Raw genomic sequence first — 68,030 nt, 5'->3', positions numbered from 1 at the left:
ATCACGATACTGACATAGATACGAGACGAAACAACTAAAAAATCCACAAGAAAACTGTACGGCCATCTTCGCGCTGACTTTGGTCTGGGTGACTGCGCCCTACTAGATGGGGATTTGTATGCAAAATGTCACTAAAAGCGCCATTTCGTTCTTATAAAAACACGGATGACCGCGATTGGCTCATATGGCCCATACACCAGTCACCTGGTCACCGTGCCTGCAGGGCACAACTTACTAGCCTGTTTGACCTTTTCGGGTGCAGTCCTGTCACTTGAGTTGAACTCGAGTTGAACCTTGGTGTGAAAGTTGTCGCCTGCTGGCGTGGTGACTAGGTGATTTGGGCACCCAGGAACACGTGACCGCTTGTTCAACCATGTTCGATTGGGAATAAGGGCCGAACGCTGCATCGCAGCCTTTTCGGACCAAAACCAGTCGACTCAGCGTCCAAAAGACTACAACATATGGGCCAATCGCGGTCATCCGTGCTTTTATAAGAACGAAATGGCGCTTTTAGTTACATTTTGCATGCAAATCCCCATCTAATAGGGCGCAGTCACCCAGTTTCGGTGGAAGTGCGCGAGTTCGATTGGGATTAAAGTAGGAAGGGAGCGTCTCAGCTTTCTCGGACCAAGACCATTCGACTCAGCACCCTGAAGACTACAACTGGTGAAATTTTGATTTTAGCCTTAACTTCCCCTTTAAAGACGTTATACATGATGTCACCAAATTTAGTGCGAAGCTGATATATTAAACTTGGGAACAGCTGCTCGGATCAACCTGGGACCTTCACCATTGGAATCAGTGCATTTTTTTGTCTTTGACAAATCGAGTGTCCATCTTTTGGGCTGAGGATATTAGGCGGGTGGTACCCGCCTAATATCCTGAGAAACCTACCCAAGGCAGTGGGGAAACGCATTTCCAGCATCTCGGCTGATGAGGCAGTATTCGACAGGGCTGCCCTACTCTACAACAACAACTGCATGCAAGTGGACATGCTGTTAGCATAGAGTACACCGAGACGGAGGAGAAGCAGAGGAAGCGTCAATGAAAGCGCAACATTATCTGGTTTAACCTGCCCTTTTCCAAAGTGTGCTGTGTTCCTTCGCCTCATCAGGCAGGATTTCCCCAGAACATCAAAACTCCACAAAATATTTTTAAATATGTTGTGGAGTTTAAAACCGTAACTCAGTCAAGGTGAGCTACTGTTGCTTGCCAAACGTGGCATTATTAATAAGCTCGCACAACCGGAAGCAGATGACCAAGTATACAGAGCAAAAGCCGTGCAACTGCAGGCCGGCGCTAAGTTGTCCGCTGTGAGGAGACTGCCAATCAGAAGCCATAGTGTACGAGGCAGTGGTGAGCACACAGCGCGATGTGAGAGGCTACTTCGGCTCGACCGCACCCCCTTTCAAGCTACGCCTGGCAAATCACAAGACATCCATGCGCCCCGTCACGTACAAGCACAGCACCGAGCTGTCGAAGCATGTGTGGGGTTTGAAGTCCAAAAATGAAGAGTGCAAAATCCAGTGGAAGATCTGCGAAAGGTCCAGAGCCTACAGCAACCAGTCCAAGAGTGCATAGCGGAGAATACCTGGATAGCACTGAGCGACACAGACTACCTGGATAGCACTGAGCGACACAGACTACCTGGATAGCACTGAGCGACACAGACTACCTGGATAGCACTGAGCGACACAGACTACCTGGATAGCACTGAGCGACACAGACTACCTGGATAGCACTGAGCGATACAGACTACCTGGATAGCACTGAGCGATACAGACTACGCCCTGAACAAGAGAAGTGAGCTGGTCTCGAAGTGCCGACATGCCAACAAATACTGCCTGAAAGATTACACAGGGGCAGCCATCACCTGAAGCATCCATATTCCCTGGGGCAAGCAGCACTGTCTACACACCCCATAACTATAATACCTCATCGTGCTGATTTTCCCTAGTGTGTGCTTACACACACACCAATCAGCACAATAGCCTTGTACGTGTTGTAGCCCGAATTGCTCTTTCGTTTGACCGGTGCTAATTTTCTCTTCTTTGGCCATGTTCTCACCTGCTAGCATTCTCACCTCACCCAGCCAGGCCCTCTTAAAAGATCCCGGCTTGTTCTGGCTGACCCACTATTGTTTTTGCCTGGTGATTGCACATACCAGTGCACAGACCTCTGAGTAGCAAACTGAATTTATGTCGTTTTCTTGGTAACCATTGTTTTCCTTCGGATAGTTTTGCTCTGCCGCAAGTCACTGAGCCCTCTTGTGCAGTGGTTGCTCCCAAGCTTCGTAAATACATGCATACATACATAGATACATGCTGTTTGCGTTATGCAGAGCTCACCGTCAGTTTGTGGGCTGACTTGCTTGACTTCGCCAGCCAGTATACAGGCGTCACAGCCCAGGACAGAGGAATAATATCACATGCAAGAAAGTCTCTCCTATTCCAGGGCAAAAAGACGTGGCCCAAGAACCGCAGCGACAGCCTCTTCGACGTATCTATGAGTTCTTTCGACGGAGCAGAGGTTTGTGAACTGGTTGGCACCCTTATCCTCTCTAAACCAGCTCAGCACGTAGACAAGAGTAATATGAGTCTATACTGCGACGATGGACTCGCCGTGCTAAGGAATACCCCGGCATCATCTGCGGAACGTGTGCGGAAGGACATAACCGCTGTGTTTCAGTCCGTCAGACTGAAGATGACGGTAGAGGTGAACCTGAACGTCGTTAATTACCTAGATGTAACACTCAACCTCGAAACGGGCAAGTATCAGCCGTTCAGGAAACCTGGTGACAACCCTCTATATGTCAACATCCACACTCAAATCACCCTCCTACGATCCTGAAGAACCTACCCAAGTCCATCCAAAAGCGCGTCTCCAGTATCTCGGCGGATAAGTCAGTATTCAGGGATGCTGCACCCATTTACAACGCCACCATCCATGCAAGCGGATATGTGCAGAACACCCAATACGTGAACTCTGCGGATCATTCAAAGAGAAAGAGACAGCGAAAGCTGAATATCATTTGATTCAATCCACCCTTCTCAAAGAGCGTCGCCACCAATGTCGCTGCAGTGTTCCTGTGCCTTGCGGACAAGCACTTTCCGCGTGGCTCTTCCCTGAGCAAGATATTCAACCGCAAATCCGTGAAAGTGAGCTACTGTTGCCTCCCAAACGTCGCATCCGTAATCAGCTCGCATAACCGGAAAGTTCTAGCCAAGCCCCCTGTACAGAAGCCGTGTAACTGCAGAATTAAGCAAGACTGCCCACTGAAAGGTGATTGCCAAGCAGAGGCTATTGTATACGAAGCAGTTGTTATCACTCAGAATGGAGCCAAGGGATATTTCGGGCTCACAAAACACGCTGTTTTGCCAAACCAGGAGTAGGAATGAGTTCACCAAAGAAGCTAAACTTTATTAAAAGTATTTGGATTACACGGTTCTAGCCAAAGAGGGTGTAGCACCCTCCTGTGGAAAAGTGGCACCCCCTACTCTTGTCGATTTTTGTGTTTTTTCATGCCATTCAACGAATATGCAGTTGGTAGTCACTACTGAAGAGTTCATAAAGACACATTTGTTTTGGATGAAGTCGGCTGTAGGGCTTGAAAGTGCTACGTCACAGCATAGCAACAATTTCAAAAATTCAAAAACTGGATCCACTTGGATCCAGTTTTTGTATGGATCCAAGCACATTTCAAGCAGTCTTACCCACAGCATGGTGATGTAGCCAGTGAAACTGACTGATTTGGCTACTGGGGGCGGGGTTACAACTGGTGGCGAAATAAAAGTCACACCTGCATGCGACATGAGTGGGTTGCTATGCACCCACATACTTAGGCAATAGCAAAGTCACACCTTAGTGGATCCAAAAATAGAAATCTGATGTCAACTTACTACTCCCTGGCCGTTTTGACGTCATCACTTTCAAGCCCTATTCACCCCCTACGTTGCATTTTGCATGGCAAGACATTTTTTTTGGAAAGTGGAAAGAAGGGCCACGGGGTAACTGCTTCCCATGCTGATTGACATACACACATTGCCGGGCGAGTTATACCGTAAATAAGCCCACCCTAAATAACGCCCATGTCCGATAATAAGCCCAGTTTTAGGCGGTGTACACTTCAAGTCCGTTTTAGCGCCCATGCCCGAAATAAGCCCAGGGCGTAAAGTGGACTCAAAATGACCAGCGCGCGAGCATTCGTTCACGTACAAACTGTAGAACAGTTTTAGATCGAGTGCGTGCCATCCAACATTCTTGGTTACGACCAAATTTCCAGCTGTGGTTTGATGTACCTGTACCGCGCTCAGTGTGAATGGTGGTTCACTGAAACTAGTGGGTTGCTGATAGATATCTTCTGCAGATTGCGTCCGAAATAACGCCCATGCCCAAATATACGCCCGGTTTTTGACGCTCTGCAAAGTATACGCCCGGGGCGTATTAACGGAATTTTACGGTAATAATTGCAAATCAAAAGGTCTGATTTCTCTAGTCCTCATATCTACCGACAGACAAGAAAAGAAATACGTCTGTTTTGCTTTTAACTTAAACAGTTTCATGTACTGGGCAATCATGCACAAGGAAGCATTCATTAATTTGCACCACCGGTACCGATTGTGACAGATTCACCGTATACGCCACTGTATTGCTCATTCTGGTGCGTTCTTCCTTCTTGCAAAACCTGACGGCACCGGCGACTCAGTTACATTCTCACAGTCATCCACTACAGTACTGTTGGGCGCCGAAGACCGGGCGCGAGGGTTCTAGCCTAGCCCGTTCTTATTTTTCACAAACACAGCCGTTTAGTTCTTACTCGATGGTACAATCATACAAGTACATGCACCTCTCATTGTATATTCGAAATTTTTCCATGTGGGCCGTATATGCATGTACCATATCAGCAAGAGTGCATAAACAACTGTGGTTATGGGTCAGTACGTGGCGCGCTGCCTTCATTACGTAACTTGCCTTCATCACGCTCTGAAAGCATGCATTCAAACTCCCAATTTCTCATACGAGCCCATCCGTTTTTGCTCGATTCGTTCCAGTACCTAGGCGATCTCTAAATTCTGGCACGTGAACTCCAGTTCCGGACGAAAGTTCATTTCAAACCAGAGGGAAAGTGCGGTGTTTGATTTTCCGCAGTGCACGGACTGCAGCTGAATGATGTAATGAAGGCAGTGTGCCGGGCATCTGGCCCATAGAAAAGAGATCACAGTTGCATACTCTTGTTGATGGACTCTTGATAACAGCTAAAGCTTGTTTTGTTGAAAACATGTTGTTGGTTGACAGCATGTTACAAGGTGGAGGACCACTGTGTTCGGAAACAGTGACCTTACTACAACCATCCACGGTTGGCAGAGCCCCGGTCCTGCGACCATTTGAATGGTATGGGTGTTAGCTCTGATTCATACGGTTCAAATGGTCCGCAAGCCGGGGCTCTGCCACCCGTGGATAATTGTAGTAAGGTCACTGTTTCCGAACACAGTGGTCCTCCGCCTTTCAACATGCTGTCAACCAACATGCATGTACAAGTACATGACCATTGCATGGTGACGCATACATGCATACATGCACACATGCATACATGCACACATGTCAGTTCACATACTAGTACCATGAAGCTACGGAAATGTATCATCCAAAACTTATACTTACGCAGCAGAATTATACTTCTGAGTGCACCGCAGTGTTTTGCGTAGTATAAGCTAAATAAGCCGCACTGGAGTATAACATGTTACTATAAGAGGGGATTTTGAGTGCCGATGACTGCCCAGTGCATGGAACTTTGAAAAGTTACTGCTAGACGGCCTTCTGTCTACTGTATGTTCTGTATACCACTCTGCATTCAGGTGCATTGAGCACTCTTTCGAGCTGGCCCCCTCACCACTCGTACCCTGACTGTGAACCATAATCACATGTGCCTTACTACCTGATAGTTTGCACCAGTCACCCCTTACTCGACCGTTACTCAAAAATAGGACACCTGACTTATCGCTAATGATTACCACAAGTACAACACAGTCAACATCACCCCAGTCATAAAATCGCTTATAAGTTATAGGAATGGCACATCTAAGTTTTCATCAGCACATACCTGCCTGTGTTGACTTCCAAGACAAACCGCTTCCCAGTGCGGCACCGTCGACGACGAGTCATCTTCTCCAAATACATGGCAGCATAGGGATTTCAACCGAAGCTTTGACGTGTACAGGGCCAGAAAGCCGATCTCTGCGCATCAAAGTAACAGGATGCTAGACTTCATCGGCAATATGGTTTGGACGGGTAGCGCCGCGTCCTGAAGGCTGTATTGGCCAGGTACTAGGCAGTCATTGACTGAACCCGTCGAAATGGAGTCTTCCTGAAAGTCTCGGCTGCTTCCTAAGGCTATTTCCTGCCAAAGTTAGAAGAGCGAGAACAGCGGCGGAATCCAACAGCAATCAACTTGTGGTTGCAGTAAACGACGGGTCCAGGCGTTGACGGGAATCCTTCGTCATTGCATCAAATTTCTTCTTTGCCGGCCTTGGCTCTTCTCAGAACGTTCTGGCAATGTTTGGCATTGTTTTACTCCAGATTCAACGCGCGCTGCTTCCCGCTTTCTGCTTCCCGCTGGTGAAGATTGGGAATGGGCATGGTCACTCTTTATGGCCGACACCATGGAGGACGTACACGCCATTCGCTTCTCAAACCGCCGATACATGTACTCAAACCTAATGCAGAGGTAAAGAACAAGGAGGGGTAGGTTCGACAGGAAACCATGTTTCGGAATGGTCGACCAAAGAAACGTTTCTTCACCTTTTTAGCGTCGTGAAGAATATTTCTCTCCTCCGCAGCTCCAAGCTGTTTCCGATGACGGTCTTCGATACTGGAAGATACTACAAGTACCGGTAGTGTAATATTTTCTGCAACAGAACTCCACCCTACGAGCCTTGGGCCACTGCACATGTTTTGCAGGAGAAGCAAACGTTAGGCGAGGTTGAGAGGGGAGTGAGGAACTAAGTGGCTTGCATACAGCAATAAAACAAAATGATAATGGCAAATCTCCATCCCCCAGCTTGTGTGATTCGAAGTGCTTGTTCCTTTTCGCGCTGAGGATATTTTGGCGGATATGGCGCAACTCAGGACAGATAGCCGCAAATTGTTGAACGTCTGCCGTTTAGGTACGAGACACCTTAGCCACACAAACGCACTTCACTCATTCTATGCCTCCGCTTGTAGATTCTACATGTAGGGCATAATTTCTTTGGTGCAGACAGAGAGGTGCGAATGACCATTTTCTCACGGTTTTCCGACCCGGTCATCGCTTTACTCCATGGAGTCGTGAACGCCTGATTTCCCAACTCCCTGCTTCACACGTCGTTTGGCGGTGGTCTTCCCCAGACGGGCGAGTCATCACTTCAGCAACATCACTTTCCCTCAGGGCGACGGATTTGTTCTCGAAATGAAGCTTTGAAAGATGGGCCTGTGGCTCTATTTACTGTTCACTATTCTTCTATAAGCAAACGGGCCCATAACACAGTACACTGTACAACACATAAGACGGATGGATAAGAATTTTAAAATTAGTCGGAAGTCCACATGATTGTCTGCTTTACGCGACTTGGCAAGAGATTCCGGTGCATGTGATACCACTCAAATTCAGCGTGATGTGCGAGAACAAAAGATGCTTATTACTTTGTAGTATAGTTGCGGTTGCCTCTGTGTTTTCTCTGTTTGTATGTGTGTACACTGGCACATTTTGTATGGAACATTGTAGGTTATTATAAGTGTGACTGTTGCTAATCGACCCAATTGCACTAGTGAATGGACCTGTCATTGCGGGAACACACTCAGATGAGGCACACCGCCCTCTTTGATCATTGTGTGTCTCCAACAATACAGTCATAGAGAACACATAGAGGGCTTCACTACGTGTTGTGGGTGCACGAAGAGGAATCACAATACTGTAATAGGACGGTATCAGGCATTGCTGATAGTGAACGTGAATGGCGTGCATCGAAAATGCCTGAAAAAGTAAAATCTGGCTAACAAGGGAGTATTACCACACAAGTGTAGCCCTACCCTAATAACCGCTGGTACAGTTATCACGGTATTGTACAGTAGTAATGAGAGATGTGTGCCTTGGAATAAAGACGATTCTAAATCACATCCAGGCCGCTGTTTTGATTTCTGGGTCCTAAATGGAATAGACGCGCCGACATGGGTACATGTGTTAGTTTCAAACATGGAGAGAAGCAAACTGATCTGTCGACAGCTTTCTGCCGCAACACTGGAATGGCGCTCTTTGCCACGGGCAACTGTTCACAGGTACAAATGTACATGTAATTCGATTGGCAAGGTCTACGTCTCTGCCCGTCCCCCAAGGTCATGTAGATCCCAAGCTGGTACGATGAGCACTGCTTGCCTCCATTTGTAGTTGTCTCTGCTAACGGTAGTGAGAGCAGAACTGGGCCTGGCCTTCAGAGGGCCCGTCTCGTTTGTAGCAATACAACGTAAATACACACCTTACGCCTGCCACAACTAATTCGCATGTTCCGAGGGCTAAGCTGACAACATTCCTGCGAAACTGGATACCCACAAACAAGGCGGTAATATGCTGCTTTCCATCTCCGGCAGGTAATCTGATACGAAATACCTGTTTTGGCGATCAGCTGTGGAGTGCAGTGGGACTCTATTTGGGCTCATTTGGTAGAATGAGGGAGGCGAAACATGGAAGGGGGAGTCTGGAGCCATCTGGTGCTTTAGACATGCGGATGGTCAAAAACCATCCACAGGGAAAATCTCTCAGCCATTTACCTTAATTTTGTACTGGCGAATCATACACTCATGGTGAACATGGTCCACTATCGTGCTAGCATATTTTGTATCGGTATGGGTTACTAGTGCATAGGCGCTATACCGTTCGGTTTCGCTGGGATATATATTGGATATCCAATCCATTTGGCTTAGCAATGACACAGTGCCCCACACCGCGAAAGACAGTTTCGAGAAAGCAGACGGGGAGTGTGTTCGAATGTGTCCTGAAACCACTCCTTGTACTGTCTTCATCATCATCTTTGAAGCTTCTCCAAACATGTTAGGTACACGTATATCCATATGGACAGGCGACATCTGCAATTGTGTGTGACTGAGGAACCAAGAGACTGCGTATCGGCCCATCAATGTCTCTTGGACCCTTTCCTTTTCGAAACAATTAGAGGAGAACTAGAACTAGAAGAGGAATAGACATGGTGTGACATGGTGGGACTAGCATTGTACGCTGATCTCAACTGCCCCGTACCCGTATGACGACACTGTACACATGCATCTGCTTTGTTGGAAGTGTCAGAACCGCTCGTGCATGCTGAGCACAGAACAAACTGGAAATTCTCGCACCACTGGAGAGGAAGACATATCACGGTTGTGGAACGGGCAACGACAGGGGAACGCGGATTGCTTAGTGTCGCATGAACTCTCTTCAAGTTAATCAATGTGGAACCTATAGTATAGGCCCGCGTGTACATGCATGGACTTGTACATGTATGTGTGATGGAAGACTGAAGAAGGGAGACTCGTGCCGTTGGGAAGCATGTTCCTTCAGCCATGCATGATCCGTACACCACAGTACATCACAATAGGCACTTTATTAGCGAGAACTCCTACACAGTGTGCATGGCACGTACTGTTGTACATGTACGCGTGTCTGTCTGCCTGTATCAGCAGTGCAGACAAGAGGGCAATTGTCAGTTTCGCCTGGTCTGGCATCAACTCAGACATACAGCTGTACACGGATACATAACCTCTCTCATCTACATCTATACTAAAGCATATAACGGACAGACATCGCATACACATCGTATGTAGCACTCCACTACAGTTGCCAGTCCATGGCGAAGTCAGTCAAAGCAAGAGAAATAGAGAGAGTGGAGGGTAGGGGGGGGGGGGGGCATGCATGCTTGCTGATGTTCGTCTCAAGTACAGTCATGGCAATCCTACCCTCAATCAAGGCCCGTTTGGGCAGGTAGACAGCTCAGTGATCGTTTCCCAATGATTTGTAACATATTTGGATGAGGACGCTGAGTGGTCCGACCGCCTCAACGTGTCACCCAGGGACCGAGTCAAGACCAGGCTGTGTGAGGTCACAATGGATGAGGTCTGTGATGGTCATTCGATCTCGTGTGTATGTCGTAACGTGGCCATGATGGGAACATGGTTGAGGCAAAGCGACTCGCTTAGCATCCTTAGGCATACTTCGGTTTGTTTGGATTGGAACGATGATCTTTGTGGTCAAGATACGGTCGCCTCGACAGTACTCTCTAACCGTGGTAAGATAACATTACGGGCACTAGAACATGACAACGAGATCATGGATTTATGCTGGACGTCTCCCAACGTCTGAACGAAATGTCACGGGGCCTAATGGGTCGGAAGCGGATGATCATCCTTCCCTCTTGACGGTCTTGTGCGGCCCGTTCGTACAGGCCATCAAATGCGACAACTCCCTCCTTCCGACAACACGACCTCAACTTAACACTGCCTAGGCCCAAGACTGACTCTTGACTGATGTAGTGACATGAGCATCTTAACCAGGAGATCATCCCTGGCCGGCCGTTGCCTAACGCGCTGCCGGTCATTTTGCTAGTGTCGCTAAACGTCGACTTGATCGTATTGTCCTGTGCTCTACCGCTTATGACCGGTATGTCATACGTCACGCCACGTTAGAGCATCCGCTGCTGGGACACAGGTATGTGAAGAGGAAAGGGGGTCAGGAACGCCAACAGAAAACACTGCAACTTTGCCAATAGGATCAGCAGCCTGGCTCAACGCCATCCAGGCACTCTCTCAGTCAGTCAGTCTCTCCCTCTCCCCCCTCTCTCTATGTATATCTCTCCCCCCCCCCTCCATTTGTCTCTAAGTCTCTCTCTCCCTCTCTCTCTCTCTCTCTCTCTCTCTCTCTCTCTCTCTCTCTCTCTCTCTCTCTCTCTCTCTCTCTCTCTTCTTTCTATGGAGTATGGTACAGAGTGATTGGATCTACTGTAAATGTGCTGCACAATTATGTGCAATATCCGAATCACGTGACATAGATACATGCATGACGGCACGATATGAACTTTACTTGTATCACGTCCGCATCTAGTCAGCATGCACTGGTGCAAGCTTCACACCGCACACGTACACTGCGGTATCCACTTTCTCTTCAGCCAACCAACACTGGCCACAGTTCTTGTGTAGTTGAATGCTAACGGCATGCATGCATGCCTGCATATTACTACACAATCATCATTGTATGACGTAGTGCCAGCCAGCCAGGCGCTGGTGCAGGAGGCACGCGACTCAGCTTATTAGGACATGTGCAGCCTGCAGTACATGTACGCCGTACATTGTACTGCTGCTCATTGTCTCATGGTCTCATCTCGGTCAGAAGCCACCGGTTGCAATTAGCAGTTTCAGTTTCGAGCGACCGCTCAAGAACCGCTACTCCTCAGTTCAGTGTAAGTTCCGGATAGCATACGAATTACATCTCTCTATTTCGGGTGCAGATTGTAGTAGAAAGGCGACAAAGAATGTGCGTGCGGTGCGCCTGGAAAAGAAAGGCCCGACCGAATTTATCAAGGAATTGCCAATGGAAATTGCCAATGCGATTTCACCGCACAGAATACTGAAACAGGGATGGGTTGCTAGGTGGTCGGGGCTTGTGCCAGGTTTCCTTGTACGCCAGGCTATGCTCGTAGCTTGAGCAGCAGAGGCCTATGTTAGTGCAGCCAGACGCTCTTAGTCTTACACTCGACTCGCACGGCTTTGCCCTGTGGTCGTTCATCGCAGCTCAAGGAAGTGAATTCCTGACCAGTGACCACAAACATTCCCTCTCAAGAGTGAGATGCCTTCTGCTAGTCATACCCCGGAGACAATGTATATTATGCGCATGACGCCTGCGTAGCGGCATGCATTAACACGATGCAATAATTATCGAGACTGACCATCGCGTTGCGAACGGGCGTCGTGCTCTCTCTCTATCCGAGAACGATAGCTGCATGCAAGTAGCTCGTATTTGCGTACAAACGGGACTGGCTGTTCGACTGAAAGAATTTGCACGAAGCTATTATCCCCGCGCTTATCCATGACGGATTACCTGTACTCTACGCATAACCATTGTGTTTCACTGTCCTATGCGCCAGACGAGAAGCGACGACAAAAATCCCTCCCCCCGCGCTGCACGTCTGACTGGCAATAACGGCACACGTGTATACCAGTTTGGCGGGTTCTGTCGGAGAGGACTACTTGAACAAGACTGTGTTCTACACAATTGCGCTGTTGTCGGACGGTGAGGCGAGACGCATGGCACAAGCAGTTGCTTGAATCCAACAAGGCGCAATACGAGATGGAGAACCGTGCAGAAACATGCGACACAGGTCGCGCAAAAAAGAGGCACACCCGCGTGAAGCGACTACTAGTACTGCACGTCCTTGACCATGTCCATGGCTTGTTACTCGCACTGGTGGCCGCCGCATAAGTGTGACGTCACATGCAACCACTGCCAGTGCAGTGCAGTCTTGGCTAGAGCGTCGACTTTTTCTTTCCCCGGTTGAGGAAACTATGGAGACAGCGAGACGCTGCCGAATGCATACATTACAAGAACTAACAAGTGATAATACTGAAAGTAATGGCACAGAGCAGCCACAACATATCTGTACGTGAATGCTCATGCAGAATAACACCAGTAATGCGTGCATAACAATAGGGCGTGGGAATCATACCCCACATTGGTCAGTGGGAGATGTGGAAACACGGCACATTAGTCTATTCTGAACAGGGAAGGTAATCTACATTAGAGTCTTTTGCTATTGCCTAGTAAAAGAAGGCTGGCTACATGTACATGTAATATTGCCAGTATTGCCGACTGGTATTTTTACTGTGCTGATGTGGAGTAAGTGTTAGTAGTTGGCAGCGTGGCACAAAACGTGGGCAAGGGGGCTGACTAGAGTGGTGAGCGAGGAGCGCCTTCATGTTAGGCACCGGCCGGAGCGATCGCAATGGACAGGCTACTCCCGCCAAATACACTTACTGCTGTGTGGTTGGCGGGTGCCTTTCACTTTCGGTTTGAACATGACTCGCCAACTGATGCTGTGTAGTGGCTGGGAAAGCATGCTTCGTGGTGCTGCTGCTGCTGTACCTACATGTATGACTGTGTAGAGAGATAGCTGCTGGCTGTGCTGGCTGGCTGGTGAAGTGCCGAGCTACCCTGGCTAAATGATGTGGCGGCTGGTGCCGGCCAAACCACCGCCGGTCTCACCAGCAATCATCGCGAACAGTCGTGCTTCTATTATGGATGTGCTACCCATCGAGGCTACAGCAAGGACTGAGTATTGCTGTGTGTAGTATGTGTGCGCAGAGTTGTGTCCACGGGAGCATGGCAGTGGCAAGTACACATACTGATCACGTAACAGACGCCAACTCAGCACCGATCATAGCATGCTAACGACCCATCCTACTTTGCTGGACGAACTTCCCCACTGTGGCGTACGCCCGGAGCGCATTCTACGCCTTGATCTCACGTAGGATGATGGGAGATTTAAAGCAAGTATCTGTCAACTTCCAAGATCAGTACCGATTATCACTCAGATAGGGTCAGATGAATTAGAATTAGCTTTCTGCGTAGCTGGAACGGTGAGCTGTTTGTTAACCGTCAAACCATTCTTCTTGATTCGTCGTGGACCACTGTCTAATCCATAGCCAAGCACACACCCCAGGTGGCTATGATGGAGATTGACGCCTTTTCTTTCCATCTCAGTCCCACATCGACAACGAGAATATCGCCGTCGGATAGCACCAGTGGCAGTTCTTCGTCGTCGTTTCTCATCAGCAACATAATTGGAAAAGACCCTGTAACGCTGGTACACGGCGTGAGTGGACCAGCAACCTCCCCGCTGTGTTCTACACCACACCAACTGGTGAACCATACCGCGGGACCGTCAGCGTTTCAAGGCGTCACACCTTCCCCGTCGTCAGATCTAGCCACACCTGGCAAGGAACATGACGAGGGAAGCCACGGTACGTGTCCGAATGCTTTGGTGAAATAATTGTTATCTTACCGAAACACTATGTCAAGAGATATCTTTGAGAGTTTTCACTGTGGAACCGTATGCATGGTGGAAATCCCTGCGCTGAAAAATGGTTTTCACGCTTTGAAAGCATTCCGCGATTATGAACGTCTTTCTAGCGCCCGAAGAGCTCATGAAGTCTCCGCGTTTTGAGCTGCGCTTGTGAATCTGTGTTTGCTGCATGCTCGTAGCTTCTGTACATCCTAATATACGAATACTTCCAGCACCCAACCGCTGCTCCAAACTTGAAAATCATGCAATGAAAGTATTAGTTGGCCTCTTGCGCTCTTCTATTCTGACCTACAAGAGACTGATATAATTCACGCGGCACCATCCTAGACTCGCACTTGAGCACCTTTTCTTGACGGAGCGCGAGGACTTCAACAAGGTGACTAGACACACACATTGGTCTCTGTAGGCTTAGTGTAGCATGGCTTTACTAGATTGTCGGCCATGTCTATGATTCACAAAAGCTGGGGCGGAGACTTCAGCTCAAGTGCATTGTACTTTGGCAGACCATCGCACGTGAGAATTGCTAGACTCGTTTTCGGCGTTGGAAATGCGGTGACGATGGCAACTAGCCCAGCCATGATGTGTTTCTCTCTTACTCGCTGGCCATGACGCCCTCTCTCTCTCTCTCTGTACTAGTACTGTAGTGTAGGTAGGACGTACTTGAGTTCATGCCTCTCAGGGCTAGTGCAATAATATGACCGACAAGGCTTTGTCGCAATGAAATTTGAAAAGAGTAAGCCGGCTGTTTTCCAAACCAGTCCGTCACAGTATCCGTTCCTCCTACAGCCAAGTAACGGTTTTTTCTTTATCTGATAATGGAGGCGACTGCTGTAGAGAATCCTGCAGTTCAGGCAGCCATTGCTGCCCTGGAGAAGGCAAAGAAAGAACGAGGTAATCGCGGAAGCATTCTTGTACTCCTATACTAGCCATTGCGTCTGGCCATGTAGGTAGAAGAGTTCTTAGTGACAAGCTGAAACTTGCGATTCACAACGACCGATAGGCTGAAACAATGCACTGTCTCCAGTTTCGGCGCGCGATGGGCTCAGATCTGAAAAGCGATAAGAAAAACGTCTTCTCCTGCCGCGAGCTATGTCTGTGGTGACCGCTAGCTAGTGTGAATGCGGCTTATTTGGAACCACTCCTGCACTGCTGGTGTGGCACTCGGCAGGCACTCGGCATGCCATTTACTCCATGCTTATCGCCTAGGCTAGAGATACTTTACGACGATAGATCTGGTGTTTCGGTGGTCTCGTTCGCTGAGGGTTGCCGGGTTGTCATGCCGTTTTCCTGTAACCTGTACTACGCCATAACCTCCAAGCGAGGGTCGGCTACGGTGTGGGGTGGATTTGATTTTGAGACTTCAGTCGCAATTATGTTATGAGCCAGAATGCTAGTCATGTATATCACATTCTGTCGCTTGCGTGTGGAGAGGATAATTGCATCTGAAAAAGCCGCCGAACTAGCCGAAAGGAAATTTGATTTCACTGCTGGCGTTGGTGTAATGCCGCATAGTTTCACCTTTCCATACTAGCAGGCTGTTTTTGCCTTTAGCGCATTTCCACTGCCGCAAAAATAGTCCTCTCCATCAGCCAAGTATAGCAAATTGATGTTGTTCTTCCGTTTCTGTGTTCGCTCTGCAGCCGACACTGCATCGCAATCTGCCGCATCAGACGGGGACAAGGACAAGTCGCAGAAGAAAGGGCGCACCGCGTTCACGCGCGACCAGATCAAAATGCTGGAGATGCAATTTCGCATCAAGAAGTACCTTACCGCTCCGGAGAGATGTCAAATGGCGCAGAAGCTGAGTTTGACGGACACGCAGGTGAAGACCTGGTTTCAAAACAGAAGAATGAAGTGGAAGCGGCAAGCAGAAGAGTACGAAATGGATCAGAGAATTCGACAGCAACGCCTAGCTAATACCAACCATGCGTACCAAGTACAAGCTTACCAGCAGATGATGCACCCAGCTGCTGCGGCTGTCCATGCGCAAAACAGCTTCAGGCCATCAACGTCGCTCACTCACGATCCGCACTCTATGACGGCAAATCCGATGAACGCGTGGAATAGCCCAGCCAGCGCGCCAGCACCAGCTGTAACGGCATACGCCGCGGCGGCGCCGGCGCCCGGCCCGTGCAACTACTACCCGTCCAACATGGCCATGTCTAGCCGCGCAGGCACTGCACCAATGGCAGCGGCCCAAGCTTCGCTACAGCCGCAGGCCAGTAGACCGCAGGCAGCGTGGGCAGTACCGCAGGCACAGTTTCAAGGCGGCATGGTGCATGCGCTACAGCACAATCCCAGCCAGCCGCAAACCGTGAACGTTTGGCAGTGAGAGTGAGATTTCTGGCAGGGTGGAGTCACTGCTGACGGCCGTGTTCCTCCTGCAGGTATCTCAACCTAAGATTGCTGATGATGACTAGAGAGTGATGTACATGTATCTACAGCAACGGCACTACGGTGAATGTGCAAAAACGATATGTTCGAACAGACCAACACGTCCAGTATACCACAACTAAAGAGATCAATAATTATACCATCATGGTCAGGACCAAGTTTTTGTCTTGCAATCGCATCAATAGATTATGCTGTCACGAACGCTCAAGGTTACCGCTCGCCTCGCAAGCAACCATTCTGAGATCCTCGTAGTAGACATTTCGATAAGCACGCTTTCCGTTTTTTTGTCAATCCTCAGACCGGGCCGCTATTTGCACACCAGCACCGAAGTAGCCAAACAAGAAGAAAGTACAACATATCCTTGGCTGAATGATCACTGCCACTGGAAAGAGAACACCCTGCTTGCCTACGACGTGGGATGCCTATCTATTCGGCTGGGAACAAACACAGGATACCACTACGTAACCACTGAATTCGGACAGATTCACTTTCCGGAGCAGACCGTTTCTACCCCCCCCCCCGACCACCTCCTCGCTTCCTGAACATGCCCCTTTAGGACTGGGCGATATAATCTATGTGAACTCATCAACACCATGTAAATGTACCACTGGAGACTGTGTGTCTTGATCCGCAACTTGAACTGACACGAACACTGCCCTTGCAACAACACTATCACAGCAATGCACACACACATACACACACGGCGTCCGGGCAATTGATTCTATTCCTACATTTTTTTCTAAACACAGTGCGATCTTTATCTGAAAAGCCATCCACTATTTCATCACGAGTAAATTATTCTCTTCCACCCCCAATTTGAAACAAAGCTTTTACTGTGATTGGTTTGTGCATCGTGCGCAGAAGCACACTGGAGCACTCCTGTGCGCTTGTTGGTCAAGCTGCCCGTGTTGGGCTTGTGAGCAGCGTGCCTTATTGTAGTGGCACGTAAATCCGTGAAGGACTTTAGATAAGTTTGTGTTCCAAAGTTCTTGTTGATTCGTTCTGATAACTGAAAAGCCGTGATGTATCCATGTATGTCACCGTTGTCTATGTTTTAGGCTGCATGTATATAAGGCAGTGCCTTCAAGAATCAACGAATTTGCTTCGTATCACCGTTATTGAAGTTGAAATGGTTTGCGTGAAAGTTAAACGTTGTTCAAATGACTTATGTGGATGGTGTGACGATGAAATGACAAGTAGTTAGGCGTTTCAACCTAGCGTGGCATGGCGTACTGATGGCGTGATGCGATGCAGTCTTCAGTTGAGAAGAACCAGTCACCACTACTGTGGTCTTACGCTGCAAGTCGAAACTTATATTTTCGAATTCCCGCCATGGGGCCTCATTAGGAGACTATCTTAGCCCTTGGAGCTTCGTCAGAGAGGGGAGATACAATTTTTAGAATTGCAGCCTCAAATACCGTAGTGATGGTGAACAATAATTGGTGATAACATTGTGCCGGTTAAGAGATCATTGATGATTGATTGGCTATACGGGAACTTCCGAATACTGAAGAGAACGTATTTGTAGTACCATACTAGTATACTGTATACTGTCTATAGTACTACTGCCTACTGGTGTCGAGATTCCACACGACATGTACTAGTATTCCACTCCACTGATTTCCATGAGAAAAATGTAAAAGGAAAGATGTTTCGAGCGAGTCCCGTTGGGCTCCCGTAAGAAGGTCGGTGGCCTAGCGCCTGTATGTAGGGAGTCGAGTACTGGCTTGTTGGATACGTACAGTCATGACTCATGATTGCGACTTGGACTGAGATACGTAAGTTACGACTTACGTGGCACCAAAAGTACACAAAGGTAACGGTATTAAAGTTATACCTACATGGCTACATGTACATGATGTACACGCTCGTGTTGGTCTAGTTGATTTTTGTTTATCAGTTCTCAGAAGTTCAACCGGTGCGATGTACGTGTCCACTCGCCTCGTGAGTAGAGGGATAAAGGGTGCCGATGGACGCCATCTACGATGCACTGTGGGTCGGCAAACTGTCGGCATTCTGTGTTCCTTAATTCTCTGATCAGCGGAGAACTGAACTGAGAAGAAGACCATTGTAACCTTCTTTTGTTGTGGGGATGGCGGCGATGGCGGTGACTTGGTAGCAGAACGCCCCTGCAACTTGGTGGGGATGCTGCCATTGCCTGAGAATAGCAGCAACAAGGCCGCTGTACAAACACTCCTGGACGATGACCAGTTATTTGAGTCACGGGTGGCATCAACGTCAAATCTCAACCATCATTGGGGAAATGGAGCTGAACATGAAATGCATTGCCACTGGCAATTGCTCGTAACCATTCCTATCAGATATAGGACACAACTTACAAAGTTGCCACTTCCTCAACAGTGAAGAAGTTCAATGTTAAGTAATGGGAGCAATGTGTTGTTGATCATGACCACGCAGCGGTGAATGGGAAAACCATGCACCGCACAGCTGAGATATTGTGGTGGATTGGATCACAAGGTCAAACGTTGCACAACAAGATTTCGACGACGTTCGTCAACGTAGCATACGGTTGGTATGGCCTTCGTTTTGGACTAAATATATAGCCAGCGATCATCAGTTTCTTGATGTTAGTGCAGGCATAATGGGGGAGAGGGTGCTTAGACCTGCAATGAGCTGGTGGCTGGAGATGCATGTGTTGGACACGGAGGCCCTGATGTGTAGACCGGCCCTTTGGTGACCTTGCCGGCCACTACATAATCACTCTACTTGTGCACGGTGATCTACCGGGTAGGCAGTTAGGCACAATGCCTTATACTACTACAGGTATACCACGGCACACTCGTTCAACACTCGAATCAACAGAGACATGACCTAGCTAGCAGCGCTGGCATTCATTTACATGTACCTTCCCTAACGTGTATCAATCGTGTCTCGATCGGAGATCTTTCTACTTCGAAGGTCTTCCTCCGTTCGTCCAGAACGTCACGCAAACTGCATTGACTTGCCGTCCCCAACATTCCAATCTCGTGAACATCAGCACTTTTTGACTCACTCAGTATTGTGTTTTTTTTTCACTAGATGTGTACGTGTGTTGACTCATTTTTCAAATGGTAAAGGGATGGGTGCATATTACGTGAATCGCAAAATATAACTGTAAACAAAGTCATCACAAGTACAGTGTAGAGGTAAAATACCTCTGACACAGATCTGACACAGACTCACCGCTGTCACCTGTGACTCGGACTTGTGCTAATTCAGTTTTAACTAACCGGCTCCAATTCTCGAGTCTCCCAAAGAGTGGAAGTAGGAGGCAGAGAGAAATGGGAGTGAGAAAGAAGGAAAGAGAGAGAGAGAGAGAGAGAGAGAGAGAGAGAGAGAGAGATAGAGAGAGAGAGAGAGAGAGAGAGAGAGAGAGAGAGAGAGAAGAGAGAGAGAGAGAGAGAGAGAGAGAGAGAGAGAGAGAGAGAGAGAGAGAGAGAGAGAGAGAGAGAGAGAGAGAGAGAGAGAGAGAGAGAGAGAGAGAGAGAGAGAGAGAGAGAGAGAGAGAGAGAGAGAGAGAGAGAGAGAGAGAGAGAGAGAGAGAGAGAGAGAGAGAGAGAGAGAGAGAGAGAGAGAGAGAGAGAGAGAGAGAGAGAGAGAGAGAGAGAGAGAAGAGAGAGAGAGAGAGAGAGAGAGAGAGAGAGAGAGAGAGAGAGAGAGAGAGAGAGAGAGAGAGAGAGAGAGAGAGAGAGAGCGAAGGAGAGAAAATAATAATCAATTGTTATCAGTAAAAAAGAACAGTGTGCATTCAGACTCTCTGGCACGAAACAAAATCACAGTTTTGAAACCACTTGTTGTCCCCCTATACATGTAATAAAAGCTTGCAATCACGGTTTGTAATGTTTTGCTGAAATTACAGTCATCCACACTTCCTCTTCTATTCCGCCCTCTATACTATGGCGTGCCAGTGTACACTCACCGGGTACAACAAAATGTACCCCCGATGTCCCGCAGGCATGATTTCTGAACACAATCAGCAGAGGCTCCTTTCCCTCTCGTCCAATAATGCATTAATGCTGGCTCGTGGTAGCCCTTGACTGATAATTCTTGAAAAATTGGCAGATACTGCTCTAAAATAGGGAAATTCCGGTCAGAACCACACAAGCCTTAAAAATCTTAAACACAAACCTTTTAAAAGCTTTGTTTATGGCGGGCACTTCCTTGAATTTCTTATCCACATTCTACCCATGCATGACACATACCAGAAAAAGCACCAAATTCTGCTAATTTTAATTATTTTCCCGGTGACATTATCCGCCAGCTCACCGACCAGTCACCTACAGACAGTGTACGAGTCGTACATCAGACATGTACGAGTACCTTTGCATATCGGCATTGGCATAATACAGTAGTAGACCATACATGATGTAACGGAAATCGAATCATGATAGTTCGCACAAGTGTTTCTCGCTGCATTGTCACCTAGTCCGATGATGCATCGATGACGTCTGCCGATCCTTTTCTTCAAATCAATCAATTCGCACTCGTGCGTTTTTTTTGTTGCTTTTTGGCAGTTTCAGCTTCCGTGTGCATGCTGTGCTGTGGTTTGGGATGTATGAAAGCAGGAGTCCATAACCCCATGGACTCTTGATGAAAGGGTGAGGGAGTAGCTGTCAGCTAATTTTGTAACCTAGGCGTGAGGCCGAAAGCTTTCGCAGCAAGATGAAGGTCATTATTGGCTTGCTTATACTGGGTGTAGCACTCTTTCTGAGATGCTCTGCTTCAGGCTTGTACAAGTACGAGGAAATGTACTTTCGGAGTAAAATTGACCATTTCAATCCCCTTATCCGCCATCCAGATACCTTCCAACAAAGAATTCTTCTTTCCAAGGAGTTCTTCGAGTCCAAGAATGGCCCAATTCTTGTTTACACCGGAAATGAAGGAGCCATTGATGACTTCTGGAACAACACTTCTGGAACAACACTGGATTTGTTATGGAAGTGGCAAAGGAAGTCGGTGGCATGATCGTATTTATCGAGCATCGTTATTACGGAAAATCAATACCGTTTGGAGCTAATTGGCGACAAGATTTGAACTACCAATTCTTGACAGTTGATCAAGCTCTGGCAGATTACGCAGTGATCCTGTCCGTGCTGAAAAAAGACTTGGGAAATCCCAATCGGAAAGTGATTGCGTTTGGTGGCAGCTATGGTGGCATGCTGACAGCATACATGCGCTTCAAGTATCCCAACATCGTGGACGGTGGATTGGCAGCCAGTGCTCCGATCTTTCCCATGGGCAAGTACGATTTCTTCCGCGCTGTTACTGATGACTGTCACCGCTATAACAGCTTGTGCCCAGTCAGGGTTCGTAGTGCTTTCACCGGCATTCTAAAGCTTACGGAGTCTGTGTCTGGCCTGGAAAAGTTGAAGGCAAAATTCCACCTCTGCTCAAATATAAGTGCCGACAACCTGCAGCACTTCCTGCTCTGGATCCGTAATTCGTTCACGATCATGGCCATGGTGGACTACCCGTATGCAGCCAGTTTCCTGGGCAACTTACCCGCATACCCTGTCAACAGGGCATGCGACAAGATCCTAGCGGCAGATGACGCACTGGATGGCTTAGCAGATGCGGTGGCTATGTTCTACAACTCGACCAGTGGCCCTGTACAGTGCTTTAACCCTGCCACGGAATTCATGGCGTGTGCCGACGCCACTGGTTGTGGCAAGATGTCGCAGTGGGACATTCAGGTGTGCTTACAGGTCCGCTTCCCGTCCGGTACCAACAACGTCACGGATATGTTCCCGCCGTTTGCTCCCTGGGCGCCATCTGACTATGAGGCGTACTGCACTAAGAAGTATGGGCCGCTGTCTTACTCACATGACTTCTTCAGCATAGATTTCTGGTCGGACAGCATCGCTGCTTCGTCCAATTTGATCTTTTCTAACGGTGACCTTGACCCATGGCATACCGGTGGTGTGCTGAAGAACATCGATCATGCTCCTAGCATTGTACCCATCCTCATCAAGGGTGGTGCCCATCATCTTGATCTACGCGGACACCATGAGGACGACCCGGAAAGCGTTGTCGACGCCAGGAACCTAGAAGTACGTATCATCAAGTCTTGGCTGGCTGCTGAACAGTTGTCAACAGCAGCTACTGGTCCGAAGTAACCAGCGCACCCCTGGACAGGTGTGCACGTTTTGACTATTTCTTAAGACGCTTGTCAAACATGCAGACTTCAATTCAAATTTTCCCTGTCATACTAACTGTATTGAACTCTAGTTCTGCTCCAATTTTAGGTCGTACGTACATGTATTCACATAATTATTGTTTTGTTTTTTAATGTGAAATACGAATTCACACATACATGTAATAATTATGTCCATGTGTGTGTGTGAGGGTGTAGAAGCGTGTGTATGTGTGTGTGTGGGGGGGTCATGTGTGTATGTGTGTGTGTGTGTGGGGGGGGAGTCATGTGTGTATGTGTGTGGGGGGGGGGGGGGGGGTCATGTGTGTATGTGTATGTGTGTGTGTGTGGGGGGGGGGTCATGTGTGTATGTGTGTATGTGTGTGTGTGGGGGGGGGGGGTCATGTGTGTATGTATATACGTGCAACAGTACATGCAACCTGTGTGTGTCCATGTACATGCTGCAGCATACTAGTAGCAATTAGATGCTGAGTTGCACACCCTTGTTTATGTACGGTTGGTCTTGGTGATGTGCTCATTGTGCAATGTGTGTGTGCATTTGAAGATGTGAAAAAGAGAAAAGACCTGGATGCACATGGGTAGCATCAAGAGTACATAACCCAAGTACTGACTTGGTAGCATGCAGTGAAAGTTACCACTGCATTGTGACCGTACAATGCCACCTGGATGCTTGACACGTTGGCACTTGCTCTAGAGGGGTAAATGTGATGTTATGCGCATACTTGATTTCTTAGTGTGCAGTATTAAAGTAGTCTTTTTTCTACTGTGAAATTTCCCCCTTTCCTTGAATGATTGCTCTGGCAAAAATCGTCTGGTTCATACATATATATCACTCCTCCACTGCGGACTTTCTTTACAGGTAGCTGTTACCATGGTTACACTTCTATGTACTCCGGTCCCGGTTTAGGACAGGATGCCCCACATACCAGCCTCCTTGCACACTACTCATGCATGTTGTCCTATTCGGCCATTCCACTTCTCCACGATGGAATTTGTAACCCATAAAACAAAAAAATTGTTTGTATTAGGATCGATCAAACAGATTGCTTACTGTCACGTGTCGGCGGATAATCATACAAATGCTCTATTATTCTGCTAAAAAAACTCAGCAGAAGCATGCAGAGAGGAATAAGGAAGACAATTCCGTGAAATCTGCTGCCCTTCATTCAAGTTAGGCAAACACCAGAATGCCGCTAGGGTTTACCGGGTGTTAGCGGCCGTCGTGAGTTCCTGTCGGGAACGGACACGATAATTTACTCTTTTTTTTTACACCAGAATTAGAAATGTATGAAACTTCCTGGATGAGAAGAAAAGGGTACCAAAGAGCTACACATTACGCTAAAATATCTTTCTCTTCTGATAAACTTGATTAATCATTGGTTCTCCATTCCAGTCTTCCTAGACAAAGTAGGGAATTCTGCTATTTCGACTGGTATTTTATGCCGTTAATACTAATATTCACCTTCCCTTCGAAAACGGACACGATAACTACAGTTTACTTTTTTACTTTACTATCCGCCAGCCTGACCTACTTGTCACATCTGTTCATCATAGTAATCTGTTCACACTCACACAAACTAGGCTGGTCAAGGAATGTAATTGTCGCTGCTGTCTGATGATCGCTAAGATGCATGAAGCTTCAAGCTACAGCTCAACAGCCCTCGCTGCCGGGCCGGCTTTTGTGACCGTTGAAAAAAAAGATGTCTTCTGTCTGACCATTTTCCATAATATATAAGCAAGCAATCAAAGTGGTCGGATAACCACCACATGGCTGGCAACCTGCTGGAACATCACAATCAATGCATAGCGGCACAGCTCATCACGCAGATCTTGTGACGGGCAGTGCACGATCATTCCAATGATACTGCAGCGGCAGCAGCTGCAGGCTGCGTGTACTGGATCCGCAAAGGAATTACTGCAGTATGCATAGGATAAAGAATAAAGAATAAAGATGGTCAAGTAAAATAAGCTACTAAGCAGCACGTGTGTACAAGGGTGGCTGCACCGGCGCCAGGGATACCGAGCGTGTGTAGACATTGCCACATACTCAAGTATCTAACAGCACAGCTGTGACATGTAAGGAGTAACATATCGAAGAAGAAAAGTTACAGATATTTCTGAAAAGCATCATTTTGGCTAACACGCATACATGGCACATAGCTGGAGTAATGGGGCATATCATCATCAACTTGCGTGTCTGTGTGCCTGTCTCTCTGTCTGTCTGTCTCTCTTTGCATATACTTTTTAGTTATGTGCATCTCAACATTATGACAACACTTCAATTATTTACAAAGTTCAAGTCACAGGTGATCACAGCTTTTCTGAGTCTTTGCCATGTAATAATGCTGCAACTGTGAAGGCTGCGTGGTGAGGGTAGGTCATTTGCAACATTTGCTGCAGTCACGGTGGAGCCGGATGTGGGAGTAACACAGTTTGGTGGTGGAGAATACTTGTACTCAAGTTCAATGTACACAGGCCCTGTAACATTGCAACAATCCTTGCACACCTGCCCTGCATGTCATGGGTACAGATATAGCACCAACCTCATCAGACCATCACTTCAGCAGCTGACAATAAATTGTGGCTGCAAGGTGGCAGGTGCTGCAAAGAGCGCATCACGTGGATGGAAAGAAAGACTCAGAGTGTGAAGCACTTACTGTGCCAGCAGAGAAGAAGAGGCGGTCATGATGCTAATCTGTACTTGGCAGCACAGCCGCAGGACAGAACAACAGCATTGGGTATTGTTTCCAGTGCCAGGCGGTCTTGGTCAGTCCGTATCATCATCATTACCGATGTGAATCGTGTAGGCTCACACTGCCGGTGCACCAACGCAAACCATCTTGCCATTCTGTCATTAAACTGCAGCTGACTGGATGCAGGTGGTGACTCCCGGGGACACCAGCCATGGCACGCATATGCATCATAGCCACTTGGAAATAAGATGTTGTCCCGCCAGCGAGTGGTGCTGAAGTCAATGTAGTACGGTTTCCTGCAGCATGTTTGACGGGCATTGTCCTTCGACGTGCTCTCATACTCTGTTGCAGGCGTGCATGTGGGCTGGTCTCCAAGGACCTGAAGCTCATAGATAACAGTCAAACTAGCGTTGCGGTTCTTCCCAGCTTTCAAGTTACCGCCCTGTAGCGAGAACAGTGCCATACGCGGAGTACGCTCGGCTTGAGGTGAGAGCAAGCAGATGCTACGATGGTCGTCATCGATCAGCCACCGTTGGACAAACGGAGTGACAATGATGCGAAGCCAGTCTCCGCCGTTGCGTCCCTCGCAGTTCATGTTGACCGAGTCATGCAACTGGCTTGCCGGCGATGCATTGCTATCGGGTACAAGCGACACATTGACACCACTTGCAGTGGATGATCCACTCTTGCAGCGCCTGAATATCGTCAGCACGGCATAGTGTACACGTGCGTGTGATGGTATCCCTGCGCTCACATTGAAATAGTAGCATCCCATCTTGTTGCTAGAGTTTGAAGCTTCGCCGAATCCAGGTGGCAGTGCTGCATAGACAATACAAAACCAATATCAGGTGAAATACTAGTGTGTGACCTGGGCTGAGGACATCATGATATTCTAGACAATGACACACCCCATCCAAGTCAGGGTTGAGACACTGTGAACCTCTCTACTGGGCACTAAGTCAGGCTCACGGTGGCTGCGCTCGCATGCCTTGCAGTCGGAATGTCTCCTGAAACGTGCGTGCAAGGCTGCTTTTCCTTGTAGTAGAGCCATGGCACGTATTGTGCTCACGGCACAGTGACAGAGAATAGGGAAATGGAGTTATACAGGCATTACGTGTATTTTCAGCGGTCAGAGCCCCACTCTAGTACAAGAGCAATCAGGTCAAATTGCCCTCGCGGCTTGTACCCCGAATCGTAATTTTCGTACAGACAAGTACATATCGCCCAGTATAGACTCTGACATGTTGTCGAAGAAAAGGCATGTAGTTTGTACCCCAGTATGCTTCTGATCCTAGGCAAATACCATTATCATGTGACGACAGCAAGAGGACTGAAGGCTGAAGCAGTTAGTGTTGGAACCTGAGAAAGGCAATTTAGCATGACTACTGGTGCATGGTGTCATTTTGTATTGTCACATTCTACCCTGGTACCCAGTCTTCTCAGGATACCGTACTTTCCATAATTATAGACATTGTGGTCATTTGAAGCCTTCCCATCCGCGGTTGATGGCCGGAACAACCGTTGTCCACGTAAATGTGAAATACTATTGGTCTAAAGTGTAGAGTACTTACATTCGCTGAATGATGCCACGCGATATCCGGTCCTGGGTTTCAAATCACTACCGGGCAAATCCCCTTGTTGATTGTTCCGTCGTCGTCTTCTTTGCTGGTGTGTATCTCCGTGGGGTTCGTACATGGTCTCTGACATCTTCAGGAGGCTCATGATTTGAGCCACACTCGGTACTCCCACGATGTTTGTCGTCATGCGTCGAGAAGTGTCCGACGAACGGAGCGGTGACCACTTGTCGCTACCATCACTGGCCGTGACGAAACTGCCAAGCAAAGCACATAATACTAGAGGCACTAGACCTCGGGCGATGCTTTCCGAGACCATTGCACGGCACTCCAGGTCCGACCAAATTTGCTATCTCCGGCAAGTCTTTCACACGCGTAAGCACCAGTTTGTTCCAATGGTGCCCTCACCAGTCCCGCTCGTAAAATCTGTTTCCACGAGCACGAACACAAGGCCGTGTGTACATGTGCTGGGACAGTCGAAAAAGAAAAAGAAGAATTGCTCGATGTTGTCCTCCTTGGCGTAAAGGCTACTTCTTTCTTATTCTTTCCGTACCAAGCGCCTAAATATGCTGGAGTGCGAAGATCTACTGCGAGGCGCTGTGCTTGGCTGGTACACAATGGTACACGGTAATCGGTATGGCTACGAGGTCACCGGGAATGCGGTGGCGTAAAAACCGTCACCTTCCTGGCACACTTGGTCGGTCCAAGGTCCAGGATCGAGGAATCCAGCGGCGGTCAGGATTCAATGACTATGTAGGTCTCTTATGCAGTGGCTTCGCTCAGTAGATCTACCTGTACACACTGCTGAGTGGTGTGCCTCAGACTAAAAAATGCGAGAAGCTCGAGAACAATTCTTGCATCGGAGCACCAAGTGATTTTCTCTCCAGGCCCGAGGAGGCCCTGAGCACACTTACTCGGGGTCTTTGAAGAGAAAGCAACTGAAGCGACAAGGCCATCTTAGCTTATGGCCCAAAGCCCTGTATCACAAGTGATCTTCTTTATACTGGAACAATGTACTCGTGCCCAGCTAGGTCCAACCTCTGTACCTGGTCAAAGCCTGACTTGCAACACATCCCAGACGGGAGGGGGCATCGCCAAAGGCAGAAGCTATGGCGTAACGAGGTAATTAGTAATTACTATAGTAATGCCTGCAGTACTAGTATGTCAAACACGATTTTGCATACAATTGAGGTGAGCCGTGCCTCCTGTGTGGCTCTGGCCATGGATGGATGTACCCTGATGTAGTTGATCTACCAGGGAACCAGTCTTACCAGGCCACACTACAGACAGTATGCACTAGTTGTCGCGGTTGCACTCGAACTGCATTACATGCGCTAAGTACTATTGACTGAACAGGAACAATAGAATCGGGCTTCGTTATCGCTGCACTGGCATCTAACCATGATCACTGTCGTGTCACACATGCCAGACAATCCCGCTAGCTGCTACCTAGCTTACTAAGTGTGCTCAAGGAGAATCCGACTTTTGGTGGAGATCATTATTATGGGTTTGTTTATGTTTGTCCTGCTCTGAAGCGGCGGACAAAAATACTTGTCTGGCCATACATCATGTCATATTGAAACGCCTTTTCCCGTGTGAATTGACCTAGCTGGCACAGATATCTGTATCAGTGTATTGCTAGATAGCTTGATTTAGCCTAGTTTCGATGGGTTCCGAGGCACCGATCTCATTACCCCATCTTGATCTTTTGGCACTTCCAGGACCCCTACAAGCGCCGAGAATCCTGTTTATGCCAGCACGTGTGTACAAATATCTCAGGTCCCCCCCCTCCCTCCTTCTCTCTCCGCCCCCCCCCTCCCTCTCCCTCCCTCTCTCGCCCTCTCCTCTGATGTACGAAAATGTCCTGTTCACTGCTGTTCTGTCAGGAAAACAAGCTACAATCAAAAGAAGATATAATGTACAAGGAGGTCACATCCATGATCCGTGCGAGGAAAAAGATTCACTCACAGCGCGAACATTGGACTTGAAGTGCTCGGACTTCAGGAGCAGCTCGTCCAGAACAAGTGCCACGCTCTCATGCTGGTCATCTTTCAAAGTCCAAACCTCACCCACTGGCTGCGGAAAGTAGGATTCCGCCATTAATTAACCTAGGCCCAAGGGCACGAGACAGACAGTGGTCATATCGTGGCGTTACGACTAGCGCAAGGCCTGTGACTGACTATGACTATGAGTGAGGTATGAGTCCACTGGGACATGACCAGACACCAGTACTGCTCATTAAACGCAGGATAAAAGCACACAATGTCACCCATCAGGCATGGGAATAACGCTGCGCAGGAATGTGAACTTGGGCACAACAACCAGTTGCGGAATCACAATTAGCTCCAAACTCCTGCGACTCCTGGCCTCTATTTCCCAGTATACTGAACACGTGTTTGTGGTCGAGTCTCTGACCGCATGTTTCCCCAACTTTTTTTAACTAGGCCCTGCACGGGAGTACGGGCCATGACTTTATCGTGCATGAGATTGCAAGCATTAGTGCGGTTGCAGCCTAATATAATGCCACACTTATACGGTACAGGTAATAGACGTAGGATTAAGATACACTTACATGTAGTTTGAAGCACCGGCACATCACGTTCGCACATCACGTTCGCACTAGCATCTTACCAAGAGAGCGCAAACCTCACGCAGCCTGGCCAAAACAAGCTGCAGGAATGTACCAATCACACCATCACAATTGTGTAATGTAATTGCACAAAATTGATATAAAACATGTACAGTGCGCATGCACTTGGAATGCGCATAATCACACACATTCTAACGCTTGGAATGTTACAATACGAACATCCACGAGTGACACAACAGTGAGATAATTCCACAGTGCTGACGATGAGAGTGCAGTGTATCACATCATACCTAGCCACGCTACACATGATCAATAATTGAGAAAGAAAACAATGGTAATTGCAGCGAGCAGCTGTTGGGGATGAAGCAGATTGGCTACACACACAACGTATAGACGCATTTCGCCCGTGGCTGCAATCTGATAATGATAAAATGATAGCATTGCCAATTTACAACAATTCCTTCCATTTCCCAGTCATCAATGCTAAAACTGGAATATCGAACATTCCTCTTAAGCTGAAGGGTTAACTCGCTGCCATTCCTGGTGAGAGACAGATAGTAGAAACTCAGTTTGGCGAAATTTGGATCCCAACATACCCATACATGAACGCGCTCACACACACACACACACACACATACACACACATACACACACGCGCACAGGTATACACGCATGTCCGCTCGCGCAAACACACACACACAGCACATGCAACAACAGACATGTACATGTACATAACGTACAAGACCAAGCTTGCGCACAACTCCGAAAGTGTACAGAGAACTCCACCATAGTATGTACAGTCATGTACACGTACGTCATGTAAACATTGTAGGTATCAACTGAGAAAATTCCATCAGCGCACGTTTCGTGTGGGACTTCCTAGAAATTACTAGAATAGAATGATATGAACACTGACTCCTACTGAATTGGCCCCAAACCATAAAAACACACACAAAATTCACTCAATCATAATACTTCGAATTAGTGACTAGCCTCCAGGCTAGCCCAGGATATTAGTATCATATTGATAAAGATGGGATGGCTGTATGTGGAATGCACTTGAGAAACAAATCACAGTCGCTGTTTCAGAAAAAAAGCTGCACATGATTATACACCCACATAGGTCGGGGTTGCATGCGTTGGCGACCGTCTTCTTCCTTTCATTTCAATTAGATTTCCTCGTATTGCATTGTTTTCCCTGGGCAAACATTCCCAGTGGTTGGTGTCATGTTTCGACAAAGGTGAGTCTGTTACTCGGCGAGATGATAAACACAATGTGACACAAGTAGCTACACATACATAATTATACAATGCGTTACAACATAGCCACCGTGACCAGTGATGGCGGTAACCTTCCGATACTAGTACCACGTGACACTCAACAGCAAACCCGCCGGCGTTCTGTAGATGGAAATGTGGGCATTCTCTCACCATTTCTCCTAAATCTATCCATCTACAGGTATCTGTTTAGAACTAGGCCGACCACAGTGACAAAAGCAGTGACAAATTGACAAAAATGGTCCTGTTACATTTTACACACCAGCAGAGCGAGGAATACTGCACAAGGTGAAAAGATCTGATTACCAGCATTTTAGAGTTGCCATCGAGTCTTCTCCTTAAAAGCATTGTCTGCTCGAAGTATCAAAGTTAGAGTGTTCCTACTACAAGACGCACAGCGTGCTAGCCTTGAACGAAGACAAGTGACTCTGGCGTAAAACAAAACAAGTGCTCAGCAAAGCTGAGGCGGAGAGCGTGGTACCCAATTTCCAGATAGCCACCTGTTACTCCCTTCTGAATTCCCATCAGCAGAGCTAAGAGTCACTAGTGTTACATACATCCATCCATCCATCCCTCAAACCATCCATCTTTCCATCCATCCACTTTCAGCTCGTGCTTGTCTTGGTTGCGCTCACCTTCCCCTTATTATGTTACTTCTACACACGGAAAGTTGGGTGTGGTCCTCGAAAGAGTGCTCAATGCACCGGGGTGCAGAGCTTCATACAAAAAGAATAGAATGGGATACGGAGCTTGGGTTGGCTGTGACTCCGAGTTTCACGCCTGTGGCGATCATCAGACAGCAATGATTACAAAAACTCAATGAATGTTCTTGATATAGTGTGGTAAGGTGCTAGTGGAATCAGAGGATTTAAGCGCAAATAAGGTCAAGCGGTGATTCTATGCATCTACTTGCAAGATCAGCGCCAGACATCAGGTGTAATCCTGGTTTATGTAACTGGAGGTGTGAAGTTAGATAGGTAGAATTTGTAGGTAGAATAGGTAGAATAGAATTCTACCTATCTAACTTCACACCTCCAGTTACATAAATCAGGATTACACCCGATGTCTGGCGCTGATCTTACAAGTACATGCATAGAATCACCGCTTGACCTTATTTGTGCTTAAATTCTCTGATTCCACTAGCACCTTACCACACTATATCAAGAACATTCATTGAGTTTTTGTAATCATTGCTGTCTGATGATCGCCACAGGCGTTAAACTCGGAGTCACAGCCAACCCAAGCTCCGTATCCCATTCTATTCTTTTTGTATGTTACTTCTATAACTTAGAGCCTTTCAAGCTGGACGGCTGTTGGAGTGCGCATCCAAGATGTGCTAGAGCTGATTGCCAGTTAGGTGTAGAACGTCAGTACCGTTGGTCAGTGTCGTGCAATGTTATCGCATGAGCTGATTGTAAAGTAACTGGTGGTATCAGTGTATACTATAGTCTATAGCGTAACTTGTAGCTCTTTGGTCCACTTGTCTTCTTATAAATTAATCCTGATTCCTTGGCTCTCCACCCGAGTCCAACTAATCGCTTGATGATGGATTTGCAACAGATCTAGCGTCTGGGCGAAAGGACATCGGGATCATGCACTTTTCACACTTATCTTGGTACAGGCCAAATACTTCAACTAACAGTTTCCTCGGACACAGTTTCCTCGGACACGAAAGTGCTATAAAACTTAGAAATTTTCAAAATGTTGAACCTGAAGTGTTGTCCTTTTTCTAACTTGTCTTTTGAAGTAAGTTGAAGTAAAACTTAGAAAAACTTGAAAGTAATTGGACAATGAAGTAGGACAGATGTCATAATGCATGAGGTCAAGGTACTGTAGTAGAATACGCCAGCGTGAATAGTGAATGAGGTCGTGTGTAGTGTATGTAAATCAAGCATAAGTTGTACATGTATTCAGCTGCGCTCTTGAGTTGGCATCCAGCAGGATTCTTCTTATGGTCAATGTTCCACGGAACACAGTGGCAGCAGTATGAATTAAAAATATGAATGTAGCCTGTGGGGAATGCATACTGACATCAGCAGGCAAAACAACAATTGAGACAAGTCAGGGTGGTGTAGTCCGTCTTGTTGGTATCACCCGGACTTACATCCACACGAGAGTACAATAGAATCTGGCACATGTGTGATCTCCGGGTAGGGCTGGTTGTGGCGCACCATGATAAACACTGGCGCGAAGGACAGCGGCTGGCACTGCGGATGAACAGACGACATCCAGCTCATTACCTCCGCTTTCACTGCGTTGCTCTGTGGCATGATGATGGACTTCTTTCTCCGACGATGACGACGTAATTCGCTCCTAGGACACCAGCCCTGGCATGCATATGCATTATATCCAGCTGGAAACACGATATCATCACCTAGAATTGTATCCTTGAAATCTATGTAGTACGGCACACGACAACACGTCTGCTCCCGAGCAGCATCGCTCACATCCTCGTTGCTAGAAAGGATTGGATCGACGTACGAACACGAAGACACTTCTGCCACTTCGTAGATTATGCTCAGGGTGGCCGCCCTGCGTTCCGAATGGTTAAGGAATAGACAGGTACTGGGCCAGAGTAGTGGCGTTGAAGAAATGCACATCGGTTCCTCGGTATTGCCTTTCATCCAGTGCTCGATGAAAGGTGTGACCACCAACCGTAGCCACTGTGCCTCAGAACTGGGGCAATGCAGTGGCACAGCTCGAATAACCGAATCACTCTGCTCTTTTAGAAGACGTACGCGAACAATTGCTGGTGCAGTCGAATTCTCAGACCGTCCGTAGAAGGTCTCTTCGCCGGAGCGACAATGCACAAGAAGTGTTAGTACAGCATAGTGTATTCTGATGTGCTTCGGTAGTCGACCCGTGACGTTGAAATACAATCCATACGTCAGCTCTGCCCCACTGTCATCATAAAATCGTTCTGTCACAACAGAGATGAAGGAAGAGAACATCAGTGAGTTGATCAGTTCAGTGAGTTGATCAGTTCGTGCTGCATATTCACGCTAGCCACTCTATTGCTACCGTTACTATTTCACCCAATAGTATCTGTAGCAATAGAATTGCAGCCCGTCACAATCCCCCCCCCCCCCCCCCGCACACACACCCTGTGATATATTTGCTCCGCAAAAAAAATTCTTACCAAACATACCACCGGCCTATAGCAGTAACGATTGTACGATGCTGGCTGAAGATTAATGCTCCAGGCATATTTAGGCATGTTACAGGAAGTACCCTGGTGAATGTTACCCCTTGTAAGCCGTGCTGTCATGGTGCCAGAGTTGTCGTAACGTTGCAAAGTGCAACAAGAGTGCAAGAGTACAATATAGCACCATCATTGGCATAATTCCAGCATAATCACTAGCATAATTTGGGCATAATGGAAAGCATAATTATGGGCTAGCCTCAAGTTCATAAGTCAGGAAAACACACACACACATACACACACACACACATACGCACGCATACACACACACACGCATACACACACACACACACACCTGACCTGACCTTTGACGCCCATCGCCGGAGGCGATGATAGCAATGCTACGGCAGAAGCCATAGCAACTTGTGCTGGGATTACACCATTCAACAGCTTGCAAGGCTGAAGAATTGACCGTCACTATTCAGCCTGGTCTACACCATACAGCTATTTGGAGTGACATTTTCTGGCCAGTGAATCCCTTTTTTTGGTCTTTTTTCATTTTTTTTTCATTTTTTTCTTCTTTTTTTTCCCGCACACACATCACACCACATACTCCGGCATGCACTGGCTGTTGGTAACCACCCAGGAGAATGAAAGAAAAGTCAGGAAGAGTCTGAGAAAGAGAAGAAAGACGTGTGTGACCATAATCACACACACACACACACACACACACACACACACACACACACACACACCGCACACCTCAGACCTCAGACCTCAGACCTGCCCATCGCGGAAGCAATGATAGCGAACAGCTATGTTGGACATAGCAACTAGTGCTGGGATTACACCATCATGATTCAACAGCTTGCAAGGCTGATGAATTGACCGCCACTAATTTTAGCCTGGTATCCACCACACAGCTGATTGAAGTGGCTTTTTCTGGCCAGCGAATCCCCATTTTTTACACACACACACACACACGCACGCACGCACGCATGCACACACACACGCACACACACACACACGCACACACACACACACATACACACACACACACGTACACACACACACACATACACACACACGCACACACACATACACACATACACACACATACACACACACGCACACACAACACACGCACACACACATATACATGCACACACAAACACACACACCCCAGTTTAGTGGATACTTTCGTTGTTAAAAATGAAACGCATTTCTGGCAGAGGGCTGTAGTATATTATTTTAGAAACAAAGCCGTGCCATCATCTGTCGAAAATCCCTTGAGGCTTCCATTTTCGACGCCCTCGTTGCGCGGCCTTGAACAAATCTTTACAAAGTCTCATAATTATTATAATTACACAAGAGAGAGATTGGAAGCTTTGTTACAACTCTCTGAGTTTCACGTATTACTACGATCATCAGGCAACCGTGAAACTCAGAGTTGTAACAAAGCTTCCAATCTCGCTTGTGTACAAGGCTCTGCCCTACATGGGTATTGAGCACTCTTCGGACAGTGAAGCGCACCACTTGACTACATAATTATTATAATCATCTCTTCGCTTGAAAGGTTATGAAAGGTTATGCTATTATCACTCCTTGAACAACAACTTTGCCAATAAACTTCACATGTAGTCATGTTATTCGGAATTGAATCACCCGAACAAGGCCACGTGCACATACACATGTACATTGTATCATGAGGCAGAACATATCTTTCGTTGATGCGACTGTAGACAGCTTACGTAACGTTGAGTAAACTGTATACAGGTTCTCACTCTGTAGGCCCTTATTCAATTGCATCAGAAAGTATAATTGTTCACAATCATCGCTAACATCCTAGCTGCTACTATTATACAACAGTCAGTGCACATTTAAGTGTGACAGCTTGCAGGTGAACGATACCATTATCGCCGAATACGTACCGTCATGAAAAGTCTCCAGTTTGTATCCATGTCGAGTTTCTTGCTCATGGGTTTGACTAGTCTCCCTGGAAGCTTGCCGACTCGAGCGATGATGCAAATACCCTTTCGCAGTCGCTTCTTCCGCGAGCATTGCATTGTTGACTTGGTTCAGAATTGCTTCAGCGCTAAGGACACTGCCTTCCATCACAGACACAGGGCTATTTGCAATAGTATCTCCAGTGCCTTTTCTTGAAGTTGACGGACCTTCTTTCCCTGTGTTACCTCCGTATAAGGTAGGACTTGCGGTTGTGTATATGACAGTCGCCAGCACACACAGTATAGATAGATAACGACTTGGCAAGGGAACATAATTGCTTATACCTCTCGAAGACATGGTGTAGGTCAGGAAGAAACTTGTTCTCCTTGTCCTGCGAAGGACAGCCATCCTGGCATGCGAACAATGGCTAAGCTTATAAGCAACACAGAAGTGTTACATCAGCCTGACAAACAGGTCACACGCAGTAATCTCTACTCCGACAAAGAGCTCTAGATATAGCAATCAGCTATTCCATGGACACCAAACTGGAAACAAGTAACTGCCCACAGCTTAGCGATCCATGCGCGAAAAAGATGCACACGTCATGCACATGGTGATACGCGACACACGCCCATTTTGCGGCATTGTACAGCGCCTAGAATAGACCAATGCCTTCCTCAGCTTTTACTTCAGGTTGCACTTGGTCTATATTCCACTCTGTGGCATGTAAGTGATCAAGGTATGGTCGGTGATGAGCAGTTTAGTCGTAACACCAGCACTGTGCTGTATTATGTATGCGGACAGTGTTAGGACTACTCGGTACTCCTGGTCCAGCAGAGAATGCATAACTCACCATCCGAACTCCGACTCCAACTCCAACGTCAACGTACACACGAACCCTGCAAGGTTAATCCCCTGAAGAGCCAGAAACCCAAAGGCCTGTAAACAATTACTCTTGGTGACCGAATCACTGCGCTCATGAGGGCTTCTAAATGTCAGGCAGCCACTTGGCATGCGCCTGAACTATTTCTGATGAAAGAGACAAGAAGAGGTTTTCAGCCGTGGGGACGTGACGAGATGGAGCAATGAGCAATTGATGGTAAGTGCCAACCTAGGGCAGATTGTGTGATGATTGATTGTGTGATCAGGTAATCATGTGTGTGTGTGTGTGTGTGTGTGTGTGTGTGTGTGTGTGTGTGTGTGTGTGTGTGTGTGTGTGTGTGTGTGTGTGTGTGGTGTGTGTGTGTGTGTGTGTGTGTGTGTGTGTGTGTGCATGTGTGTGTGTGTGTGTGTTTGTGGTGTCAGTGCATGCCGGAGTATGCGGAGTGATGTGCGTATGTGCAGGAAAAGGAAGAAAAAGACCAAAAAGTAGGGTTTCTCTGGCCAGAAAAAAAACAATTCAAATAGCTGTGCGGTGTTCTACTACACGTACTAGTAGACCAGGTTGAATAGTGGCGGTCAGCTCATCAGCCTTGCAAGCTGTTGAATGGTGCAATCCCAGCACAAGTTAAGTTGCTATGGCTTCTGCTGTAGCTTGGCTATCATGGCCTCCGGCGATGGGCGTCCGCAGCAAGAGGTCAAGATATGTGTGTGCGTGTGTGTGTACGTGTGTGTGTGTGTGTACTTGGCACGTACACACAAGCCATGCCAGTGTGCACTTGTGTTCGCATAGGGATGGTGAATCGACACACACAGGCGGGCGCGCGCACACACACACCTCCACCCCAAGGGTAGCCAGGAGAAGGTAATTGGTAATTGCAGGTAGGGACTGCAAAGTAGCTGTGCTGCCTCGTGGGCCGTTGACCGTGGGGTGCTTCAGCCCACAACTGGACACTCTGACTTGACCTCATCAATAGACCAACACATCCAGGAGTGGCATTCGGGAAAGAGAAGAAATTTCCACAGGAAATGATTACGATACGAAAACGAGAGAGGGGTTGGATGTACGGGAAGTTCGGGAACCCAACAATGCAGGTCTGTCAGGTCAGAGGGAACAAAAAAAAGAGAAGAAGAAAGGTGCAGTCTGTGCAAAAGACGTGAGATTGATGAAGAAAATAAGGCTTAGGGTGGAAGTGTAGTGAGCCAGAGCAGTTCAAGAGAAGTTGTCAAGAGTGGTGACTGGTAAGACTGTAAAACGTAATTAGAGGAGGTTGTCATGAGTCCAGAACCTGCCTGAGGCCCACAACAGGGAATTGACTTTAATAGACCCTGGTACTGAGGGAGGGGCGTCAGCGCAGTATCCAGTATCCAGCAACAGGTTGATGGCAAAGGCGCATGGTTCCAAAAAGAGCCAAACCGTTACGGGGTCTTCTCAGCTCCACGATGTTGTCCTATTTCCGGCTACATTGTGTATCCTTGCTATTCATAGGCACTGAGAGTGGATACACTGTAGATCTACACCTATGCACTGCTCTTCGCTTTTTCAGTTTTTGTTCAATCTCTCGAATGGTGACAACCACTGAAGATAGTCACAAGAAGTCACGGTAGGATACCTCTCTACAGAGCTCCACGGGTTTTAAAGGCTTCTCAGCTACTTGTTAGTATTGTCTAGACAGTCAAATGAACACCAGAACTAACTAACTTACCTCTGATTGAAGACCCGTACAACACTGCCTGTGCACTCTTGACAGCATCAAATGAAAGTCTGAGAAAAAACGGAGCAACTATCAGCAGCAGTAGATCTGCATGACGGCTACTTGAAACATACACGCAGCATCGACATCGCTGACATAGCCATTACTTGGGAATGGGTTTATTCACAAAGCCCGCCTCGCCCCAAATTGTAAGAACCGAAGCAAAGTACAATGAAGATCCACTACACTACAGATGTAGTTCAAGTATTCAACCGACCACGGAACCACTCGACTGCACTGACTGTGAGTGTGAAGCGTGACTTCAGTAGCTCGCTGGGCGATCACTCGATCCGGTTTTTCTCCACTAGTTGTCACCATGGTCACGGGATCCTAGGGAATATCCGGTCACTGTTTGACCTTCGAATTCGCACATGCACTTTTGGCAGGGAGTCGTATTTATACGATTCCCTTATTTTTGATTGTGTTTCTCAACTCTTCAGGGACTTGAATAAGCCGGTGGTGGCGCGGATATGCGAACTAATACTTTACTTTACTACATGATTGTACTTAGTTCATGCAGTGACTTAGTTCATACACTCGATACAGTGTACACTTCTTCAGTGTCTGCACTCCATACTATTAGTATTACTAGTGCTACCTGGTGAAGCTAGTGCAGTCATGTCAAAGGCATTAACATGCACGCAGGCACACAGACACGCACACACACACACACACACACACACACACACACACACACACACACACACACACACAGACTGTCAGTGCGCTCACGCACACACCACACACAGACACACACACACAGACATACACACACACACAGACGCATGTACGGCGGTACACCAGGGAGTTCTGGTCTACACAATGCAAAGTGCATGGTTGCAATGCCATACTGTCTGGGTTAGCCGAACACAGTGATAAGGTTCCAAGCTGTTAGCAGTCACCATGCCATATTGTCTGGGTTAGCCGAACACAGTGATAAGGTTCCAAGCACTGTTGTTTAGTGTTAGCAGTCACCATGCCATACTGTCTGGGTTCCCCGAACACAGTGATAAGGTTCCAAGCACTGTTAGCAGTCACCATGGTCACCGAACAGTCAGTTTGCTGTTTCCATGGTTTCCAGAGGCCCCGGAGGCCCTGGCCAGAATTGCCAGAGGAGTGTTTCCCGCACCACCTTAGAAAACGTGATGTGAAGCACTGATTTTCTTCATCATGCAGGAGTAATCTGCTCCGGTAACTGCACAAGCATGGGTCTATTACTACACCGTAGTATGATGACACAACGGTGTCATTCCTACAGTAGAGGGAATTTTACTTCTGAAATTATTTGGACATACACATACACAAATGCGTGTATACTAAAGAGCACTGACAAGTCAAAGAGAGTGGGTAGACCGCTGCACGACTACACGACTACACGGCTTCCCCGACCCGCATACCACTTTACAACTGTACAAGCCGGAAGGCACATTGAGAGATGGACAGTCAGAGAGTGCAGCAGTGAAGCAATGGCAAGCAAACCAGAGCTAAGACTCCCACAAACACACTAGAGCGTGTCCTCTGGCATGATTGGTTGCTTTGCTCCTATCACGACCTAATAGCGAGAGTTATTCGTGCAAAAAATATAATACAAGAATGCGCCTCACCAATTGCAATTGCAGGCGATAAATTGCCTGAATCAAAGGCGCTATAGCAAAGCGTAGAGTTTTTAAAGTAGATATCTTTTTTCATAGTGGCATCTGTGTACATCTAGCCGGCTTAACATCGGCCATATACATGGATCAGTTCAATAGTGCAAAGGTGGTGAGGTTTTCAATGGTTTTCCTGTCATTCTAACACCATCTCTACGCTGTATACATGTATGTCAAACACAGCGATACAGAAAACACGATCACGGTCTAATGGTTAAAATCAGTGTGAACACAGAGAACCAAGAGAAGCAGCGGAGTTCAGAAATGCAGCACACATGCACAAGTACATGCGGGGTACCGTCTTGTTCCCAACAAAGTGCGGCACGTCCTGAATTTTTTCCCCGTTTGGTTTAGCACGCTAGTTCTTGTGATTAGATCTACACAGGCATAACTATGAGTTTAGGTACTATCAACAGCTTCCATTCGACTCTAACCAGGATGCAGGCGTGGTACGTGCAAGAGGCAGATGCTAGTCTAGTGCCAGCAGTTGGCGCCGGCTAGTTACAGTGAAAATGTCCAAAAATAACATGGCACGTTGATTTCCAAGTCGACGGGAGCCGTTCCATTTCATAGCGTTGCCCTACTTGCGACCTTGACCCGCTGTGAGCAGAGAAGAACAGTACATGGCAAGGCAGGCCATAGTTGATCGCATGACATGTGACTGTGACCATGAAGACACCCAATCAATCTAGGGCATAAGCGAGAATGCAATGCTCTCCGGTAAGATGACTATTTGATTGCTTGATAAATCAATAAATCTGTAACAAAGCTTCCAAACTCTCTCTTGTGTAAATCATTTTTACATCTTTGTACGTTAGCTCTGTTGATATGGTTTACACGAAGTGCACGTTCTCCTGCCCTTGCTCTTCTAGAAGCTTTCTAGAAGATGTAGCTAACTTGCTAAGCTCTCGCTAGTGTAGCAAACACATACATTGGATGGTAATCTGCTGCTTCATCCTTTGTGTCGGCTCTGCGGCTGTATGGCCAATGTTCTGCCGCACCCTTCCTTTTTCTCGGATGTGTTCGCATAGCTGCCTGACATACAATGTGGCTCGCCAGCGTTGTCGGCGTTTTCTCTACCATATATTCTTTGCATCTACTATCTCTCTCTATTCAGTAGTTGAATCTAGTGGTGATAGAAGCATATCTATCTTCTTTCAGTCGAAAGCTCTGTTGTGGTTGCTAGATGTTGTGAGAGTGTTGCGTGCCAGTGGGCAGTCCGGGTTCCGTAACAACTCGGATCAATCATAAAGCTGTGTTCCCAACTGGCGCGTAGACGCGGTACGTTTGCGCTTCATGCGTGCCCAAACGCGCGCTCAGGCTTTCACAAAAAAGAGCAATCCGAGTCGTATTTAGCGCGTGCGACACCTTCGAGTACTAATGTTTTGACTCCGCCCGTCAAAGTGACTGGCATGTACGCTGATACTGACGCGCCTGATGCGTGCTGAAAATTCCAACATGTTGGAATTTCCATTTCGGTGCGTTTCCGTACGCATGAAGCCCCAAAAGCCAGCAAAAGTACGCACAAACGCGTGGTTTCACGCGTACACGCGCCAGTTGTGCACACAGCTTAACAGGCATACACGTCTGACAATACGAGTCAAACGTGCAAGGAAAATAACCCTGGCCTGCGACAAGCACCATAGCTATGTCACAAGAGACCCCAAGCAGATGTCACCGTGATCCACCTGCAACATCTGCAACAGACCCAACCCCTACAAGTAACCTGCAAAATGCCCTGCCCTCGCTGCCACTCAGAGCCAATTCAGGCCGACAGCACAGCACATCCAAACGACCCGAAACAAACAAAAACAAAAAACAGAGAGAGAGAGAGAGAGAGAGAGAGAGAGAGAGAGAGAGAGAGAGAGAGAGAGAGAGAGACATCATGCCAGAATTCTCCACTGAATGCGGATGGAGTAGGCCACTGCAACATGAAGTAATCATATCGGGCTGAGTCCGTTTCGCGCAGACTAACACAGGACCATCATCATTGTCGCGGTTCCACACAAAGACATAATTATATGTGCCTTCCAATTATCTTACGGCCATTGGAAAGCCTAACAGTCCACTAGCGGATCCAGGCGCCGGATAGGTCAAGAACTACCCTTCCACTACCATGGCATACCACCACCACCGTCACATGATCACCTGTCAGATGAAGCTCCTAAATGGTGGGAGAGGGTTGATCAGAGCCACAAACCAGAGATCAAGGTAGAAACCCCATTCACCACACCCGTTTTACTGCGCCACTGAGGAATGCGAAAGTGTAAGTGTAAAGATGTGTAGTGATGCCCGCAGCACTGATACTGTCCGGAACTTTACTTGCAAGAAAGGTGTTTGCTATCTGCGCTGGAGCTCGCGCTTTTCTGCCGACTTGACTTGACACTTGACTGACTCACGACTGCTATCCGGGGGTCACGAGAAGTCCCTCGAACCTTCGACTCGGCAAACCGGCAAGAAAACGGTACCGCTCCTTGCTCAATACACAGTATAACGGGGGAATTCACCCCTGCTCAGTTGAGAGCTTGAGTAGGCTGATGAACATTGTGCCTGAAGAGCATCACTTATATAGTGCTCTCCAGGTTTAAACATTGCCAGGGATACAAACTTGCAGCTTTAGTTGCGTTGAAGTATGTGCAACTGTTAGTTTGTACATCGCAGAGTTGACGACAAGCATTTACTGTTCAGACTTACTGTAACAGCCACCTCCAGATGGAATAAAGTAGCAAATACACTCGGCTCTGCCACCACGGTTAACACACGTCCACGGCGCATCTCCTTGATGGCGTGCACACGGCGAAGGATTGGCTTCACATGGATTCTCCTCCTCTGAACACACAAAAGGTACACAAAAAGCCAATTGACGAACTCTACAACAATGAAGCAAGCAAAGCAACCGCTTACCTTGTACTAAAGAGCTTTTTGTCATTTTGTCCACATAGGTAAAGGTACTCGTTTCCCCGTAGTAATGGCAAGGATGCAGGTGCAGACACTTCAGGCAATCTAGCTACAGCTTGAAATATTTAGTTCCCAGATAATTCTTTGCTTGGAATCAGTAAGTCTATGATGCTGAACATTGACTTATTATCAATATGCACTGAAATGTGTCACAAGTAGGGTGCGCTTATGCTTCTATCATCAGTACTTGTACATTTACTCTACACACAGTGATAACTCTACCAGTTTACGTTGGGGAGCTGTATAGTGTTCTGCAATGTTCTACCAACACTGGCTAGCCAAGTATACAAGCTCTATAGCCTCTACTAAGTCCGATGCTGGTAGAATTTGCTAAGGAGTGCGGTTCCGATATTCACTGATAAAAATGAGTTAAGTAAAACCTGCCCTAACCTGATGACCTTGGCGCAGCGGAAACTGTCCCGATATGACAGGATTCCGCTTGAACCAGGGATGCATGTTCAATCCACAGCACTTTAGTGCATGAACATGTGTCTGGTCAATACAGGATTCCGCTTAGTACAGGGTCCGGGAACACAGGTTTTACTGTAATAGCATGTTCCTAGGCTTATAAGGGTTACATCCATGCTACATAGTACATATATGGCATACAGATCATACAGATCACGTAGCCACTCACCTGTACACCTTGGACAACATTGACCTACTGGTGTATAACGTTGAGCCGGTTGACATGGCAACTGTTCACAGGCCTCAGTGGGACACACTTTCTTATGGTTCTACACAACACAGGGCAGATGCACACATATCACATGCATGTACATGTAGACAGCTGAAACAGCAGCCTGTGGGCTCAGAATTATTCTTGCTGGACAATTTCAGACATATAAACATGTTTTCAACGCTGTTGCCAGCGGATGAGATTCAGAATGTCTTTCAAAAAAAGTGTGAGTTTGCATACTGGGTAGTGTAGTACCAGTGTTCCAACTAGCTCTGTGCCGGGGCTGATGTTTCTCAGTGCCCGGCAATGCTCATGTGTGATGACTGCACATTCTTGATTGCAGTAGCCAGAAAATCACAACACCTGGACAGCGCGGCCTAAAACTCGGCATCATACAAACCCACCATACCTGTAGTGAAGTGCACCTAGAGTAACGTAATATGCATCTCAACTGGTCAAGTTGTCGCTACACACCACACTACACATATCAACCCAGTTAGCCTCCCCGAACCATTCAGACCAAATCCTAACTGGCACATCACTTACATCAAAACACCAGAACACGCAAGATGTGCATGACTAATCGTAACACTGAATTAGCCTTACCTGACATGAACAATTAGGCGAGCAAACACCTCCGTCTAGGTTTTTGAACACACTGCCATGTTCATAGAATTTATTCCTGTAGCGACAAGCTCCGGTAACTGCAAAAACAGAATTAGAAATAAGAAAGTGCTGTTTCAAGAAGCCGGTGTGAATACTAACTTGATAGAGCGGCCTCAGTTTACCGATAGCAACCCTTCCCAGAAAGTAAACATAGTACTGGTGCACACTAAAAAGGGGAAGTCCCAAGGAAGAAATCTACACGTATGACCAAGTCCAGAATGTAGCGCAGGAGGAAGTAGTAAACTTGACCCAAGCCGGTGGCGAAAGCTCCTTCCATACAGGAAACCACGGGACACTCGGATTATAACGAAATTTTCCGTGCCAGGAAGCTGTACTTACAACCCACCCTTGGTGTACGGTTCAGCTCATGCTACCTGCGCCACACGGCGGCCTAAGCTGGGCAGCCTTGCCGCATCACAGTGGCAGGGGCTCTCCTCGGGCTAGTCGCGTTCTTCCCAGCCCAGGAAGCTATCTACGGGATCACATGAAGGATGGGGTACTCGATGCGGCAGGGTCAGCCTCGGGCTGTTCGCACACAAGGTGGCCAGGCACTCGACCGTCAAGGATGCACTTGCATTCGGTCCACAGGAACGACACGGGCACATTGGGCATGTCCGGCGTAGCCCTGGTGAAGTCTCTGTGGTTGAGGTTGCCTGTAGGCATACTGTACACAGGCCTGTGCATGAGCGTCGCTGCAGGGCAACATACTATCATAGATAGCGGATGCTTGCAGGGCAACATACTATCATAGATAGCGGATGCTTGCAGGGATCTCACTGTAATCACGCCAACCTCTCGCATCCATCACTTTGCTCGTTTGCAAAATCGCCAGATATATTTTCCTCCTTGACCGTTTGTTTCCTTTCCACTGTGCATGGCTTCATGTCAGATCACTGATAGGTGCCGTAAAGTGCCCATTGACCCCCCCCCCCCCCCCCCATGCCGTGTCGCTTTCCAGCTGGTTTTCGATGGGAGGGGGGTTGCAGAAACTAGATCAAGGCTCTTAAGTGCAGTGCTGTGTGCAACTACGCAGAAGGTCAGAGTTGCCATGCTGGATTGTGCACATTTTCATCTACATGCATATCGGCACCGACACGCATGTGTACAGCAGTGCAAGTGTACATGCTGAAGTAACTTAACAGGTAGAAATTGAACAGGGAACGGAAATTAGAGAGGGGGCGGATCAGCAGTACTTAATGGTAATTGTGCTATTTAAAAAGATAGTAATTAGGGATTCGGCCGAATCAAGCAGGACATAGCGTGTTCGGCAAAACACAAGAAGCATTCCACCCCCAAACAAGTCTGGGACGGTTGTGTGAGTGGACATGTGGGTGCTTGTTATCAAGGGAGGGGGGGGGGAGGGGGAGGGGGGGAGGGGGCGATAATTAATCCTATGTACTATTGGTAGTATATGTATGAAGCCAACGTAATATCAGGTCTTTACTGACTGAGCATTATCTGAGAATTCAGGTGCTATGTCGTTCCTCAGGCAGCAGGTGCTATATTAACAACTTCGTCTCTACATCCGCACTTACCGTTTTGGCATGTATCACAGCAAATTCCGTTCTCCACGTCCTTCGGCACAACCCTTCCGTAAGGACATGAACGTGACTCCGTGCCTGGCACAATGGGGGTACACGGTTCCTCTGTGCATTTCACCTGACCGCCAGCCTAGGGTTGCATGAAGGATACAATACAGATCATGGTTCACTAAAAAAAGAAATTGAAATCTACAGCCACCTAGTTTTCTCAACGGAGTGTTTTACAGCCTTGGATAGCTGTGTACATACATTCACACGTACATACTGAAATATCAGCAGTAGACAACAGCTCCAACACGATACTGTGGCACAGGCATCCAATCTGCTTTATCTGAATTGGATGTGTATGGTTGCATATATATATATAACTGGAGAGGACCACCGCTGACTTGGAACACTTTCTCCTCGAGTACCGCCGTGTTCTTCACGAAGTCAATCGGAGCCTTAGCGTGCTGGACCGCTTCAGGTTCGCGAAACTCATCAACCAGACCTCCTCAAGATTACAATGCCGGATCAAAAGTAAGTTTGACGATGCACTCAGGAGGGAGGTGCGCTATGAGAAGGGCTCAAGCGAATTAAAACACTCCCACCTACTCAACTTGGCCGGAGTTATGCTAACTAATATTGAAAAAGACGTACTGTGCAGGGGCTTGAAGTTTGGAGTCCCCCCTAGTTCCAGAATGGACAAGGAGATTGTGCAGGCAGAATTCGAACTAACAAATGATCAATTGGAGCGCTGCGTACCAGTGAGTGATGCCAAGAGGGATACGTGTCAAGCAGCGTTGGCGAATCTTGCAGAAGAGTTTAGTAACAGTAAAGCAGATAAAACCGATTATCCCCTCAACGACAAGCATATGGCAGCCATCAGGAAAATAAAGAATGACAAAGATATAATAATCAGCAGGCCGGACAAAGGGAATGGAGTGGTGATAATACAGCGAAGTGATTACAATGACAAGATGAATGCTATTCTGGCTGATGCATCGAAGTTTCAACTCCTGGGACCGACGGAAACGCATGACCGCACTTACCTGGATGAACGCGCCTTGCAGGCATACCTATTGCGATACAAAAAGGCTGGAAAAATACTCAATATAGATTACGACCGGATCCGACCCGTTGGCTCGTGCCGACCTGTGCTCTATGGCGTACCGAAAATACATAAGAAAGACGTGCCACTTCGACCAATCCTGTCCATGATCAATGCTCCCCAACACGAAATGGCCAAGTGGTTAGCTGAATTACTAAAACCAGTCCTGAAAAAATATTCCACCCACGCAACTAAGGATACATTCGAGTTCGTGGATGATGTACGGGAATTTGGCCAGCAGCAGGCAGAGAACTCTGGATCGCTGTTCCTGTGCTCCGGCTTTCGATGTAGTCAGCCTCTTTACAAACGTGCCTCTCAAGGAAACAATAGATATCTGCATACAGTCGCTATACCATGATGATGAAATATCAGCCCCGCAAATACCCCAAGATCTCGTTTTCAAGAAGCTGCTTTTCAAAGCCACATCAGACGTGCAGTTCAGTTTCAACGGCAATATGTACGCACAGAGGGACGGAGTAGCCATGGGTTCACCCTTGGGCCCCGTGCTAGCCAATATCTTTGTTGGATATTTTGAAAACACAATTCCAGACAGTCATTGGCCCCAATTCTATAGGCGTTATGTGGATGACACATTCGCAGCATTTCACAACCGGAAACTGGCATTGGAATTCTCTGAGCGTTTAAATAATCTTCACCCAGCTCTCCAGTTTACAATGGAGGAGGAGAATAATGGAGAATTGCCGTTTCTTGATGTATTGATTAAGCATTCTTCCACAGAATTGCTCACCACAGTATATAGAAAGCCGACGTTCACAGGTCTTTACACCCGCTGGGACTCGTTTTGTGACACTAGAAACAAAATCAATTTGATCAGATCATTAACTTTTAGAGCTAAAACCATCTGCTCACCATCACTATTATCAGCTGAAATTGCTAAGCTAGAGGATATTCTGTGTTCTAACGGTTACCCACTCAAAGTACTCAAGCGAGTCATGACAAGCGTTCTTGAACCTAGCCCAGATACAGCTTCTGCACAACTTGAACCTGCAACGCGTATTATCACAAAATTGCCGTGGAAAGGGCAAAATTGCATTGCCTTCCGCAAAAAGATTAAAGCTGCAATTTTGAACTGCTATCCTACAGTATCCCCCATTGTAATTTATACAACCAGACCCGCATTCAGGTCTATCGCGAAGGATGTTTCACCAACTCTTGAAAATAGTAATTTTATTTATAAGTATGCGTGTTGCTGTGAGCGGACGTACGTTGGTGAGACATGTCAGCGACTCTCGGAAAGGATCAAGCAGCATATCCCAGACAAGCTGTACAAGAAGCCGCCTGACAAACGTGTGGCAACAAGTGATAGCGCCATCACAAAGCATTTGCAGGCGCAGCCTGAATGCATCCCACAGGAACGCAACAGCAGCTTCAGTGTGATCACACCAGCCCGAAACAGCGCGCACCGATTCACACTGGAGGCTTTTGGTATTATGAAACTGACAACCTTGTTGTTGTGTGTATATAAATTTTGTTCGCCTACCTCTCTATTTAAATATATATATTTCGCTCCTGCTCTTGTAGCAGTTGAGCACTCTTGCGTGGGGTAGTGCCTTTGCTGTTTGCGTTATGCAGAGCTCACTGACTTGTCAGTTTGAGCACTCTGGCAAGGTACTTTCGGGCCTGATTGGAAATTTTTATTTCCATTGCTATCAGGTTCGGCCTCATTTCCTCTGTGCTGCGCTGATGAGTTCAAAAAGAACGAAACAGCATGCTGTCCGCAGATTGAGTAAATATATATATGCAGAGCTCACTGACTTGTCAGTTTGAGCACTCTGGCAAGGTACGTTCGGGCCTGATGGGAAATTTTTATTTCCATTGCTATCAGGTTCGGCCTCATTTCCTCTGTGCTGCGCTGACGAGTCCACAAAGGACGAAACAGTTCTGTCCGCAGATTGAGTATTTCGCTCCTGCTCTTGTAGCAGTTGAGCACTCTTGCGTGGGGTAGTGCCTTTGCTGTTTGCTTTATGCAGAGCTCACTGACTTGTCAGTTTGAGCACTCTGGCAAGGTACGTTCGGGCCTGATGGGAAATTTTTATTTCCATTGCTATCAGGTTCGGCCTCATTTCCTCTGTGCTGCGCTGACGAGTCCACAAAGGACGAAACAGTTCTGTCCGCAGATTGAGTATTTCGCTCCTGCTCTTGTAGCAGTTGAGCACTCTTGCGTGGGGTAGTGCCTTTGCTGTTTGCTTTATGCAGAGCTCACTGACTTGTCAGTTTGAGCACTCTGGCAAGGTACGTTCGGGCCTGATGGGAAATTTTTATTTCCATTGCTATCAGGTTCGGCCTCATTTCCTCTGTGCTGCGCTGACGAGTCCACAAAGGACGAAACAGTTCTGTCCGCAGATTGAGTATTTCGCTCCTGCTCTTGTAGCAGTTGAGCACTCTTGCGTGGGGTAGTGCCTTTGCTGTTTGCTTTATGCAGAGCTCACTGACTTGTCAGTTTGAGCACTCTGGCAAGGTACGTTCGGGCCTGATGGGAAATTTTTATTTCCATTGCTATCAGGTTCGGCCTCATTTCCTCTGTGCTGCGCTGACGAGTCCACAAAGGACGAAACAGTTCTGTCCGCAGATTGAGTATTTCGCTCCTGCTCTTGTAGCAGTTGAGCACTCTTGCGTGGGGTAGTGCCTTTGCTGTTTGCTTTATGCAGAGCTCACTGACTTGTCAGTTTGAGCACTCTGGCAAGGTACGTTCGGGCCTGATGGGAAATTTTTATTTCCATTGCTATCAGGTTCGGCCTCATTTCCTCTGTGCTGCGCTGACGAGTCCACAAAGGACGAAACAGTTCTGTCCGCAGATTGAGTATTTCGCTCCTGCTCTTGTAGCAGTTGAGCACTCTTGCGTGGGGTAGTGCCTTTGCTGTTTGCTTTATGCAGAGCTCACTGACTTGTCAGTTTGAGCACTCTGGCAAGGTACGTTCGGGCCTGATGGGAAATTTTTATTTCCATTGCTATCAGGTTCGGCCTCATTTCCTCTGTGCTGCGCTGACGAGTCCACAAAGGACGAAACAGTTCTGTCCGCAGATTGAGTATTTCGCTCCTGCTCTTGTAGCAGTTGAGCACTCTTGCGTGGGGTAGTGCCTTTGCTGTTTGCTTTATGCAGAGCTCACTGACTTGTCAGTTTGAGCACTCTGGCAAGGTACGTTCGGGCCTGATGGGAAATTTTTATTTCCATTGCTATCAGGTTCGGCCTCATTTCCTCTGTGCTGCGCTGACGAGTCCACAAAGGACGAAACAGTTCTGTCCGCAGATTGAGTATTTCGCTCCTGCTCTTGTAGCAGTTGAGCACTCTTGCGTGGGGTAGTGCCTTTGCTGTTTGCTTTATGCAGAGCTCACTGACTTGTCAGTTTGAGCACTCTGGCAAGGTACGTTCGGGCCTGATGGGAAATTTTTATTTCCATTGCTATCAGGTTCGGCCTCATTTCCTCTGTGCTGCGCTGACGAGTCCACAAAGGACGAAACAGTTCTGTCCGCAGATTGAGTATTTCGCTCCTGCTCTTGTAGCAGTTGAGCACTCTTGCGTGGGGTAGTGCCTTTGCTGTTTGCTTTATGCAGAGCTCACTGACTTGTCAGTTTGAGCACTCTGGCAAGGTACGTTCGGGCCTGATGGGAAATTTTTATTTCCATTGCTATCAGGTTCGGCCTCATTTCCTCTGTGCTGCGCTGACGAGTCCACAAAGGACGAAACAGTTCTGTCCGCAGATTGAGTATTTCGCTCCTGCTCTTGTAGCAGTTGAGCACTCTTGCGTGGGGTAGTGCCTTTGCTGTTTGCTTTATGCAGAGCTCACTGACTTGTCAGTTTGAGCACTCTGGCAAGGTACGTTCGGGCCTGATGGGAAATTTTTATTTCCATTGCTATCAGGTTCGGCCTCATTTCCTCTGTGCTGCGCTGACGAGTCCACAAAGGACGAAACAGTTCTGTCCGCAGATTGAGTATATATATATATATATATGGTATCAGGGCCTGCTCTAGACATTCAACACAGCCCGGTCAGAGTGTACCTGGCGCATGCAGGCCAGCCGGGTCAAGCCGGGTCAGATCATCCGGCAGAAAAACAACCAAAAAGCCTGCTCAAAACGCAGGAAACGGAAAGGCGAATTTATTACCGGAAATCGGAAATTTTAGAGAACAAGGCGAACTATCAAAGTCCGCAAACGTAAAAGGTAAACGACATTACGTGAAGAATGCAAAGCAGTTCCATTGGATTCTGATTTAACAATTTGAAAAAAAGGAATTCTGTTTTCTAATTATTGCTAGTAGCAGGACGAACGACCAAATCCATCGCCGCTCATCTTCCTTTGGAAATGCGTCTTGCACAAAGCGCATGACATGGATAGACTGGCATGGTCGTAGTCCAGCCAGGGTCGACCTTTCTTCCAAGAGTCTTGGAAAGCGTGAGTTCTTTTTCTCTTCGCTGCGGGCTCCATCGTCCAAATCACCAGTCGGCTGAAAAATTGCAACTGTGTCAAGGCTATAGCCAAAAACTTCAAAGTAACGCTTTTGACTGCCTGCCCCATCGACTTTGTATGTCCTGACTTCCTGCTCGCCGGCGCTAGCTGGCCAGATCGTGCTCGAACCAGTTGACGTGACCGCAGTTGACCCTAGCCGAGTTTCTGTCGCTTGTAGACTGTAGTGTGTACGGTTGCGCTAGATTTGCAAGAGATGGGGTCCGCGAGTCGTAAAATACTGGAATTTTATGAATCCATTGTCAGTTTGAGACATTTTTCAGCCGGGTCAGACTGGACCCGGTGTTATCTGTTCAGCCAGGTCGTGCAGTTCCCCAGCCGGGCGCGTGACCCGGCTGACCCGGCTCTCCAGCAGGCCCTGGGTATCACTTACGAGAGTATGAGTACACAATTTGCAGCGGTCTGTCTTTCTTCGCATCCACAGAAGTACTTTTAATCATTACTTGTACATCAGTAATCAAGCTATGGACTGCAACCTTTGAAACTACAAACACCGCTCACCCGTATACATGTACATAGAATCTTGGCATAGTTACAACGGTGTAGAACCTGCCCTCTTACCATTTCTCGGTCTATTTTTAACCAGTCTGTTTCAACCTCTGTTCGCACTGGATTTTCATTCAAGTACCTTGGGCCTGGGCCGGTGCTCTACACGGTTGCATCTGTTTTCTTCCCTCCAGCTAGTCCTTTTTTTGTTTCCTCTCCACAGGAAGTGCATGTCCTAGATGGAGTCAACCTTGAGCAGCCGGTTTTATCTCCACCCTGTTCCTTTCCGGAATGATTCAACCACCCAGGAGTAATACTTACCGCACATTCACAGATCTGGCATTGATGTGGCACACTGGAGCCGACAGCATACAGAGTTCCGCTGACGTTACAGGTAATGTTGGCCACATCACGTGTACATGATACCAGTTGTTCTTGCACAGAGTCCACTTGCTCCGTCATGATTACGATCTAGGTCAGCAACAACACAGCAACCATATCAACACACTCACAAGGTACATTCGGGGAAAAAATGTTTTTCAGGTTCGGCACTCATTTTCTCTGTGCTGCGCTGATGAGTCCACAAAGGACGAAACAGTTCTGTCCACAGATCGAGTATTTCGCTCCAGCTCTTGTAGTAGTTGAGCACTCTCATGTGGGGCAGTGCATTTGCTGACTGCATTATGCAAAGCTCAATCTGCGGATAGAACTGTTTCGTCCTTTGTGGACTCATCAGCGCAGCACAGAGAAAACGAGGCCGAACCTGATAGCAATGAAAAATATCCGGTTCGGCCTTGTTTTCTCTGTGCTGCGCTGATGAGTCCACAAAGGACGAAACAGTTCTGTCCGCAGATTGAGTATATGCACAAAATATATACACATATGCACGCACACATGGGCACACACGCGTGTGCAACACACACACACACACACGCACGCACATACACACATGTCCAACGCATATTGTGCAGATAGTGTAGCTAGTCCCAGTACATTTTCAAACTGTACTCACGTCTCTAGTTCGTGCCATGACATTTTCATGTAGCATCTCGGAATTTGTCCGGCACTTCTCCTTCTCCACAGTCTGCTCCATGCGAGATGCCATTTCAAATTTCATCTCGGAATTTGTGTCTTCTATCTCCTGAATAAGGCTTTCTCGGGTCTGCTTGAGTTGCGTCATGTTATGCTCAATAACTGATATGGCTGAAGAAGATGCACAATGCAAGTAAGGGTGCTGACGTATACATGTCCAGATAATTTCCAATGAAATGAGCACTGCAAGCTCCATTGTCCCCCGCTGTGTCTCCCACTGTATGCTGTGTATGTGCGCGTATGGGTGTGTGGGTAATGAAAGTTTATCTTGCTGAGCTTCACGTCCGTGTATTCACTTGAGAATGGGTCTGAAGCTTTTTTAATCATTTCGCCTTTAAAGGGAAATGATCTGTTTTGACTAAGTGATGGAATCGGCTACCCTGTTCCTATGTGCGATATAGAAAATTGACACTGAATTGCCCCAGCGGCCAGAAAATGAAAACATGATAAATATGTACTCCGTGCCCAGGTCATGCATTGGCCATGGTCCGGCTCATTTGAAATCATCATGTAACTCATTCGCATGCATTCAGTAGAACAGTTGATAAATGGGCGATGGACACCGAGAGCAAGAGAGAGAGAGAGAGAGAGAGAGAGAGAGAGAGAGAGAGAGAGAGAGAGAGAGAGAGAGAGAGAGAGAGAGAGAGAGAGAGAGAGAGAGAGAGAGAGAGAGAGAGAGAGAGAGAGAGAGAGAGAGAGAGAGAGAGAGAGGGGGGGGGGGGGGGCGCGAGAGCACTAGCCAAGCTTCTTACCATGAAGTTCAGGACATAAATGTTCAGTTGCATCACCAGCCATCAAGGCCATGTCACGAACGTCCATCTATAGGCCACACCATTGACAAAACGTTTGGTAGAAAAAGGATATCGGAACTCTGCAATACTATAATACTAGTAGGTGATGTCTGTACAATGCCGTATACAGGTCAAGTCCTGATGATAGAGAGGTTAAGAACTTAAGATGCACTTTATTTCTGACGTGACGCGCAATTTCACGTCAAATTTGGTGTAAAACTCCAAATTCCGACGTGAGCTGCAGGTCACTCACGTTGTTTTCAACGCGCGAGCCAAATAACGCGAGCTGAAATTTCACGTCACGTCAAAAATAACGTGCATCTTAAAACCTCTCTAATACAATAAGATCTGTAACTAACGCCCCCCCCCCCTCAACCTTGGGGTGAAAAGCGGCCTCTAGTGGCAGGTGGTCTTCAGTTGGAGGTTCGCACCACGTGACCATATGTGGATCCCATTATATGATATGCATGTCCAAACGAAGCCGGCTAATACAATTACCCCACATGTGCGCAATGCCATTCTTATTACAGATCACACAGCATTTTGAGAGAGAAAAAATTACGTTGTACTGTTGATATCAAACTCAGTTACTACAGTATACTTCTGTGGGCACGGGCCAAGTGTTCCCTGTGGAAGTTTTGCATGGCACTGGGCTTTAAATTTCTTGTTGAAACGACAAAGTTTATCAACATCCATTGCCACAGTAGCCGAGCCACTGCAACGTACCGTACTACGGTCCGTAGAATATTAGAACTGCAGTGTTCATCTGTGCGACTGGGCACTAGTGCGTGATGGACAGAGCATCTCACGGTCTTCATTTCTCCGGCATTCAAGCAGTAGCATCAATCCGAGAGCACCTACGACACTCTCGCTCTCAAAGACATTTTCTATCATGTTTGTAGCACTTGAAACCATGACAGGTGTATTGCTTTCCAAAGCCGAATGAACCTGCGTTCATTTTTCAGTTGCAGCATCAAAAGAGTCTGTTCAAGACCATGGAAAACTTACAGGAAAATCATGAAAATTTCAAAGAAGGAGCTCCAAACAACCTTTGATTTCCTACACTCTCGGTCGCTAGGTACTGGTCAAAAATCGACCTTGGGACAAGAAAAGGCGGTCGCTGGTCATGTTGAGCAGGTAGTCACTAGTAGCAGTTAATTTCGAATGTGAGACCGTCCGTGCCTGGCGAAATGGTCGAAATTACCAGGTTGGTCGCTAGTCACGGTGGCCGTCTAACAGTTACAGGTTTTACTGTACATAATCGCTTGGGATCTCGGGGACTGGACAACAACAATTATGTATGATTAACCGATCCTTCATCAACCACCACCACCACGCGATAACTGCGCTCTCCAGCCAACCTCGACACATTGGCACAGCACACCACTAGCAAAGCGACACATCCGTTGGTACTGAATTCCTTCATGCAGCTGTGTCAAGTATAAACTCTCGTCAATTGAGGTATGAAGGAGTTCAGTACCAACGAATGTGTCGCTTTGCCGGTGGTGTGCTGTAGCAATGTGTCGAGGTCGGCTGGAGAGCGCAGATATCACGGGTGTGGTGGTTGATGAAAATCTTTATAGTTCCGAATGCTGCTGTTTACCCCTTTATTAATCGATCCTATTCATTTTATTATGCGGGTATTATAATTATGTACGACACCTAAGCTTATGAGCTAGAGGCACAAGAAAAATAACATACCGTATTTCCTCGATTAATGGACCCTGCTCGAATAATAGACCATGCTCAAATAGTAGACCCTCCTAGAGGCCTCACGGAAAAATAGTAGACCATGCCCGAATAAGAGACCCGGTCTCTTATTTGAGTTCATCGCTTTGCGCATGCGCACTAAGAAAGCACGTGCTGGATCAAAAAAGGACGCGATTTTAGGTTGCGCACCTACAATTTTTGTAGTGGCTAGTGCTTTCTTTCATTATTTGAGCACGGGCCACTATATTTTCATCGGCTTATCGCTGGAAATGGTGGATTTTTAACATGTCATAATATAGAACTTCTATATTATGACGTGTTAAAAAAGTCACCATTTCCAGGGATGTGCCGATGAAAATATAGTGGACCGTGCTCGAATAATGGACCATGCCCAAATAAGAGACCCTCTTAAAAAAAGAAAAAGACCGGGTCTATTAATCGAGGAAATACGGTATGGCAGTATGATTGGATCAGTCACTAGGGTCCAGCGGATAATGCCGGCATTATCTTCGGCATTATAAGACTATCCGAGCATCAGAGCATTATGGAGCATTAGAAAGGAACAAAACGAGCATTATGTGAGGTTTGAGCGGCGTAACGAGTTTCATACTGTGTAATATCGGGAAATCCCAGGTTTTTGTCTTTTTGTCAACAATCGGCTACGATGATCATGACATGAGGTGCAACCAGACCTTATGCATTGTACCGGCACATGACTTTGTGATTGTGTAGACACGTAACCATGGTAACACCTTTAGCACTAATGCTACATTTACCTAGCCCATCGCTTCATGAAACCAAGAGTACATAACTGTACTCTTGATAAAACGTTATGTAGCGCGCGATGTGGTCAGGTAAATGCATACAAGCCATGACGCATGCATGCCCAACCGAGGCAGTTACACAAATCCGGAGAAATTATTTACGCGGTTTCTTTTAGAATAATAGAGAGCTATGTAGGAGACATACGCAAAGTGAATATCAAACAGACGAAGAAGAGTTTTCTCGTTGTGCCATAGGCTCTGGCGACAGCATCTCTAGCGATACTGAAGTAGACACTGATGCATTGATAAATTTGGACTAGGATGAATGAACAGCTATAAACAGAAAGAGCTCGCTCCAAAAGAACTGCCTTTGCCGAGTCCAGCTCAGGAGGCTGGAAAAGAACTAGAATTTCTCATGGACGCAGTACCAAGTCGATTGGAGCGCTCAGCGCTAGTCTTACTTTCCTGATGAAGCACGTATACATGTAGTTGTGGACTGTTGTAATGCCAGGCCTACAGTCAAATGCTATCAGAAAAGAAGAGTATTGTGGCAAACCATACGTCTACACACCTTCTCAAGGAGAAGATGAGAGCACAAGCAAAGGATGTAGGGTGGCAAAATAACTTCTGACCACGTGTTTTCAGGATTTCCGCAAATGGGAGGGATCTCGATCTGAGATCGGCTCTCAGGAGCTGGCCTCACGTCTAGTGTTTCAGAAGAAGACATTATTCACAGAGTGGACGCAGTGACAGCTTGTCTGCAGGCAGGAGTACTATTTGCCAAGATAAACTTCATCCCAACAATGAATGACTACCTGCGGCCAGGGTGTATTCTAGGACAAATTTCCAACCGGTTACGGTCCAATGAAGAGTGGGGGCGTCGGGGGGTCCCCCCCCTCTGGAAAAAATTTTCAAAATACAACCCAAATATGGCACTCAACAGCAATTTAACAGATTTCTTGGTGCTGGAGTACAAACTCGTGACCCTAGTACCAGCCCACGCGGCTTCGCTGGAAGTGTCCGTCCAGAAAAAAGCGTTTGACCATTCACAGCTCCATTCACCCACAGAAAATTACGGGCGGTTGGAACTGATTTGTAACTTTTCAACCGGTCGCCAACAATTTCAACCGGTCGAAAACCGGTTGGGGCGGTTCTAGAAAATTCCCTGCTGCCATAATGGCGGGGTAATCTCTCACTACATGGATAATTAGGGGAAAGATATGATACACCGACTATTCTGCCACAACCCTGCATCAAAGTTGGAATGGAGATCAGCCAATGGAGAAGCAATCATGTCTTATAGTGCTAAGAAGTGGTGGAGCTCGTGAGAGATAATGTGGCAGCTTCAGAGGCAGATCGACGATATGCATAATTTCCTGGAAGTTTGACAATTTGCAAACTTTCTTCCATTTTTGTCCCAAACCAAGAGCATTATATCCCTTGCTGAAGCATTAAAATCAGCATTATAAGGCAGTTTTTGGAGCATTATGGTTAGCATTATACGCATTTTCGGAGCATTATCCGCTGGACCCTATCAGTCACGTCACATAACATGCGAAAACAGCCCCCCCCCCCTGCCGTAAGAATTTTTTAATATCGAGGCTGTGTTTAGTTGGTTGATTGGTAGGGGTGAAATGATTAGTTCGAATATTCGAGTATTCGTTCGAAAATTTCAAATGAGCGAGTATTCGAAATTTTGCACTCGATCGTTTTTTTGGGTTTTTTTTGTATTGGCATTGTATTTTTCAAAAACTTTTGTTGTACCGCTGGTCCACTGGTATGCATGCGTTATGCATGGCTTTGAGTCAGTATTTTAAGAATTGGACGATGCAATCACACCGGCAAGTAACGTTCTGAGATATGAAAGTACTGATGAAAATCGTTACTTTACACTCTGTACAAGACGTTGGCGACTTTTGTTCTATGTTCACAGATAATTTCTTATTGGTCGACAACTCGCAAATCTAGTGCTTTTGAATTTTGATAAAATACTCGAAATAATCGGATACTCGATCGAATATTATGAACGAGTGATCGATTGGTCAAAATAGATACTCGTTTCACCCCTATTGATTGGAAAACCAATACAATGCAGTCAAGAGTTACCGCGAATACAACAACGCCTCAGTATAGGCAGATATTGTATTTTCACGTATTCAGCACTGCAAAGAGGAAGCTTGAAAGTGGCCAATACAGCCAAAAACCCTAAGAACAGCTAAAACCTCTCCTCTAATCCAGACTTCCGTGGACTGCAGGAAGATTTAAAAAAAAAAAAAAGGTTTATCACTTTGGAAATCCTTCACGATATAGAACTCACAGTTATCGGTGAGGATTGCTGGTCGACACTTTTTCCAACACAAACACTTGATGTTACGTCGGCTACTGGACATCTGATGTGACCATTTAGAAGGGTATGGAACAAGCGCTGACAGTTGACGTACACGGTGAGTGTGTCACGGCACACGACAATGTTAAGCTGCACCCAGCGGTTGCGTGGAAACCCATAGTAGTACGTTTCAGCCTGAACAGCCTGAGAGCTCTGTGTCTTATAGTGTATCCTCATCTGCAGCACAACCCACACCGTGAGGGAAAGAAAGGACAAAACACCCATGCCGCATCTTTCACCATAATGAGCAATATAGCTATTAGTATCCTGGCAGTGATAAGAAAACCGGTACATCGTTTACTTACACATCAGACTGTGCTAGAAGGTACTCTCCGGGCTCGAGCAATTCGTTTGTTACAGGGAAGTTAACATTTGAGTGGAATTCACATGTCAATATGCGATGCACCTGTCAATACGCGATGCACATGTCATTATGCGGTGCACATGCTAATATGCGGTGCACGTGTCATTATGCGATGCACATGTCAAAGTGATGCTCTCTGAGTGCAGAACACAGCTGCACTGCAGGCGATTGTCAAGGCTGGTGTACTCCTATTACGTTATCTTATGCACCCGTTCTAATACCTTCTGCTGAAGTAATCTGCGACTTGACCTTTTTTTTTTACCCCAGAAAATGGATACACACATGCACACACACCTTTGACGCCCATCGCCGGAGGCGATGATAGCAATGCTACGGCAGAAGCCATAGCAACTTGTGCTGGGATTACACCATTCAACAGCTTGCAAGGCTGGAGAATTGACCGTCACTATTCAGCCTGGTCTACACCATACAGCTATTTGGAGTGACATTTTCTGGCCAGTGAATCCCTTTTTTTGGTCTTTTCATTTTTTCATTTTTTTTCCCTGCACACACATCACACCACATACTCCGGCATGCACTGGCTGTTGGTAACCACCCAGGAGAATGAAAGAAAAGTCAGGAAGAGTCTGAGAAAGAGAAGAAAGACGTGTGTGACCATAATCGTCGGGAATCGAACCCGCAATCTATCGATTGGAAATCGCTGCACATACCACTGCACCATATGGGACACACACACACACACACACACACACACACACACACACACACACACCTCAGACCTCGGACCTGCCCATCGGAAGCGATGATAGCGAACAGCTATGTTAGACATAGCAACTTGTGCTGGGATTGCACCATGATTCAACAGTTTGCAAGGCTGATGAATTGACCGCCACTATTTTTAGCCTGGTATCCACCACACAGCTGATTGAAGTGACTTTTTCTGGCCAGTGAATCCCTATATTTCATTTTTCCATTTTTTCTTTTCTTTTTCGACACACACACCATACCACATACTCCGGCATACACTGGCTGTTGGTAACCACCCAGGAGAATGAAAGCGGAAGAGCTAGGAGAATGAGAAAGAGAAGAAAGACGTGTGCGACCACACACACACACACACACACACACACACACGCGCGCGCACACGCACACACACACACACACACACACACACACACACACACAAACACGTACACACACACACACATCCATACACATACTTACTCACACCCGCCCATCGTTGAAGCAATTATAGCGAACAAGCTATATTTGACATACATGTACATGTTGTAATTTGTGCACGGTTGGAATTACACCATTCAGCAGCTTCAAGAGCTGATGAATTGCCCGCCACAATTATAGTCTGGTATCCACCACACAGCTGATTGAAGTGACTTTTCTGGCCAGTGAATCTTATTTTTCATTTTCTTTTGTACATTTTTCACAAACACACATACTTCAGTCTTCAGTACATACACACGCACACTGTACATACATAATTATACATGTACGCCTTGACTTGACTTGTGAAGCACAGTATATGGATATCACCACATTCCAGAATCCAGATGCACAGGGGACTCATCCGGCACACTACGTGTCTGCATGCCTATGCATAGTAATTATACTGGAGTGCAACAGGCATCATCGCAGCATATACTTACGTTAAAGCTCTTTGAAAACGAAACACGCAGAGTCCCTCCAAGCACGTGTTGAGACGTAAACTCCATCAGCGTGCCGGCGAAGTTCTTCTTCAATACGCGGATGGCAGTGGTGTGAGTGTGGCATTGCTGCTGGCCACATGCTCTGCCCATGAACTCCAGCGCGTACCGGGAATCCTGGGAGCGAAGAGCAGCACGGGACAGAGCGCGGACAGAGCAGCAGGGGACAGAGTGACAGTGATCAGTATCACATCCAGCAAAGCATGCAACGTAGTACTAGCAACACCATGAACAGCATGCCGCAAACTGTCAGCTACTGAATATCATCACTCTTTCAAGAATCAAGGTTTGTTAGCTTGGCAATGTGTCTCTCTTTTCTCCTGGCCCAATTCAAACTGACTCGGCACATTTACCATGCATTTTTAACTGCCAAGTAGGTCACCCAGATTTGCAGATGACTGGGAGACCGACACGTTCCTCCCAGATAAGACTCATGCATGACTGCATGACTCACGCATGACCGCATGACGTGCCGCTTCGTGTTCTCTATAGTCTGATCTTATCAATTACTAGGTATATCACAGTGGAACGGTGCCATCTAGCTCCCAGTCTGTGAGTAGCCTTTGTTTTGAAATGGACACATACACACATACACACGTACATGTGCGCGGGCACGCACGCATACCGTCACGGCGTGATGTCGTGTATAAAAGCAGGTGCTTACGGCCGTATAAGCCGGGGCTCAAACCATGCTTCTATTCAAGTTATGCTTCTATTCAAAACATATTTCTACGTCAAAATCTTCAGTCTACACTGTACAGTGCACATTGTCATGCATGTAGTGTGCACATACATGTACAGTAGGTATCGGTTATGGCGTGGGTGTTTGAAAAACGATTTTCTATTCTTATTTCCGATATTTCTTACACACAATAAATCAAGTGTGACCTATCATGTGCATGTGCGCAGAGGCAGGAAGATCATCGTACATGCAATGTAGTGCTACTGTGCATGCGGCGGGTCATAGTCACATACTGTTACATGCTTACCATGTGGCTATGCAACATGAGTTACACGACCACAACAGTTGAACCTGCAGCACTACAACCCAACGCGAGTCAGAGCAGAATTGCATTGGACGGATGTTATTACTACAGGCGGTATACTTTGCACTAACCTGGCATGTTTTGCTACACAAAGTCCATTCTTAGGACCGATATATTCTACTGTACGATAAAATTGCTTGTAAGAATAAATGTGCACTTGAAACCAATGTTATGATTATGAAAACATGAGAGAGTTCATTCTTGTAGGCAGTATATTCTTTTACACGACCACGCTATCACCCATACGCACTGTACTTGCATGTATGCTTCTATTCAAATCGTGCTTCTGTGTCACGGCGCTCTTCAAAAATCTGCTTCTATTCTAGTCATGCTTCTATACGGGTCATGCTTTTATACGCGACACAACAGTATACGCAAGCGCGCGTGTGCGCGTAAATACACACACACACACACACACACACACACATATATATATATATATATACACACGCACACATACATACATACGTGCGCGCACGCGCACACCACCACACACACACACCTTATGACGCCCATCGCCGGAGGCGGTGATAGTGATGCTACAGCAGAAGGCATAGTAACATGTGCTGGGATTGCACCATTCAACAGCTTGCAAGGCTGAAGAATTGACCGTCACTATTCAGCCTAGTCTACATCACACAGCCATAGCCACAGCCATGCACACACACACACTTGTACTTGTACTTTGTACTTGCTCCTCACTGCCAAAACTGGTCACGTGGGTCTCCCCGGGAGAGGGGAGAGAGACTCAAAAGGAATATTGGAAAGAGGACTCAATTGGCCATTGAACCACCCAACGGCCGACACCCCCTGAAAATCCCCAAACTAGGGTGGACTTGAAATGATCCCACTTATGGGCTCACCACACCTCAGTAAGTGGGTGAGGACAAGGTCCAGAAAAAGGATTGACGGCATCAGGGTATCCGTCCCGGGATCCAACTGCAGGTACCCCTGCCCCCCCCCCCCCCCACACACACACACCACACACACACACACCACACACACACACACCACACACACACACCACACACACACACACACACACACACACACACACACACACACACACACACACAAGTCATGCCCATTGCCCATCCAAGACGTCATGACTTTGCCAGCAGGAAAATCCTGACAGCGTAGCTATGGCAGCCATGGTATTAATTTTGATCATATTCATGCAAGAACGGCATTGACAGCACAAGTATTACTACTACTAGTACTAGGAATTCTTTTAGTTTCCAACAAATAGTATCTTACGCCTGGGTCCAAACACATGCCACCACCTTGCTGTCCAGTAAAGTGGAAATACGGCTGCGGCCCTGAAGAAATCACTTGATTGTCTCCCACTACTAGACCATTTAGATGCCTCCGAATCAATGTGTTCGATATCATTATCAGTGGTTCTCCTAGCCGTGGTTCTTCTGGCGAGGTCACAGGCGCCGGCACCGCCCGTCCACTGGACACCGCATAAGCCAGGCCTAGCAGCACTGGAGGAGATGAGAGGAAAGTACACACACAGTACACACGCGGTTGGCATCGGAAGCATTGGTTTGCTAGTGCTTGCGCCGCAAAGCTCTTGCATCGGCTCCATCCGACACGGCGACATCACAGCGACAAATGACACGAACACTGGAACAGCGCTGGATCTGGTGGATTTGCCAAGTAATGCTTGTACTCTAGCATGTGTGAGTGATTTTTAACAGACAGATCTCCGTAATGGTCCATTTTGCGAAGTGCACTTGCTTTTTTAGATTGCAAGAAAATAATTGGACATGAAGCGACATCTACAGAAAATACAGACAATTAAATTCCATGTGACATGTTGTTATGCCCAAGCGAAAACAAGGCTTACCGGTTGACAAAAAGCAATTCATTCTCGAGGTGCTGTAGTTACCAGAGATAGAGCCAAAACAGCAATGACTGCATGCTCGCCTCCCCCAACCGTTATGTAAACGACGTTCCTCTTTGTGGGTTTACTAGCACAATGAACTGTTACTTCGCGTACGTAGACTCCTCTACGTACCTTCGCTATCCGAAGCACTCACATTCACAAGTCACAGTTATTTCATTGACTTTGTTTGGCAGCCCAGCGGCAAAATACCCGGTCAAACTATTACTTCTGTAACGTTCGATCTGGCCAACGAAATCGACTGCTTTGCTTCCAAGTAGTTTCAGACTTGCAAGACAAGTAAGGTGTTGTGTCCAGACTCCAGGTGTCTCCGTGGTGTTACCATGTTACACGGCATCGACTGCGGTGGAGTCTACATGCAGTGCCCTATAATAGCCTAATGAATAGCGTTACCATGAGTCACACTGCAGACTGCACCGGCAAGCCCCCCCCCCCCCCCCCCGTACTACTACTAGTACTACTGTAGTAGTACTAGTAGTAGTAGAAGTACTACCTGGGTAAGACAAAATGGATAAGAAGAACTCCCGTTATTGTGAACAAATACCGTCGGTCCCTTGGTGTTCGTCCTAAACTACTTGGCTAAAGAGGTTCGACTGTACTTCTACGTAGACCAGGTCCTACTACTGGTATGTCGCCTAGCACTGTAGCAGGTAGAGTATGAGTCAGAAGAAAGTGTGGGTGACACCTTTGCTGCTGGCCATTACCATGATTACTGCATTACTACGGCATAAGCAGGCAGAGGCCCGAGTACTGGGTTAATTTTACACTGTATGAGCGGTATTACAGTTTCGCTTTCCACACATCATGTACATGCATGTCTATTTCATTTGACTGGATAACTAGTTTAAACTAACTAAGATACTGCATAGCTCGCTGACCTACGTGTCAGTCATGTACATGTGTAGGTCTGTTGGTATTATGCAGACAGCTGTTGTGATTTTTGAGTTTCCTTTTTAGAATTTCGAGTTGAAATTTTGTGGAACACTTGGGAAAAGATATTCATTGTCTTTATTCTGCCCATAAAGGAGGCTGTAAGAATGAATAAGAAAACAATACCTACACTGTCTGCAGGTCTCTCCTCTCTTCTCATCCCAACATGTACATGCATAGGAGGTTTATAATTATTATGTCAATACATGTACTAACGATAGCGAAACTTCCAAAAAGCTGGTTGTGTTTCTCTGTGGTAGCGCGGATGTGCCAACTATTACTAACTTGACTTTAGTACTACACACTTCAAGTGTTTCTAGTAATTCTCAACACGTAAAGCCGGTGGTAACGCGGACGTATGATAGCTACATGTGATTAGTTTGATACGCTTGCATGACATTGTACAAGTCTTTACACACTTCGACTCTTACTTTAGATTAGAGAAATACAAGCCATTGGTCAGTATTGCCGCGCTGATTCCGCTGAAGTCACAGGTGGTGGCGTCTGGCACTCTGGGACCGCACCGGGGTGTCAATGACATGTGAGTGTACCACGCCCACGGTTCGGTGTTCACACTACACAATGCTGGCGATACAAATCAGTGTCCCAGGATCGGCTGTCGATATGCCCTTGGTGACTGTCATCTTCTTCTCAGTTCTGACTTCATGCCTCACTACGAGTACATGTATACCACGCTTGTTTGGCTATAGGTAGTATAGCGTAGTGATTCATACTTCACACACGAAATTTCTTTTTTAAACAGGTTCATAGTCGAGTCATACTGAGTATCATAATTCATACAGTAGCGTTACATCATTCAACTTACATGACCGGTCCGTGCGCGCATAGTGCTGCGCGTGGTCATCGTCACATCAGTTATCTCTCCTGTCATTCATGACCTACGGCTTTGCGGCGTGAGCAATCTGGAATGTACCGTCGCCTTCCAAGAACGTATGCAGGCGAAGACTTGGATGCCTGCCATGCCTGGATCAGCCCAGGCCAGGGCTGGACTGGTGAGTGACCATAGCATAGGCCATGGACATAGTCATTGTGGTGCCTGCTCGTCAGCGGAGCTACATGTAGCTGAGGAGTGAGGACTGCTCATCAGTCAGACATCACTGAGACTCTCGCCGAGGGGCCTGTGAAAGTTCTGAAAGCTCTGTGTGGGGCACCGACGCTTGACGGAGTGAGGCCCAAACTGTCAGACAGAACGTCAGAAGTCAGTGCACCAGTGCAGTACAGCATGTATATAATTATAATTATGTGAGTGTTTGCAATGATGTCATTGTCTTTCTGCTTTCTACATGACATAGCCCTAGGCTAGGGACGAGGGTCCGGGTAAGTGTGGGAAACTACCTGTGCCGACCGGCGCCTGGTGGCTATGGCCCAACCCAGTGCAAGCAGCTCATTATGATGCATTGATCATGCAATTATTTAATTGATTGTGTTGATTGTCCACCGTGCCTACATACATATGTAGATAGGCATGGCACTAACTAACTTGACCTGATGACCTGACACGAGGCGTTGCTTGACATCAGACCTGCCCTGCACCACAGGCGCTAGGCACAGGCTTGGTGTCGGACTGCGCGCTCCGGAGTTCCGTGGGATCCAGCTAGCAGCGCACCTGCGCAGTACAGAATGAGGTCATGAGTCCGCACTCTGACCTTACTTCGCAAGCGCTCATTTTACTGCACTGTCATCATAAGTAACAGTAAATAAAATGCAATTTATTTTTGGAGAATGAAATGAATGAATGGATGAATTTACAGTATACACAAACTATTACTTGATAGAGTCTATTATGATCTATGGCAGTCAGGAACAAGAAGAGTGAGCGACTCCTGCTGGAAACCAAGTGAACTGCGCAATCTGTGGCAGCGACTGCATGCACTATGACTCGCAGGCCGCAACATGCTGACCGCACATGGTCCAGACAGACTTTCTGTGGAATCCGAGGTACATGTATATCCCTTTTGTTTTACATTTTTAAATAATTCTTTATTTAAAAATCCTTTATATATACATGTAGTAAGCATGGTAACATCGTCATATCGGAGGCTCAGAACAGACCCAAGTATTAGTTGTCCACCCAGGCCCTCCATACGGTTACCAAGAGTTACAAATACGCTTACGTGGTCGCGGGGCGGGGGGGGGGGGGGGTACATAATACAGTTTCAGTTCAGTTTGTTTATTTACGGATTCTCCAGAGGTAAATGGATACCTATCATGGGAGTCTCACCAAACCAATAAAATAATGAAAATAAAATTATGTATGGAGTGCAAAAAACACATGTATATGCTTGATTATGCAAGTGTCACTGAGAGAACAAGAGTATAATGATACCCTACATGTACATGTACCTCACAGCCTTGGTCATAGCAGCATCAGTTCAAATTTCAGCAATGTAGCACCACTCCGGCACTCAGGTAAAGACACCATCCACTGCATGACTGTGCAAAAGTGATTCGCTATCATTTGTACGCCACTAGCACTGCACTGGCCCAGGATATACCTGATGCCAGTGGTGAATCATGATGCATGTACAGGCCTGGAGTTGCACACTCGGGGCATGTTCGATTGGTAAGGATCGGGATCCAGATCTCAGATCCATCGGATCCTTCAGAGACACCTTTATTTTGAACCTTGACTGTTGCCATGTTAGGCATGGGCGGGTAATGCTAGATATTTGATGCGATAATGCTAAAGGCAGTGCTCATAATATGAGGATATAATGCCACTTATAATGCTCATACCACTCCATCATGCCAGTTTAAAAGTTGGAAAAGTCGATTTAAGAAGGCCGTCTTGGATCAAGGCCAAAGCGTAGAAGAAAAAAACTTAAAAACAGCAGCGAGCATGTTGTCCGAAACAATCCACTGAGAAGGTTGATTTGCAACGTCAAGTCTCCGGACGAAGCCGGACGGGTTCAGATGCACGATTTCGGAACTGGACCTGGCCAGCTTCATGCATGGCACCGTTGTCGACCTGCAATTATGCTTGTTATGCCTATTTTGCATGCGAAGCGGTGTTATAATGCCAGCATTATGCCACCTGGAAAAAAGGGACTATAATGCCAGCCATAATGCTAGCATTACCTGGGGCATGATCGATTGGGCGAATCCCGAGCAAGTGTGCTCAGAGTGAGCGTGATCGTTTGGTCGAATCCGGTCGAATCCGGAGTAGGTGTACTTGTGGAATCCGACCACACCGGGAGTGGCTGGAGTGGAAATGACTTTGCCGTTTTTGGACAGCTTTCACAGAATCTTTGTACGATATGCGTACATTTTGCGTACTACACCC

General features: G+C 47.1%; 5 protein-coding genes across 6 annotated transcripts; 2 read left to right on the top strand and 3 right to left on the bottom strand.

Annotated features, from left to right (window-relative positions):
- The first annotated feature begins 13,525 nt into the window (after positions 1 to 13,525).
- LOC135814684 (homeobox protein Hmx-like) lies at positions 13,526 to 17,326 on the top strand. Of its 2 annotated transcripts, none has more exons than XM_065327851.1 (2): positions 13,526 to 14,031; positions 15,734 to 17,326. In XM_065327851.1, the coding sequence occupies exons 1-2, from the start codon at positions 13,737 to 13,739 to the stop codon at positions 16,423 to 16,425; spliced, it is 987 nt and encodes a 328-aa protein (XP_065183923.1). In that variant the 5' UTR covers positions 13,526 to 13,736; the 3' UTR covers positions 16,426 to 17,326. The 2 variants fall into 2 exon arrangements, with proteins under 2 accessions (XP_065183923.1, XP_065183924.1); XM_065327852.1 differs by lacking the exon at positions 13,526 to 14,031 and adding an exon at positions 14,719 to 14,984.
- Positions 17,327 to 21,401: 4,075 nt separating this feature from the next.
- On the top strand, positions 21,402 to 22,809 carry LOC135814663 (dipeptidyl peptidase 2-like). The gene has a single exon (XM_065327821.1). The coding sequence runs from the start codon at positions 21,422 to 21,424 to the stop codon at positions 22,601 to 22,603; it is 1,182 nt and encodes a 393-aa protein (XP_065183893.1). The 5' UTR covers positions 21,402 to 21,421; the 3' UTR covers positions 22,604 to 22,809.
- A 1,628-nt stretch (positions 22,810 to 24,437) lies between these two features.
- On the bottom strand, positions 24,438 to 28,003 carry LOC135814662 (bone morphogenetic protein 2-like). The gene is made up of 2 exons (XM_065327820.1): positions 26,906 to 28,003; positions 24,438 to 26,153 (listed from the first exon to the last, which is right to left on the bottom strand). Exons 1-2 carry the CDS (start codon positions 27,225 to 27,227, stop codon positions 25,324 to 25,326), a joined length of 1,152 nt encoding a protein of 383 aa, XP_065183892.1. The 5' UTR covers positions 27,228 to 28,003; the 3' UTR covers positions 24,438 to 25,323.
- A 4,448-nt stretch (positions 28,004 to 32,451) lies between these two features.
- Positions 32,452 to 37,104, bottom strand: LOC135814661 (uncharacterized). The gene is made up of 2 exons (XM_065327818.1): positions 35,850 to 37,104; positions 32,452 to 33,696 (listed from the first exon to the last, which is right to left on the bottom strand). Exons 1-2 carry the CDS (start codon positions 36,271 to 36,273, stop codon positions 32,867 to 32,869), a joined length of 1,254 nt encoding a protein of 417 aa, XP_065183890.1. The 5' UTR covers positions 36,274 to 37,104; the 3' UTR covers positions 32,452 to 32,866.
- Positions 37,105 to 39,922: 2,818 nt separating this feature from the next.
- LOC135814674 (uncharacterized) lies at positions 39,923 to 64,132 on the bottom strand. Its single transcript, XM_065327837.1, has 12 exons — positions 63,740 to 64,132; positions 63,145 to 63,374; positions 60,785 to 60,958; positions 58,727 to 58,972; positions 53,897 to 53,963; positions 53,065 to 53,255; positions 52,374 to 52,523; positions 45,986 to 46,121; positions 44,391 to 44,488; positions 43,743 to 43,842; positions 42,842 to 42,976; positions 39,923 to 40,747 (listed from the first exon to the last, which is right to left on the bottom strand). Exons 1-12 carry the CDS (start codon positions 63,759 to 63,761, stop codon positions 40,728 to 40,730), a joined length of 1,569 nt encoding a protein of 522 aa, XP_065183909.1. The 5' UTR covers positions 63,762 to 64,132; the 3' UTR covers positions 39,923 to 40,727.
- Positions 64,133 to 68,030: the final 3,898 nt, after the last annotated feature.

Source organism: Sycon ciliatum, chromosome 4 (assembly GCF_964019385.1).
Source record: "Sycon ciliatum chromosome 4, ocSycCili1.1, whole genome shotgun sequence".
Classification (NCBI taxonomy): domain Eukaryota; kingdom Metazoa; phylum Porifera; class Calcarea; order Leucosolenida; family Sycettidae; genus Sycon; species Sycon ciliatum.
The sequence above is the reverse complement of the archived record's forward strand: the minus strand, read 5'-3'. Positions and strand labels throughout refer to the sequence as shown.

Bases quoted from the DNA above. Each gene is read 5' to 3' on its own strand.
- LOC135814684 (XM_065327851.1), top strand. From the start codon at position 13,737: ATGATGGAGATTGACGCCTTTTCTTTCCATCTCAGTCCCACATCGACA. The intron at 14,032-15,733 runs GTACGTGTCCGA...TTCGCTCTGCAG, and splicing joins ACATGACGAGGGAAGCCACG to CCGACACTGCATCGCAATCT.
- LOC135814663 (XM_065327821.1), top strand. From the start codon at position 21,422: ATGGAAGTGGCAAAGGAAGTCGGTGGCATGATCGTATTTATCGAGCAT.
- LOC135814662 (XM_065327820.1), bottom strand. From the start codon at position 27,227: ATGGTCTCGGAAAGCATCGCCCGAGGTCTAGTGCCTCTAGTATTATGT. The intron at 26,154-26,905 runs GTAAGTACTCTA...TTGTCTATGCAG, and splicing joins CGTGGCATCATTCAGCGAAT to CACTGCCACCTGGATTCGGC.
- LOC135814661 (XM_065327818.1), bottom strand. From the start codon at position 36,273: ATGGCTGTCCTTCGCAGGACAAGGAGAACAAGTTTCTTCCTGACCTAC. The intron at 33,697-35,849 runs GTACGTATTCGG...CTGTTGTGACAG, and splicing joins ACTGGAGACTTTTCATGACG to AACGATTTTATGATGACAGT.
- LOC135814674 (XM_065327837.1), bottom strand. From the start codon at position 63,761: ATGAATTGCTTTTTGTCAACCG. The intron at 53,256-53,896 runs GTAAGAAGCTTG...CATCTTCTTCAG, and splicing joins TTTATGTCCTGAACTTCATG to CCATATCAGTTATTGAGCAT. The intron at 42,977-43,742 runs GTGAGTGGCTAC...TTGTGTGTTCAG, and splicing joins ATGTTGTCCAAGGTGTACAG to AGGAGGAGAATCCATGTGAA.